The 71,624-nt window shown below is 42.7% G+C and overlaps 3 protein-coding genes, 2 long non-coding RNA genes and 1 pseudogene across 15 annotated transcripts in view; 3 read left to right on the forward strand and 3 right to left on the reverse strand.

The window, feature by feature from the left end:
- Positions 1–212: 212 nt before the first annotated feature.
- LOC145423142 (uncharacterized) lies at positions 213–11,865 on the reverse strand. Its single transcript, XM_080295334.1, has 2 exons — positions 11,736–11,865; positions 213–1,312 (listed from the first exon to the last, which is right to left on the reverse strand). Exons 1-2 carry the CDS (start codon positions 11,767–11,769, stop codon positions 276–278), a joined length of 1,071 nt encoding a protein of 356 aa, XP_080151460.1. The 5' UTR covers positions 11,770–11,865; the 3' UTR covers positions 213–275.
- Positions 11,866–12,360: 495 nt separating this feature from the next.
- Positions 12,361–26,978, reverse strand: LOC145423139 (uncharacterized). 2 transcript variants are annotated; one of them, XM_080295329.1, is made up of 7 exons: positions 26,577–26,972; positions 23,579–23,794; positions 21,337–21,552; positions 19,095–19,310; positions 16,853–17,068; positions 14,611–14,826; positions 12,361–12,584 (listed from the first exon to the last, which is right to left on the reverse strand). In XM_080295329.1, exons 1-7 carry the CDS (start codon positions 26,737–26,739, stop codon positions 12,361–12,363), a joined length of 1,467 nt encoding a protein of 488 aa, XP_080151455.1. In that variant the 5' UTR covers positions 26,740–26,972. The 2 variants fall into 2 exon arrangements, with proteins under 2 accessions (XP_080151455.1, XP_080151456.1); XM_080295330.1 differs by lacking the exon at positions 23,579–23,794 and having other exon boundaries at positions 26,577–26,978.
- A 51-nt stretch (positions 26,979–27,029) lies between these two features.
- On the forward strand, positions 27,030–29,814 carry LOC145419329 (tonsoku-like protein; annotated as a pseudogene).
- Positions 29,815–30,551: 737 nt separating this feature from the next.
- LOC145423155 (uncharacterized) lies at positions 30,552–34,794 on the forward strand. The gene is made up of 3 exons (XR_013904260.1): positions 30,552–30,718; positions 34,191–34,339; positions 34,659–34,794. It is a non-coding gene; the product is annotated as an uncharacterized LOC145423155 (long non-coding RNA).
- Positions 34,795–54,101: 19,307 nt separating this feature from the next.
- LOC145423152 (uncharacterized) lies at positions 54,102–61,438 on the reverse strand. Of its 10 annotated transcripts, none has more exons than XR_013904241.1 (8): positions 61,245–61,438; positions 60,621–60,707; positions 59,172–59,251; positions 56,685–58,424; positions 55,710–55,835; positions 55,350–55,458; positions 55,123–55,244; positions 54,102–55,046 (listed from the first exon to the last, which is right to left on the reverse strand). It is a non-coding gene; the product is annotated as an uncharacterized LOC145423152 (long non-coding RNA). The 10 variants fall into 10 exon arrangements; XR_013904246.1 differs by having other exon boundaries at positions 54,108–55,046; positions 56,685–57,440; positions 61,245–61,437; XR_013904242.1 differs by lacking the exons at positions 60,621–60,707; positions 61,245–61,438 and adding an exon at positions 59,568–60,302 and having other exon boundaries at positions 54,103–55,046.
- Positions 61,439–61,455: 17 nt separating this feature from the next.
- The window catches only part of LOC145423240 (PAN2-PAN3 deadenylation complex catalytic subunit PAN2-like), a 54,041-nt gene continuing 43,872 nt past the window's right edge, over positions 61,456–71,624 (forward strand). The window contains exon 1 of the mRNA XM_080295500.1: positions 61,456–61,461. Within this exon, the coding sequence (XP_080151626.1) occupies positions 61,456–61,461 (6 nt within the window). The remainder of the gene's footprint in view (positions 61,462–71,624) is intronic.

A 71,624-nucleotide genomic window follows, 5' to 3' on the forward strand; every position in this document is an offset into this window, starting at 1 on the left:
GAAACTTCAGTAAAGACAAAGCCCATAAACAATAAAAAATGATGTCAGAAAATGTGATAAAGGTGCAAACATTTCATGTTGCGAGACAAACACTTTTTCTTGTCCATGTGTGAAAAAAGAAACTGAGCTTCTGAAAACCTTTTCAAAATGAAGTTTTTTTTTCCGAATGCTCATTTTTAAATGATCCAAACACTGTTTATGTGATCTGCCATCACCATTTTCTAAGAATGAAACTTAGCATGTAGGATGGTTTCCGAAATGCATTTTCAACTGTACTAAAGTAATACAGAATGTGGCTTCTCACCTGTGTGAATTCGCATGTGCATATTCAAGTGACTCTTCCTAGTAAATCTTTTCCCACAGGTGCTACAGCAATGTGGCTTCTCACCTGTGTGAATTCGCATGTGTATATTCAAGTGACTCTTCCTAGTAAATCTTTTCCCACAGGTGCTACAGCAATGTGGCTTCTCGCCTGTGTGAATTCGCATGTGCATATTCAAATTAGATTTTACATGAAATCTTTTCCCACAACTACTACAGCAATGTGGCTTCTCGCCTGTGTGAATTCGCATGTGCATATTCAAATGACCCTTCACAGTAAATCTTTTCCCACAACTACTACAGCAATGTGGCTTCTCGCCTGTGTGAATTCGCATGTGTGTTTTCAAATTTGATTTTACATGAAATCTTTTCCCACAACTACTACAGCAATGTGGCTTATCACCTGTGTGAATTTGCATGTGTCTCTTCAAGTGACTCTTCCTAGTAAATCTTTTCCCACAGGTGCTACAGCAATGTGGCTTATCACCTGTGTGAATTTGCATGTGCATATTCAAGTGACTCTTCCTAGTAAATCTTTTCCCACAACTACTACAGCAATGTGGCTTCTCGCCTGTGTGAATTCGCATGTGTTTAGTTAAGTCTGACTTCCAAATAAATCTTTTCCCACAGGTTCTACATAACTTAGCTGTCTTGGAATTTTGAACTGACAAGCCTGATACGATTTGCTCCGACTTATTTCTGTGTGAGTTACCATCCTTGCTTTCATCCTCATCTGTGTCAGAAGAGTTGTGAGAAAGGCACTGGTCACAGCATGGTTCTGATTCACTGTGGTCACTTTTTTCACGAGATGGAAAATTTGCAGTCTCCTGCATTAGTACAAGCGGTTTTTCCTCTTCAGTGGTACTGAGTTCCTCCTGTTCCCCTTTAATCTGTGAAGGATCCTCCTGGCCTAAACTGGAGTTCTTCTCCTGGTTACAGACCTGCTGATTTGTGAGCCCCTCCACATCCTTACAGTCATGTTGTGGAAAATCTGAAGGGACAGATCAAAAAGCATACATTTTTTGCCTTAACCATTAGCAAATCTCCACATGGTAAGCATGTTGCTTAGATATACCAATGAAAATCATGTTGTGGGGAGAAACAGTTTTGCTGACTCAGTGAAAACCATTTTGGCTGCTCATTTACAAACTCTACAAATAATATAAACAGACCATCTACGATGAGAAAATAAAGACGATATATAATCAAACAAAACAAAGTCGTATCCCTGAAAATTTTTAATCAAAGTGCACAAAACATTTAAAAGTTTATTTAAAATTAGTTAAAAACTTTACAGGACACTCACTGCAGTATTTTTTTGTTTATTTTTTAGATTAACCATTCATTACCTGAAAGTTGGGGAGAATGGCAGGTAGAACCTTCACCTTTCAGGTCCCTCTTCTGTGAAAACAGCTGCCAATTTGGATTCGGAAGACAGATACCCTCTCTACTTTTAAGATTAGGCTTAGGTCAGTACTGTTGGGGCAGTTAGCATTCTCTTAAAGTCTCTTTGTATGTTTTCCTGTCTGGTGGCCTCTTGTTGGTTTACATTATGGTTAACACTAGAAATACTGACTTTTTTCTTGGTGCAAGTCCCTACCACTAGATTTACTAACCCCGTGCAAATTTGCGTAAATTCCCTGAACCTAACACCTACTAGCACCCCCAATATATATATATTAGGGGTGCAACGATACACAAAATTCACGGTTCGGTTCGGTTCGATACTTTGGTGTCACGGTTCGATATTTTTTCGATACAAAAAAAATGTTCATGCCTTTTTAATTTGTCATTTATTAAAATTATAAATATATATTTTAACTCAAAAGTACAGTTTTTAAATTTAACCCTAACCCTTGTGCGCGTTTTTTATTTTGACAGCGAATGCGCACCTGTGGACCACTTATGTGCAGCCCTGGTTATATAGCTCGTCATATTGCAGCCACAGAAATTATTTTGTCCATGAAACCATAAAGCTGCACTTTCTTTTTGCCTTATAGTCTGATTTGTCATAACTTCTCCGTTTTGTGGTAAGCTTTTATTTGGCTGTCACTTCTTCACCCTGACCTGTCTTATTTGGCTCAGCAGAACTGAAATGCTTTTACACGCGCACTCACATAAGCTCAGCGATTCTCTGCGCGATCAACCTCTCACATGTTTAAGCTGCGGGAGATTTCACTTGTCATGTTTGCATAGTAAGCTAACGATTAATAAGACGATGTCAGAGGAATTGGTGAGGAATCACTCATCTTTGGAAAAGAGAGTTTATTACAGAGAAATGGCTCTTTCCAAAATAAAAGCTATACTATCCGCTTCTTCTGGGCTATATTCTCAGCAGCATAAGGAGAATCATGTGCTAACAGCTGTCTAAATGACTCGGCTAAAGTTAGTAGCATGCTTGTTGTTTTTGTCTTTGCACTAGGATGATGTCGGTGTAAATGTGCAGTCATATTCGTTGTGTTCCCACTAGTGCTTTCAGGTTAATCTCGTTCAAATGACCTTAACGCCACAACACGGCAAATCTCCGTTAACGAGCTACCGCCGATCGCTCCGTGCATGGGGCTAGACGGCCAACACGTTAACGAGCTAACTGCGCTAACACACTAGTTCACACCCATGTAATTGAGCATTGCGTGGCACATCCAACATACTGTTTTACTTTAGTCCATGACTCGCTTACCTTCAGGGTCATACGTCACATGAAAACCAAAATAATTCCAAACGCCAGATCTGAATGAGGGTCAATTTGCCTGTTGCAAGGAGAGCTTAACTTCTGTCTCGCTAGCTTGCCCTGTGCTCTTCCTTCTGACTATGCTGTCTGTGTGGAGCGCTCAGTGGATCTGCGCTCGACAGTGCAGCCTAGGCGGAGTAGTCGAACGCAGATCCACTGAGCGCTCAACACAGACAGCATAGTCAGAATGAAGAGCGCAGGGCAAGCTAGCAAGACAGAAGTTAAGCTCTCCTTGCAACATGAACCTCCCCCACCCTCATTCAGATCTGGCGTTTGGAATTATTTTGGTTTTCATGTGACGTATGACCCTGAAGGTAAGCAAGGCAAGGCAAGGCAAGGCAAGGCAAATTTATTTGTATAGCACAATTCAACAACAAGGTGATTCAAAGTGCTTTACAGAGACATTAGAAACAAAAACAAATAAAAAGCATGATTTAAAATTGATTAAAACAAGCAAACAAACAAACTAACTAAACACACACATTTCACACCTGTTCGCGCAATCTGAACCCTTATCGTAAGGGGAGCTACCAGTCCTTCTGTGGACGAGCTACTTTCTATTTTAAATTCCCTGAATTTAAAGTACTCTCTAGACCCAGTCTAGACCCAGTTGGGGAGCTACCCAGAGCTCTAATCCCACACCTGTTCGCGCGATCTGAACCCTTATCGTAAGGGGAGCTACCAGTCCTTATGTGGACGAGCTACTTTCTGTTTTAAATTCCCCGAATTTAAAATACTCTCTAGACCCAGTCTAGACCCAGCTGGGGAGCTACCCAGAGCTCTAATCCCACTTAACAAACAAACAAACAAACAAAACAGTATATAAAATCAAAACAGATAAAATCAGAACAGTAGATAAAATCAGTAGTTAATGTAAGTTTTGAAATTTAAGCTTAACTAATTAACAAACAAACAAAACAGTATATAAAATCAAGACAGATAAAATCAGAAATAGATAAGATCAGTAGTTAGTGTAAGTTTTGAAATTTAAGCTTAAAAGTGTGGATTTGGTGCTTTATTCAAATGCAGCTGAGAACAGGTGAGTCTTCAACCTGGATTTAAATAAACTGAGTGTTTCAGCTGATCTGAGGCTTTCTGGGAGTTTGTTCCAGATATAAGGAGCATAAAAGCTGAATGCAGCTTCTCCGTGTCTGGTTCTGACTCTGAGAACTGATAAAAGACCGGATCCAGATGACCTGAGGGATCTGGAAGGTTCATACTGGGTTAGGAGGTCACTGATGTATTTTGGTCCTAAACCATTCAGAGCTTTATAGGCCAGCATCAGAACTTTAAAGTCTATCCTCTGACGGACAGGCAGCCAGTGTAAAGACCTCAGAGCTGGACTGATGTGGTCCACTTTTTTGGTCTTAGTGAGGACTCGAGCAGCAGAGTTCTGAATGAGCTGTAGTTGTCTGACTGATTTTTTAGGTAGACCTGTAAAGATGCTGTTACAGTAATCAAGCCTACTAAAGATGAATGCATGGACTAGTTTTTCCAGGTCCTGTTGAGACATCAGATCTTTTATCCTTGAAATATTCTTGAGGTGATAGTAAGCTGATTTTGTTATTGTCTTAATGTGTTTTTCTAAGTTTAGGTCTGCATCCATCACTACACCCAAATTTCTCGCCTGGTCTGTGGTTTTTAGATGTATAGATTGAAGTTCTCTGGTGACCTGTAAAATTGCAAAGTGAAAGCAAAAAAACAAGCGCAAATTCAAACGGGATTTCAATATGTCACATATTGACAGTGGCTCACCGATGCCAATGACATAATTACCCAGCTACATTTCTGAAAGAATGCAAAAGCATTGACATATATTTTTCCTTCCTACAATAGCCCGACGGGCAGGGCAGAGATAGATTTTGGTAGCCCGACTGAAAAAATTGCTAGCCCCAGGATGTCGGGCTAGCGATTTTGCGAGCCCTGTATCTGATTGAGGAATCACTCATCTTTGGAAAAGAGAGTTTATTACAGAGAAATGTCTCTTTCCAAAATAAAAGCTATACTATCCGCTTCTTCTGGGCTATATTCTCAGCAGCATATTAAACATATCAGGTCCCCATAAGGAGAATCATGTGCTAACAGCTGTCTAAATGACTCGGCTATAGTTAGTAGCATGCTTGTTGTTTTTGTCTTTGCACTAGGATGATGTCGGCGTAAATGTGCAGTCATAGTCGTTGTGTTCCCACTAGTGCTTTCAGGTTAATCTCGTTGAAATGACCTTAACGCCACAACACGGCAAATCTCCGTTAACGAGCTACCACCGATCGCCCCGTGCATGGGGCTAGACGGCCAACACGTTAACGAGCTAACTGCGCTAACACACTAGTTCCCACCCATGTAATTGAGCATTGCATGGCACATCCAACATACTGTTTTACTTTAGTCCATGACTCGCTTAGTGGAGCTGTTCTCATCGAGACGACCCCTCCTAACTACAGTTTTATCAGTGAGGCCAGGGTGAGCAGGAGAGGAGGAGGGGTTGCTGTCTTATTTAATGAATCATTTCAATGTAAGCAGCTATCTCCTGGAAGTTTTCAGTCTTTTGAATATGTGGCTTTACAGCTGAAGGCCCCGTCCAAAGTTGTGTTTCTTAATGTTTACAGGCCTCCCAAATACTGCACAGACTTTTTTAATGACCTCAGTGAACTGCTGTCTGTGATCTGTGTTGATTTCGACTGTGTAATTATTGTTGGGGATTTTAACATCCATGTGGACAACCCTCAGGACAAAGGGACTAAAGACCTGAGTAACACTCTGGGCAACTTTGGGCTGACTCAGCATGTAACAGAGGCCACACATAATAGAGGACACACTCTTGACCTACTGATCTCCAAGAGCCTGAGCATTTCAAACATTACTGTGTCTGATGTGGGCTTATCTGATCATTACTGTGTTTTCTTTGAAAGTAAAATCTCAGCCCACACAAATACAGTGGGGCAAAAAAGTATTTAGTCAGCCACCAATCGTGCAAGTTCCCCCACCTAAAATGATGACAGAGGTCAGTAATTTGCACCAGAGGTACACTTCAACTGTGAGAGACAGAATGTGAAAAAAAAATCCATGAATCCACATGGTAGGATTTGTAAAGAATTTATTGGTAAATCAGGGTGGAAAATAAGTATTTGGTCAATAACAAAAATACAACTCAATACTTTGTAACATAACCTTTGTTGGCATTAACAGAGGTCAAACGTTTACTATAGGTCTCTACCAGGTTTGCACACACAGTAGCTGGTATTTTGGCCCATTCCTCCATGCAGATCTTCTCGAGAGCAGTGATGTTTTGGGGCTGTCGCCGAGCAACACGGACTTTCAACTTCCGCCACAGATTTTCTATGGGGTTGAGGTCTGGAGACTGGCTAGGCCACTCCAGGACTTTCAAATGCTTCTTACGGAGCCACTCCTTTGTTGCCCGGGCGGTGTGTTTTGGATCATTGTCATGTTGGAAGACCCAGCCTCGTTTCATCTTCAAAGTTCTCACTGATGGAAGGAGGTTTTGGCTCAAAATCTCACGATACATGGCCCCATTCATTCTGTCCTTAACACGGATCAGTCGTCCTGTCCCCTTGGCAGAAAAACAGCCCCATAGCATGATGTTTCCACCCCCATGCTTCACAGTAGGTATGGTGTTCTTGGGATGCAACTCAGTATTCTTCTTCCTCCAAACACGACGAGTTGAGTTTATACCAAAAAGTTCTACTTTGGTTTCATCTGACCACATGACATTCTCCCAATCCTCTGCTGTATCATCCATGTGCTCTCTGGCAAACTTCAGACGGGCCTGGACATGCACTGGCTTCAGCAGCGGAACACGTCTGGCACTGCGGGATTTGATTCCCTGCCGTTGTAGTGTGTTACTGATGGTGACCTTTGTTACTTTGGTCCCAGCTCTCTGCAGGTCATTCACCAGGTCCCCCCGTGTGGTTCTGGGATCTTTGCTCACCGTTCTCATGATCATTTTGACCCCACGGGATGAGATCTTGCGTGGAGCCCCAGATCGAGGGAGATTATCAGTGGTCTTGTATGTCTTCCATTTTCTGATGATTGCTCCCACAGTTGATTTTTTCACACCAAGCTGCTTGCCTATTGTAGATTCACTCTTCCCAGTCTGGTGCAAGTCTACAATACTTTTCCTGGTGTCCTTCGAAAGCTCTTTGGTCTTGGCCATGGCGGAGTTTGGAGTCTGACTGTTTGAGGCTGTGGACAGGTGTCTTTTATACAGATGATGAGTTCAAACAGGTGCCATTCATACAGGTAACGAGTGGGGGACGGAAAAGCTTCTTACAGAAGACGTTACAGGTCTGTGAGAGCCAGAGATTTTCCTTGTTTGAGGTGACCAAATACTTATTTTCCACCCTAATTTACGAAGAAATTCTTTACAAATCCTACCATGTGAATTCATGGATTTTTTTTTCACATTCTGTCTCTCACAGTTGAAGTGTACCTCTGGTGCAAATTACTGACCTCTGTCATCATTTTAAGTGGGGGAACTTGCACAGTCGGTGGCTGACTAAATACTTTTTTGCCCCACTGTATATTTCTACTTGGAGAAATTTAAGGGGCTTATCCCTCAAAACTTTAAATACAATAAAGTTGCAAAAAATAGTTTCCCACCACAGGAAATTTATTTTGAGTGTCTTCATAGTTTTATTTTGGAGATACAGCAATTTTTATATACTGCAGGAAAAACAAAAAACAATCCTATGATGCAAATTTGCAAAGAAAACAGCATGTGCATCATTTCACTGTGGGAAGTGTTACGAACAGCTGATAGGAACGGCAAAGCGTGTTTCTGGAATATTATGTTTTTGTTCCTGCAAGCGCTTTTTATGCAATTTTTGCAAAGCTATATGTGGAACGAAACCGTGACCGAGGACAAGCTGATGGCATCAGATGTAAGTACAACTCCTCCGGTTTCATATGCAAAATTATTGCGCTAGCTTACACGGTTCAGGTTCTACAGGGATTTAAAAATAGTTACGCAAAACGGAGCGTGCTGCTCTGACCGGCTTTAAAGGGTTAACAATGACTTTAAAAAAATAATATAAAATAGTGTGCAACACCACTGAAGTTTGTTTTTTTTTAAACTCTCTTTTCAACCAACGGCAGTCACTCTCCAAATAACTTCTGCTTAGCTTTCCGAGCTTCCCTCGGGTCCTCTTAATCAGCGGTCTCCAACCTTTTTTGCGCCACGGACCAGTTTATGCCCGACAATATTTTCACGGACCGGCCTTTAAGGTGTCGCGGATAAATTAGGGAGGGGCTAATAATCGGCTCAGTCATTTTTAATGATCGTTGAAAGCCCAGATCGTAATCGTGATTAAAATTCGATTAATTGAGCAGCCCTACGTACTATGGCAATGACAGACCTTAGCAGACTCTGTGGGTCCAGCACGAGTGAAGCACGAGCGATTTGCTACTGCACTGGGCATTCCAATGTCCTCCTCTACCCACACAGTGCCGTCTTTTGCCGTGTGGCTCAGACTGGGCTTCCCAGTACCACGGTGCCTCTTCCATGGAGGCATGTTGGGTTCTTGTTCCGTCTCCTTTTTAGATTCTTCTGAGGAGGTATCAGTGGCCTGCTGGACAAATGAAACCTCTCCTCCATCAGAGTCTGCTTCATCCATTTCCTGAAGCAAGGAAATGGATGCGCGCCTGTTGCGCGCAGATGTTCTTCCTGTGAGGCAGTGATACAGAGGCCATCCTGATGTGCCTTGTCAGAAATGCGAAGAAGAAATGATTCTCCAGCCTGGGCTGTCTGCTTTTATGCACAGCACTGTGCTGAAGTAATGCAATGCCACTCCCTCACATACACAGTCACAATGGAAGATCTGTGGTGAGAGTCAAGGAACTGCATTGCTGAATGCTGCAAACAGACTATGACACAGACAGACAGACTGTGTGGGAGAGTAACCTAAGACAAAAGGCAGAAAGATGAAGAGATGAACCAACCTGGAACTGAGGGACAGAATTAATTTTTTATGTTTTGCTATTTTTACATGAACAGGCAAAGGAGAGAACATGCAACGCTGGGGAGATCACACATGTCACTCATGTCATTGTATTAGCAACTTTTCATTCTGTTTTCACACAATTTTTTATAAATAAAACAGACTTGTGTTTCCATATATTGTGAATGTGTCTTACACATTTGCAGGTCAGTCAATGTGTGGGATATTTTGTATAGATACGGCAGGCATTTCTGAAGGTTGTAACACAGAGGTTTGGCCTGCCTTGGATCTGAGCTACTCTGAGTAAACGTGCCAGGCCTCAAAGATAATGGGTGGTTTGCACAACAAAAGCAGGAGAATTGAGCTGACGACCTTTGAAAATCTCAGTAGGGGTGAATAACACCTTGGGTTAGTAAATTTAGTGTAAAAAAAAGTAAGAAAAAATAAACAACATCATTTTAAAAAATGTTTGAAACTCAAGAGGTCAGAAATTTCACCAAGCTGTGTTACGGCTATTCTTCCCATCCCATGCAAGGACACCTGGATTGGCTGGAGGACTGTTTACTTAGCCTGATAGGCCGAAGGACACTGTCTCAGCTAAACTATGGACACGCAGACACACACACTTACACTGATAAGCACTCACTCATCCCCTCTCCCTTTCCAACGCCTTCGATGCTTGTGCCCTACCGGGGAAGATAGCAGTCAACTGGACCAGCACAGATGCTGCAGGACCGGATGCGCTGTCTACACCGGCTCTCTCTTACCCTTTACCCGCCCCTGTTGCTTGTCTTGTGTTTCTATGGTGTATTGATAGTCATGTGCTTTTGTGCTGAGGTATTTTTTCTGTTATCAAACTGTTCTCCCACTAGGAGCTCAGTCTGAGTGGAGTTTTTTTTCTCCTCCTCTTACCTCATGTAGTGTATTTTCGTTGTTTTTTCCTATCAGCCTACCTTTCTGACATGTTAGATTAGATTAGATTAGATAGAACTTTATTAATCCCTCGGGTGGGTTCCTCTGGGAAATTCGATTTCCAAAAAAGCACAGCACCGACAGAAGTTACAGAGTTACAGAATATTATATATATATATATATATATATATATATATATATATATACACACACACACACACACACACACACACACACACACACACATATATATAAATACAGAGACAATATAAATAAAATATACGAAGGGGATAAATAGAATAAATAGGAATAAAAATAAAAATACAAGTGAATTGCACATTTCAAGTATTGAGTCTATTGCACCGTTGACTATTTACAAAAGTATTGCACAAAAGGTATTGCACAGTGAGGTGAAGAGGCACTACAGCTTAGTTGTTCCCCCCTCCTTTGTCCTCCTGTTTCCCCTCCCTCTCCCCTCCAGGGAGGAGTTAAACAGTCTGATGGCGTGTGGGACAAAGGAGTTTTTAAGTCTGTTAGTTCTTGTCTTTGGGAGAAGCAACCTGTCACTGAACAGACTCTTCTGGTTGTTAATGGCCGTGTGCAGAGGATGCCCAGCATTGTCTATAATGTCCATGTCTGCCCAATGTGATGTTTGTGTAAAGTTGGTCAGAAGGTTCCTTTGTAAGTGCGCATGCGCCATTAGCGTGCTGCCTGCTGTAACCCTAATTTCCCTCGGGATGAATAAAGTATTCTGATTCTGATTCTGAAGCTGAGCATTTTTAAAATCAGGGTCACACCTATACTTCTCTATAGCTCGTAAACATGAAGCAAAGACAGCGCTTTGTATGTTGCAGACATTCATCAGCAGCTGCTTAAAACAAATCCTCCGTATCCAGTGGCCAGAGAGGATTACAAACTGTGGACAAGTACAAACCAGAAACCAATAGCAATACAGTTCTGAGAGAAAGTGGTGCTGGATTGGCCACACAATCAGGAAGTCCACCAATAACATCACTACACAGGCCTTGTGCTGGAATCCAAAGGGAAAGAAGAAGAAAGACCCAGAAACACATGGCACAAGGACACACCTATCATAGTGTTGTGTGGTTTGCTAAAAGCTTAGTTTCAAATCGATATATTTTATTTTTAAATTGATCGTTCAGTCCTCATGGGGATTGTTATGTTATCCACAAAAGGTTTAGTGGATGTACTCAGTCATAATGTACAGGGGCGGCTCCAGAATTTTTTCATATGGGTGGCCATATGGGGGCCACTGAAAACATTGAGATGGCACACCAAAAACATAATTTAAAGTTCTTTTTTTTGTTTTATTTTTTTATATGCTGTTGTCAAATATAGGTCACTTGAAAAATGTGGCCAAAAAAAGAAAGAAAAGTACATGCCTAGTTAATTTCCTGTTATTAAATTTGATATTCACTGTAAGTGTGCCTGCAGGTGCAGGGGCGCAGCACAGGCGAAGGAGTGACGACTGCAATTTGGAGGGACAAACAAAGTGACCATATGAATGACAAATATGAATATGGAGGAATAAATAACAAGCTGACGTTTCAACTCATTGTAGGGTGTCTTCCTCTCTCTTGTACTCAATTATTTTCAACATAAGACAGTCCTGACAGGGGCGACACTGGGAGGGCTAGACATTTTGGCTCTTAGAATATTACGTCAGTTTCCTTATTGCAGTCGGTCTTTAAATTCTTCATGTGCCTCTATAACGTATATTGGAGGTCTGATTAGGACCCAACATGAGTTAGATTTCTTAATACAAAACTGAATCTATCTATTAAAGTTTTGCATACCTATTCTGTGCAACTTTACTTCAGGGTTCCACATGATGCCCAGCTCCTGCCCGGTCCAGATGATGATGCCTTTGGTTTCCTGCTTCAGTGCAAGCTGCTCTCCTTCCTGATTGGTGGAGATTTCCTCCTGTTCCTCTTTAGTCTGTGGAGGATCTGTGTTCTGCTGGTCCAGACTGGAGTTCCTTTCCTGGCTACAGACCTGCGGGTCATCCAGATCCTCATTTTCCTTACAATCATGTTGCTGTGGGAGATCTTGATGGACAGAACACACAAGAAAAAAGTCACACTGTGAGCAGGTCTCTCAGATATGTGAGCGATATTTAAATATTCTCTCTCATGCAGCGAACAGAGAAGAATTCTGTTTACATGCAGAAAGTCATCATTTATGAGGCGTACAGCTCACTACTCCAACTTGGTCCTTGTGGCCAATAATCCACAGTTTTCATTGTCTCAACATTTTTCTACATTCTGCGTACAGTTCTGGGCTAACATGACTTAAATCTGAAACAGAAAACATGTCTCCAGTGAGGCAGTATCCCAGGCGGTAATGCACGCCATGTGTCTTTGTGACATTTTGTTATAAGTCATATTCATTTCTATATTATGAAATCTGCTTATTACACTTTTACATACCAAATCTGGTCAGCCGTGATCCAGGTTTCCACAACAAATCCAGCTGTTCTCCGGTCCAGACATTAATCCCTTCATCCTCCTGCTTCAGTGCAAGCTGCTCTCCTTCCTGATTGGTGGAGATTTCCTCCTGTTCCTCTTTAGTCTGTAGAGGCTCTGGGTCCTCCTGGTTGAGACTGGAGCTCCTCTCATGGTCACAGAACTGCTGATCATCCAGACCTTCGTGTTCAACAAAAGGACACAAGAAAATAGTGACTAATGTGATGATAAGAAAGCTCAAGAAGGATGAAAACGGTCACCTATTGAGAATTTAGCTTGCGTTTTATGTTGCCACAGAAACATTCACTGATAGTCATTTGTTCACTGGATGATGTTGATAACCTTACAGCTGTCTGGGGTCTGATTTTTAGATGTGACTGCCAGTGATCATCACACACTGTGAATAAACAAACAAATGAACAGCAGCATGATCTGAATATGATCATGAAAGCTTAAAGTATTTTACGACGGCAGGTAAGATATGCTGTTAATGCTAATCTTTTAACATTTTACTAATAAATATGATGCAAATCTCATGGTCCACTACATTCCAAAGATGCTCTGTTGGGTTGAGAGCTGGTAACTCTGGAGACCCGAGTACAGAGAACTCAATGTCATTTTAAGGGAACTGCATATTTTCTCTTTTTTGGACTACTCTCTGTAAATCATACAGATGTTTGTGCTGGAAATTTAAACAGATCAGCAGTTTCTGAAATACTCAGATCAGCCAATGTGGCACCAACACCCACACCATGATCAAAGTGATTTCAATCACCGTCACTGATCGCTATATGCTGAAATGCATGGACTGCTGCCATCTGATTGGCTGATTACATTTTGGATTAAAGAGTAGTTGAACGGGTGTAGTTAACAAAGTGGCCGTAAGTATGTTTACATAGATGCAGTGTTAGGGAGTAACGGCATACATGTACCGGCGTTATGCATTTAAAATACAAAACATGAGTAACTGTATTCCGATATCCATCCATCCATTCGCTTATCCTTTTCAGGGTCGCGGGGGGCGCTGGAGCCTATCCCAGCTGTTATAGGGCGAAAGGTGAGGTACACCCTGGACAGGTCGCCAGTCTGTCGCAGGGCTAACACATAGGGACAGACAACCATTCACACTCACATTCACACCTAGTGGCAATTTGGATTATCCAATTAACCTATCCCCACAAGCTGCATGTCTTTGGACGGTGGGAGGAAGCCGGAGTACCCGGAGAGAACCCACGCAAACACGGTGAGAACATGCAAACTCCACACAGAAAGACCCCGGCCTGATGGTGGAATTGAACTCAGGACTTTCTTGCTGTGAGGCAACAGTGCTAACCACCGTGCCGCCGATAGTTACCGATAATTTGGTAATAATTAGAATACAGTTACTTCTAAATAAATGGATTACACGATGGTCTTTTCCTGTTTCATATGTCAGGCTATACCCTCTCTAATTTTGTTGATTTCACGCATTACCGGAAACCCAAACAAAACACGCAACAAGAAGCTCTAGTGTAAGTCTCTTGGTAATGTTGGTGGCGTCAGTTATACAATGGACCCAGAAACCGAGCTGCTCTCAACTATAAAGACTCCACCCGAAAGAAACATCTGGAAGTACATTCTTTTTTTAAAGACTAACATTAGCTAGGGCTGTGCGACATGACCAAAATCTCATATCCCAATATAAGACGTTTCTCGTCTTATATTGTAGTTTTATTTTATAGTGTTTCTGTGTTCTGCTGGTCCAGACTGGAGTTCCTTTCCTGGCTACAGACCTGCGGGTCATCCAGATCCTCATTTTCCTTACAATCATGTTGCTGTGGGAGGTCTTGATGGACAGAACACACAAGAAAAAAGTCACACTGTGAGCAGGTCTCTCAGATATGTGAGCGATATTTAAATATTCTCTCTCATGCAGCGAACAGAGAAGAATTCTGTTTACATGCAGAAAGTCATCATTTATGAGGCGTACAGCTCACTACTCCAACTTGGTCCTTGTGGCCAATAATCCACAGTTTTCATTGTCTCAACATTTTTCTACATTCTGCGTACAGTTCTGGGCTAACATGACTTAAATCTGAAACAGAAAACATGTCTCCAGTGAGGCAGTATCCCAGGCGGTAATGCACGCCATGTGTCTTTGTGACATTTTGTTATAAGTCATATTCATTTCTATATTATGAAATCTGCTTATTACACTTTTACATACCAAATCTGGTCAGCCGTGATCCAGGTTTCCACAACAAATCCAGCTGTTCTCCGGTCCAGACATTAATCCCTTCATCCTCCTGCTTCAGTGCAAGCTGCTCTCCTCCCTGATTGGTGGAGATTTCCTCCTGTTCCTCTTTAGTCTGTAGAGGCTCTGGGTCCTCCTGGTTGAGACTGGAGCTCCTCTCATGGTCACAGAACTGCTGATCATCCAGACCTTCGTGTTCAACAAAAGGACACAAGAAAATAGTGACTAATGTGATGATAAGAAAGCTCAAGAAGGATGAAAACGGTCACCTATTGAGAATTTAGCTTGCGTTTTATGTTGCCACAGAAACATTCACTGATAGTCATTTGTTCACTGGATGATGTTGATAACCTTACAGCTGTCTGGGGTCTGATTTTTAGATGTGACTGCCAGTGATCATCACACACTGTGAATAAACAAACAAATGAACAGCAGCATGATCTGAATATGATCATGAAAGCTTAAAGTATTTTACGACGGCAGGTAAGATATGCTGTTAATGCTAATCTTTTAACATTTTACTAATAAATATGATGCAAATCTCATGGTCCACTACATTCCAAAGATGCTCTGTTGGGTTGAGAGCTGGTAACTCTGGAGACCCGAGTACAGAGAACTCAATGTCATTTTAAGGGAACTGCATATTTTCTCTTTTTTGGACTACTCTCTGTAAATCATGCAGATGTTTGTGCTGGAAATTTAAACAGATCAGCAGTTTCTGAAATACTCAGATCAGCCAATGTGGCACCAACACCCACACCATGATCAAAGTGATTTCAATCACCGTCACTGATCGCTATATGCTGAAATGCATGGACTGCTGCCATCTGATTGGCTGATTACATTTTGGATTAAAGAGTAGTTGAACGGGTGTAGTTAACAAAGTGGCCGTAAGTATGTTTACATAGATGCAGTGTTAGGGAGTAACGGCATACATGTACCGGCGTTATGCATTTAAAATACAAAACATGAGTGACTGTATTCCGATATCCATCCATCCATTCGCTTATCCTTTTCAGGGTCGCGGGGGGCGCTGGAGCCTATCCCAGCTGTTATAGGGCGAAAGGTGGGGTACACCCTGGACAGGTCGCCAGTCTGTCGCAGGGCTAACACATAGGGACAGACAACCATTCACACTCACATTCACACCTAGTGGCAATTTGGATTATCCAATTAACCTATCCCCACAAGCTGCATGTCTTTGGACGGTGGGAGGAAGCCGGAGTACCCGGAGAGAACCCACGCAAACACGGTGAGAACATGCAAACTCCACACAGAAAGACCCCGGCCTGATGGTGGAATTGAACTCAGGACTTTCTTGCTGTGAGGCAACAGTGCTAACCACCGTGCCGCCGATAGTTACCGATAATTTGGTAATAATTAGAATACAGTTACTTCTAAATAAATGGATTACACGATGGTCTTTTCCTGTTTCATATGTCAGGCTATACCCTCTCTAATTTTGTTGATTTCACGCATTACCGGAAACCCAAACAAAACACGCAACAAGAAGCTCTAGTGTAAGTCTCTTGGTAATGTTGGTGGCGTCAGTTATACAATGGACCCAGAAACCGAGCTGCTCTCAACTATAAAGACTCCACCCGAAAGAAACATCTGGAAGTACATTCTTTTTTTAAAGACTAACATTAGCTAGGGCTGTGCGACATGACCAAAATCTCATATCCCAATATAAGACGTTTCTCGTCTTATATTGTAGTTTTATTTTATAGTGTTTCTGTGTTCTGCTGGTCCAGACTGGAGTTCCTTTCCTGGCTACAGACCTGCGGGTCATCCAGATCCTCATTTTCCTTACAATCATGTTGCTGTGGGAGGTCTTGATGGACAGAACACACAAGAAAAAAGTCACACTGTGAGCAGGTCTCTCAGATATGTGAGCGATATTTAAATATTCTCTCTCATGCAGCGAACAGAGAAGAATTCTGTTTACATGCAGAAAGTCATCATTTATGAGGCGTACAGCTCACTACTCCAACTTGGTCCTTGTGGCCAATAATCCACAGTTTTCATTGTCTCAACATTTTTCTACATTCTGCGTACAGTTCTGGGCTAACATGACTTAAATCTGAAACAGAAAACATGTCTCCAGTGAGGCAGTATCCCAGGCGGTAATGCACGCCATGTGTCTTTGTGACATTTTGTTATAAGTCATATTCATTTCTATATTATGAAATCTGCTTATTACACTTTTACATACCAAATCTGGTCAGCCGTGATCCAGGTTTCCACAACAAATCCAGCTGTTCTCCGGTCCAGACATTAATCCCTTCATCCTCCTGCTTCAGTGCAAGCTGCTCTCCTCCCTGATTGGTGGAGATTTCCTCCTGTTCCTCTTTAGTCTGTAGAGGCTCTGGGTCCTCCTGGTTGAGACTGGAGCTCCTCTCATGGTCACAGAACTGCTGATCATCCAGACCTTCGTGTTCAACAAAAGGACACAAGAAAATAGTGACTAATGTGATGATAAGAAAGCTCAAGAAGGATGAAAACGGTCACCTATTGAGAATTTAGCTTGCGTTTTATGTTGCCACAGAAACATTCACTGATAGTCATTTGTTCACTGGATGATGTTGATAACCTTACAGCTGTCTGGGGTCTGATTTTTAGATGTGACTGCCAGTGATCATCACACACTGTGAATAAACAAACAAATGAACAGCAGCATGATCTGAATATGATCATGAAAGCTTAAAGTATTTTACGACGGCAGGTAAGATATGCTGTTAATGCTAATCTTTTAACATTTTACTAATAAATATGATGCAAATCTCATGGTCCACTACATTCCAAAGATGCTCTGTTGGGTTGAGAGCTGGTAACTCTGGAGACCCGAGTACAGAGAACTCAATGTCATTTTAAGGGAACTGCATATTTTCTCTTTTTTGGACTACTCTCTGTAAATCATGCAGATGTTTGTGCTGGAAATTTAAACAGATCAGCAGTTTCTGAAATACTCAGATCAGCCAATGTGGCACCAACACCCACACCATGATCAAAGTGATTTCAATCACCGTCACTGATCGCTATATGCTGAAATGCATGGACTGCTGCCATCTGATTGGCTGATTACATTTTGGATTAAAGAGTAGTTGAACGGGTGTAGTTAACAAAGTGGCCGTAAGTATGTTTACATAGATGCAGTGTTAGGGAGTAACGGCATACATGTACCGGCGTTATGCATTTAAAATACAAAACATGAGTGACTGTATTCCGATATCCATCCATCCATTCGCTTATCCTTTTCAGGGTCGCGGGGGGCGCTGGAGCCTATCCCAGCTGTTATAGGGCGAAAGGTGGGGTACACCCTGGACAGGTCGCCAGTCTGTCGCAGGGCTAACACATAGGGACAGACAACCATTCACACTCACATTCACACCTAGTGGCAATTTGGATTATCCAATTAACCTATCCCCACAAGCTGCATGTCTTTGGACGGTGGGAGGAAGCCGGAGTACCCGGAGAGAACCCACGCAAACACGGTGAGAACATGCAAACTCCACACAGAAAGACCCCGGCCTGATGGTGGAATTGAACTCAGGACTTTCTTGCTGTGAGGCAACAGTGCTAACCACCGTGCCGCCGATAGTTACCGATAATTTGGTAATAATTAGAATACAGTTACTTCTAAATAAATGGATTACACGATGGTCTTTTCCTGTTTCATATGTCAGGCTATACCCTCTCTAATTTTGTTGATTTCACGCATTACCGGAAACCCAAACAAAACACGCAACAAGAAGCTCTAGTGTAAGTCTCTTGGTAATGTTGGTGGCGTCAGTTATACAATGGACCCAGAAACCGAGCTGCTCTCAACTATAAAGACTCCACCCGAAAGAAACATCTGGAAGTACATTCTTTTTTTAAAGACTAACATTAGCTAGGGCTGTGCGACATGACCAAAATCTCATATCCCAATATAAGACGTTTCTCGTCTTATATTGTAGTTTTATTTTATAGTGTTTCTGTGTTCTGCTGGTCCAGACTGGAGTTCCTTTCCTGGCTACAGACCTGCGGGTCATCCAGATCCTCATTTTCCTTACAATCATGTTGCTGTGGGAGGTCTTGATGGACAGAACACACAAGAAAAAAGTCACACTGTGAGCAGGTCTCTCAGATATGTGAGCGATATTTAAATATTCTCTCTCATGCAGCGAACAGAGAAGAATTCTGTTTACATGCAGAAAGTCATCATTTATGAGGCGTACAGCTCACTACTCCAACTTGGTCCTTGTGGCCAATAATCCACAGTTTTCATTGTCTCAACATTTTTCTACATTCTGCGTACAGTTCTGGGCTAACATGACTTAAATCTGAAACAGAAAACATGTCTCCAGTGAGGCAGTATCCCAGGCGGTAATGCACGCCATGTGTCTTTGTGACATTTTGTTATAAGTCATATTCATTTCTATATTATGAAATCTGCTTATTACACTTTTACATACCAAATCTGGTCAGCCGTGATCCAGGTTTCCACAACAAATCCAGCTGTTCTCCGGTCCAGACATTAATCCCTTCATCCTCCTGCTTCAGTGCAAGCTGCTCTCCTCCCTGATTGGTGGAGATTTCCTCCTGTTCCTCTTTAGTCTGTAGAGGCTCTGGGTCCTCCTGGTTGAGACTGGAGCTCCTCTCATGGTCACAGAACTGCTGATCATCCAGACCTTCGTGTTCAACAAAAGGACACAAGAAAATAGTGACTAATGTGATGATAAGAAAGCTCAAGAAGGATGAAAACGGTCACCTATTGAGAATTTAGCTTGCGTTTTATGTTGCCACAGAAACATTCACTGATAGTCATTTGTTCACTGGATGATGTTGATAACCTTACAGCTGTCTGGGGTCTGATTTTTAGATGTGACTGCCAGTGATCATCACACACTGTGAATAAACAAACAAATGAACAGCAGCATGATCTGAATATGATCATGAAAGCTTAAAGTATTTTACGACGGCAGGTAAGATATGCTGTTAATGCTAATCTTTTAACATTTTACTAATAAATATGATGCAAATCTCATGGTCCACTACATTCCAAAGATGCTCTGTTGGGTTGAGAGCTGGTAACTCTGGAGACCCGAGTACAGAGAACTCAATGTCATTTTAAGGGAACTGCATATTTTCTCTTTTTTGGACTACTCTCTGTAAATCATGCAGATGTTTGTGCTGGAAATTTAAACAGATCAGCAGTTTCTGAAATACTCAGATCAGCCAATGTGGCACCAACACCCACACCATGATCAAAGTGATTTCAATCACCGTCACTGATCGCTATATGCTGAAATGCATGGACTGCTGCCATCTGATTGGCTGATTACATTTTGGATTAAAGAGTAGTTGAACGGGTGTAGTTAACAAAGTGGCCGTAAGTATGTTTACATAGATGCAGTGTTAGGGAGTAACGGCATACATGTACCGGCGTTATGCATTTAAAATACAAAACATGAGTAACTGTATTCCGATATCCATCCATCCATTCGCTTATCCTTTTCAGGGTCGCGGGGGGCGCTGGAGCCTATCCCAGCTGTTATAGGGCGAAAGGTGAGGTACACCCTGGACAGGTCGCCAGTCTGTCGCAGGGCTAACACATAGGGACAGACAACCATTCACACTCACATTCACACCTAGTGGCAATTTGGATTATCCAATTAACCTATCCCCACAAGCTGCATGTCTTTGGACGGTGGGAGGAAGCCGGAGTACCCGGAGAGAACCCACGCAAACACGGTGAGAACATGCAAACTCCACACAGAAAGACCCCGGCCTGATGGTGGAATTGAACTCAGGACTTTCTTGCTGTGAGGCAACAGTGCTAACCACCGTGCCGCCGATAGTTACCGATAATTTGGTAATAATTAGAATACAGTTACTTCTAAATAAATGGATTACACGATGGTCTTTTCCTGTTTCATATGTCAGGCTATACCCTCTCTAATTTTGTTGATTTCACGCATTACCGGAAACCCAAACAAAACACGCAACAAGAAGCTCTAGTGTAAGTCTCTTGGTAATGTTGGTGGCGTCAGTTATACAATGGACCCAGAAACCGAGCTGCTCTCAACTATAAAGACTCCACCCGAAAGAAACATCTGGAAGTACATTCTTTTTTTAAAGACTAACATTAGCTAGGGCTGTGCGACATGACCAAAATCTCATATCCCAATATAAGACGTTTCTCGTCTTATATTGTAGTTTTATTTTATAGTGTTTCTGTGTTCTGCTGGTCCAGACTGGAGTTCCTTTCCTGGCTACAGACCTGCGGGTCATCCAGATCCTCATTTTCCTTACAATCATGTTGCTGTGGGAGGTCTTGATGGACAGAACACACAAGAAAAAAGTCACACTGTGAGCAGGTCTCTCAGATATGTGAGCGATATTTAAATATTCTCTCTCATGCAGCGAACAGAGAAGAATTCTGTTTACATGCAGAAAGTCATCATTTATGAGGCGTACAGCTCACTACTCCAACTTGGTCCTTGTGGCCAATAATCCACAGTTTTCATTGTCTCAACATTTTTCTACATTCTGCGTACAGTTCTGGGCTAACATGACTTAAATCTGAAACAGAAAACATGTCTCCAGTGAGGCAGTATCCCAGGCGGTAATGCACGCCATGTGTCTTTGTGACATTTTGTTATAAGTCATATTCATTTCTATATTATGAAATCTGCTTATTACACTTTTACATACCAAATCTGGTCAGCCGTGATCCAGGTTTCCACAACAAATCCAGCTGTTCTCCGGTCCAGACATTAATCCCTTCATCCTCCTGCTTCAGTGCAAGCTGCTCTCCTCCCTGATTGGTGGAGATTTCCTCCTGTTCCTCTTTAGTCTGTAGAGGCTCTGGGTCCTCCTGGTTGAGACTGGAGCTCCTCTCATGGTCACAGAACTGCTGATCATCCAGACCTTCGTGTTCAACAAAAGGACACAAGAAAATAGTGACTAATGTGATGATAAGAAAGCTCAAGAAGGATGAAAACGGTCACCTATTGAGAATTTAGCTTGCGTTTTATGTTGCCACAGAAACATTCACTGATAGTCATTTGTTCACTGGATGATGTTGATAACCTTACAGCTGTCTGGGGTCTGATTTTTAGATGTGACTGCCAGTGATCATCACACACTGTGAATAAACAAACAAATGAACAGCAGCATGATCTGAATATGATCATGAAAGCTTAAAGTATTTTACGACGGCAGGTAAGATATGCTGTTAATGCTAATCTTTTAACATTTTACTAATAAATATGATGCAAATCTCATGGTCCACTACATTCCAAAGATGCTCTGTTGGGTTGAGAGCTGGTAACTCTGGAGACCCGAGTACAGAGAACTCAATGTCATTTTAAGGGAACTGCATATTTTCTCTTTTTTGGACTACTCTCTGTAAATCATGCAGATGTTTGTGCTGGAAATTTAAACAGATCAGCAGTTTCTGAAATACTCAGATCAGCCAATGTGGCACCAACACCCACACCATGATCAAAGTGATTTCAATCACCGTCACTGATCGCTATATGCTGAAATGCATGGACTGCTGCCATCTGATTGGCTGATTACATTTTGGATTAAAGAGTAGTTGAACGGGTGTAGTTAACAAAGTGGCCGTAAGTATGTTTACATAGATGCAGTGTTAGGGAGTAACGGCATACATGTACCGGCGTTATGCATTTAAAATACAAAACATGAGTAACTGTATTCCGATATCCATCCATCCATTCGCTTATCCTTTTCAGGGTCGCGGGGGGCGCTGGAGCCTATCCCAGCTGTTATAGGGCGAAAGGTGAGGTACACCCTGGACAGGTCGCCAGTCTGTCGCAGGGCTAACACATAGGGACAGACAACCATTCACACTCACATTCACACCTAGTGGCAATTTGGATTATCCAATTAACCTATCCCCACAAGCTGCATGTCTTTGGACGGTGGGAGGAAGCCGGAGTACCCGGAGAGAACCCACGCAAACACGGTGAGAACATGCAAACTCCACACAGAAAGACCCCGGCCTGATGGTGGAATTGAACTCAGGACTTTCTTGCTGTGAGGCAACAGTGCTAACCACCGTGCCGCCGATAGTTACCGATAATTTGGTAATAATTAGAATACAGTTACTTCTAAATAAATGGATTACACGATGGTCTTTTCCTGTTTCATATGTCAGGCTATACCCTCTCTAATTTTGTTGATTTCACGCATTACCGGAAACCCAAACAAAACACGCAACAAGAAGCTCTAGTGTAAGTCTCTTGGTAATGTTGGTGGCGTCAGTTATACAATGGACCCAGAAACCGAGCTGCTCTCAACTATAAAGACTCCACCCGAAAGAAACATCTGGAAGTACATTCTTTTTTTAAAGACTAACATTAGCTAGGGCTGTGCGACATGACCAAAATCTCATATCCCAATATAAGACGTTTCTCGTCTTATATTGTAGTTTTATTTTATAGTGTTTCTGTGTTCTGCTGGTCCAGACTGGAGTTCCTTTCCTGGCTACAGACCTGCGGGTCATCCAGATCCTCATTTTCCTTACAATCATGTTGTTGTGGGAGGTCTTGATGGACAGAACACACAAGAAAAAAGTCACACTGTGAGCAGGTCTCTCAGATATGTGAGCGATATTTAAATATTCTCTCTCATGCAGCGAACAGAGAAGAATTCTGTTTACATGCAGAAAGTCATCATTTATGAGGCGTACAGCTCACTACTCCAACTTGGTCCTTGTGGCCAATAATCCACAGTTTTCATTGTCTCAACATTTTTCTACATTCTGCGTACAGTTCTGGGCTAACATGACTTAAATCTGAAACAGAAAACATGTCTCCAGTGAGGCAGTATCCCAGGCGGTAATGCACGCCATGTGTCTTTGTGACATTTTGTTATAAGTCATATTCATTTCTATATTATGAAATCTGCTTATTACACTTTTACATACCAAATCTGGTCAGCCGTGATCCAGGTTTCCACAACAAATCCAGCTGTTCTCCGGTCCAGACATTAATCCCTTCATCCTCCTGCTTCAGTGCAAGCTGCTCTCCTTCCTGATTGGTGGAGATTTCCTCCTGTTCCTCTTTAGTCTGTAGAGGCTCTGGGTCCTCCTGGTTGAGACTGGAGCTCCTCTCCTGGTCACAGAACTGCTGATCATCCAGACCTTCGTGTTCAACAAAAGGACACAAGAAAATAGTGACTAATGTGATGATAAGAAAGCTCAAGAAGGATGAAAACGGTCACCTATTGAGAATTTAGCTTGCGTTTTATGTTGCCACAGAAACATTCACTGATAGTCATTTGTTCACTGGATGATGTTGATAACCTTACAGCTGTCTGGGGTCTGATTTTTAGATGTGACTGCCAGTGATCATCACACACTGTGAATAAACAAACAAATGAACAGCAGCATGATCTGAATATGATCATGAAAGCTTAAAGTATTTTACGACGGCAGGTAAGATATGCTGTTAATGCTAATCTTTTAACATTTTACTAATAAATATGATGCAAATCTCATGGTCCACTACATTCCAAAGATGCTCTGTTGGGTTGAGAGCTGGTAACTCTGGAGACCCGAGTACAGAGAACTCAATGTCATTTTAAGGGAACTGCATATTTTCTCTTTTTTGGACTACTCTCTGTAAATCATGCAGATGTTTGTGCTGGAAATTTAAACAGATCAGCAGTTTCTGAAATACTCAGATCAGCCAATGTGGCACCAACACCCACACCATGATCAAAGTGATTTCAATCACCGTCACTGATCGCTATATGCTGAAATGCATGGACTGCTGCCATCTGATTGGCTGATTACATTTTGGATTAAAGAGTAGTTGAACGGGTGTAGTTAACAAAGTGGCCGTAAGTATGTTTACATAGATGCAGTGTTAGGGAGTAACGGCATACATGTACCGGCGTTATGCATTTAAAATACAAAACATGAGTAACTGTATTCCGATATCCATCCATCCATTCGCTTATCCTTTTCAGGGTCGCGGGGGGCGCTGGAGCCTATCCCAGCTGTTATAGGGCGAAAGGTGAGGTACACCCTGGACAGGTCGCCAGTCTGTCGCAGGGCTAACACATAGGGACAGACAACCATTCACACTCACATTCACACCTAGTGGCAATTTGGATTATCCAATTAACCTATCCCCACAAGCTGCATGTCTTTGGACGGTGGGAGGAAGCCGGAGTACCCGGAGAGAACCCACGCAAACACGGTGAGAACATGCAAACTCCACACAGAAAGACCCCGGCCTGATGGTGGAATTGAACTCAGGACTTTCTTGCTGTGAGGCAACAGTGCTAACCACCGTGCCGCCGATAGTTACCGATAATTTGGTAATAATTAGAATACAGTTACTTCTAAATAAATGGATTACACGATGGTCTTTTCCTGTTTCATATGTCAGGCTATACCCTCTCTAATTTTGTTGATTTCACGCATTACCGGAAACCCAAACAAAACACGCAACAAGAAGCTCTAGTGTAAGTCTCTTGGTAATGTTGGTGGCGTCAGTTATACAATGGACCCAGAAACCGAGCTGCTCTCAACTATAAAGACTCCACCCGAAAGAAACATCTGGAAGTACATTCTTTTTTTAAAGACTAACATTAGCTAGGGCTGTGTGACATGACCAAAATCTCATATCCCAATATAAGACGTTTCTCGTCCCGATAATGATATATATGACAAAATAGTGCTTTTTCTGTAAATTTTGTGAATATTGGGCAACTTGACTTTCATGAAGTGTTTTCAGCTGGGTGTCGTGTACCTGGAGTCGAGTATTTTGACCAATGCACTATATATTTTTAGATATATGTTGTAACGGCCGCCATTTTCTTTTTGAGTATTTATTACACGTGGGGGAAAAGCCTGTTCTAACGTATGAGTCTAAGGTTTATTTTGAGCACCTGATGGCTCTTTTTTGCTTCTCATCTATAAACTCTCTCCACAAACTTTCACATGATTCATGCGTAGGTGGTCGAAGAGGTTTGTCGTGTTTGAGTCCGTGGTGGGAACCAGTCTGGGCATAATTTCCATAGTACAGTTTTCTGATCCGTGTCAGACTTTTCATAACCAAACCATGTCCATGCAACAGGGGGAGCCCCTCATTTAGGAATAACATCCTCAATTTGTTTTGACTGGTCCTTCTGTTTGGAGCTACCAGGTTCTGCCTCATCTTTATTGATTGTACAGCCCTAACGTAAGCCTACTACAACTACCTTGTATTAGTTTATGTAGCTATCTAGGTTATGTCTCACTTCAGAATCTTCGATGTACTATTGCTGTGTGACTCATTACTATTACTGAAGGCTGCATTACAACCTGCTACTTGCAAATAATTATGTGCAGTTCTGAAAGCAAACAGAAAGAAAACCTATTACTGATACAGAAATTGTGTTCTATACGAGATCGCTGCAAAAACTGCAGCCTTGCCTAATGTCCACCCTACTGTTACTCATTTTACATCACGATTTAAAAATTTACTTGAGATTGCTTTCAGAACTGCACATGATTGTTTGTAGCTAGCAGGATGTTAATGCTATGAATCAAGTCTAACAGTCTTTAGTCTATGAAATAACTTTAGCTAAAGCCAGCTAACAATGTTAGCTCGGTGGCTAGTAGCCTTCAGTTATAGCAATAATTCACACAGCAATAGTACATTCAAGTAGTTGTAACAAGCAAGTAATAAAGTAATCCGGACCAAAGTATTCAGAATACGTTATTCACATTGAGTAACTTAATGGAATAGTTACAAACTCCATTTGGGCCATGTATTCTGTAATCTTTCGTGGAAAACATTTTAAAAGTAACCTTCTCAACACTGCACAGATATAACTTCATACACTTTACTGTGGTGTATTACTAGTTCAATGCATTTAGATCATGCCCACGTGAATCACACGATGATCCCGCAACCCTCACACCTCCACACCTGTATTGTGTGACTTTATCCCGGGTCTGATATCAAGCAGTCTTAGCTGACGGATCTCTTCCTCATACCGGACGATCGTTTTTTCAAACTCTGAGAAGATTTCTTCTGCAGCAGAAGTTAATCTCTCCTTGATAAACTCTCTAAGATTCTGAACTGAAGACATTATTGCAACAACAACCGACACGGCCAAACCAACATCTTCAAACTTAATTCAGGATCGCGATGGGATCTCTCAATGGCGCCATTGCTGCTATTCTTCTTCTACTGACTTTACGGTAGGCTGGAGGTATAAAAGGCGTAATACTGCCCTCGTCAGGTCTCCTGATTTCTCTAGTACAGACTCTGCTTTGTCTTTCTACAAAGAGTTGATGACATTAAATACAGATGTTTTAACAGTGCTTGAATGTTTTATTTTGTTTACTCTAGCCTCCAACTCAAACTTTGGTTGCTCCTATGCCCACGTCACTTCCTCCACCAATCAGAATGAGGGTCCGGGTTCAGGAAGACGTCTTCCTGATCCCAGTTCCACAAAGGTCGGTGAAAACTTTTAAGTTTGAGCAGTATATAAAAATAAATCCCAATCTGATTGGTATAGTGTTTTTTTGTTGTTGTTGTTGTTGTTTTGTTTTTAATTTCTGTTTAATCGCCGGTCATTGCTCTGCATCCCAGTGAGGCCAACTCCTGCTCTGTGTCGTGGCTGTGTGAGCAGGCAGCTCAGCGTTACTACCAGAAATGTGGCCTCCTGCCTCGTCTCTCTCTGCAGAAAGAAGGCGCTCTGCTCTCCCCGCAGGACCAGCTACTGGCCGTCCTGCACACAAATGAAGAGGTGAGGTGACACTGAGGAGAGCCAGAAGTGACCATACTTGGACCACAGACAATTTAAAAGATGCTGAAGACTACCATGATTGGTTGATGAAGTCTGATCACGAGTGTTTAAGACAAATGTTGTCACTGTTGCTATCTTGGATTTTTTTTTAAAAAAACCCACAGTGACAAGAGGATGGCTATGACTGTGAAACAGCTTGCATGTCAGCCAGTGAGCATACTCCTTTTCTTAGGCAAAGTATGGCCCAAATTCATAAAATAGACTTTCTCATAGACACAGAGGTCTTTTTTAAATCACTGATAGAAGGAATGGAGGTTCTAGGTCCTTCCACAATGACTTCATCTTTCATTACCCAGATGAGGCGTGCAGGTTTTAGACTGTATGATTCTGGTAAGAAGGTGAAGGGCTGATTATGTTAAGCTGCCTGAGAAACTACAATCTGAGAAACTGTAAAGATTAGAACCATTTCTATTACCAGACTGGATGCTGACTTGCTTTTGGAGCCAGCTTCCAGAAGACACTGAAGGAATCACAGTTTTTGGGATTGAATCCTTGGCTTCACTTTCCTGCACCAGTGCAGGATAACTGATGGGTTTGTATTGCAGGTTCTGGCTGAAGTTTGCTCGGATCTCCCTCCTCTCCCTGAGCGATACAAGAAGGCCTGTCAAAGTCTGGCAGTGGGTGAGCAACACAGAGGTAATGCATTATAAAACGCACACAAGTGCATTTTTGTATTCTGTTATGAAGTACCATCTCTTTCTACCTGTAGATGAGAACAAGCGTGTCTCCCGGCTATGAGGTTCGGGACCGGGGTTCCTCCGTGTCAGGACTCCAAGTGTCTCGGTTTGGCCGCCTCTTCCCTCGGCCCGCTCCTCCGTGCCCTAAAACTTCAGGCCAGCCTCACGGAGCTGCGAATTTCTGGAAACCGTATGTCTGACGACCTTCTCCCTGAGCTGATTGCCACAACGCTCACATGCCTCGTCTGCAGCTGCTGGACATTTCTGCCAACTGCATTACAGGGGACGGCCTGGAGAAGGCTGTAAATGCTTTAAAGGGACAGAGTGCACCTGCATTCCCGGTAAGGGCCTCAGCTAGCCAATAGTGGCAGCTCCAGGTTTACCATCTAACCTGTATTTAAGTACCTCTGGTCTTAATAACTACCTTAGATCTTAATAACAAGCTAACCTGATTCATATCAATGATATCTGTCAGAGAGAATTGGCTCTCGTGATCATTTGCTTTTTCTGCTCGTTTCCACTCAAAGTGCCTGGAGGAGCTGGACCTCAGTATGAACCCACTGGGGGACGGCGTGTCTGAGTCTCTGTCCTGTCTGCTGTCCTGCTGCCCTGTGCTAGCCAAGCGGTCTCTGCAGGCCTGCGGCCTCACTGCTCGTTTCCTTCAGCAGCATCGACTGCTGCTAGCCAGCGCGCTCACAGGTGACTCTAACAAGCAGCTGACTGAAGCCTTAAGCTTCACTGAACTCCCACCCATAAGCAAAACTGCAACTAACTTTACATCTTCTGAACGTTCAGGCACAGGCCATTTGAAAGCAGTGTGCCTGTCCCTCAATCCCCTAGGCTCCACCGGCTTTGAGCTGGTGTTAAAAAGACTGCCCCTCCACTGCCTCCCACACGTGGACCTGTCAGCTGTCTGCAGAGGGCCTGCTGATTACCCGGCACTGGAACACCTCGCCAAAGTCCTGTCACAGGTGTGCATGCAAAAATCATGCAATGTCATTTATTGTCGAAAGATATAATTGTGCAATCAGGTTAAGACTTTTGTGTTTTTGCAGGACGAGTGCTCTCTGACCCACCTCAGCCTGGCTGCAAATGGGCTGACAGACAGCAGTGTAGCTACCTTGGCGAGGTGTGCGTGTGTGAGAGTCAAGACCTGGACAGTTTGTCAGAGCTGGTCCAGGATATCCGTCTTTGCTCTCAGGCCCTCAACAAGCTGGACCGACAGACCTTGAAGCAGAGCTGGGACAGGACTCAGTCACACGGACACTTTCTCTGCCACCTCTACTTGAGGGTGGCAGGTGTGTTCATAATAAATAATTAATAATGAATTATTAATTTCCTAATAATTCATAATAAAAGTGGTCATTTTTATAAACATTTTGTTTAATGAGGCTACACCAAAAAGAAACAAGATAAAAACAAAATAAAGTGACATGGCGTCCACCGACAGTCTGTGGATAGCTTGTGTTTTATGCATTTTTGTCTGCCTTATTTATACATGTAAAGCTCTGTATCTGTATAAAGAGTTTGTGTTAGTGTGTGAGAGGTTTTGTGTCACAATGGTCCTGTTTTGGAGGATTTGATTAAAAAAAACCAAACATAATTAAAGTAACCAACGATGCTATACGTTGACATCGTTCTTTCACTGTAAGACTCAGCAGGCTATGGTGAATAATCACAGCGATTTTCAGGTCTCTGAAGAAATCTATCTAGGAGCTATGACAGTGTAAAGACACCCTGCAATTTTAAATGTGTGGCGACATTTGAATGAGGCGCATACCAGTAGAGGGAGCCAACGCACCACGAATGGTACACAGCCACAGATGCGCTAGAAAACTGAGAGAGGCCGACAGTGATCGCTTACTTTTTGTAAGGGGCTTGTTGAGATTAAATAGAACAAGTTACAAAGCATTAAAACATGTTAAAAACACAACAGCCTTATTAAACGCAGAGTAGTTTGGGCCCAGAAGTAGGATTGATCACGTCATCACTTAAAGACCGGATAGACACACGGTGAAGTTACTCATGTTTACTGTTGTTGCCACTTTCTAAATGTAGCAGGATGAATATTATATGTACTGGTTGATCCCACTTTTTTGAGGAGAAATAACTTTGCTCGTTATCAAATTATCAGTATCTCTGGAAACATTTAATACATTGTGATGGTTTAAATGCTCAGTCGTTTTCTCTTGTAGAATTCATATTCATAATAATATTTAGACAGCGGCACTATAGGTGTTGGCAGTTTTTGCAGTTTTACAAGCCCTCACGGTAAAAATATGGAATTAAATGTCACTAATGGGCTCTTCTCAAAAAAATCAGCGTCTGTGTCACACTGATTTTGATTAACTGACTTATTTTATTGTAATCAAACCTATTTTGATATTGTTGTCTTGTTTTTCCTTTAGCGAGGTGGTTTCCTTCCAATTGTAGCAGTACCAGTACGTCTGCCAGCTCCAGGTAGAGCTCCAGTGACCAGGAAGACCTCAGCATTCACCAATTCCTGCTGAATTACCGCAAACAGAAAGAACTGACAGAGGGCATTGGAATAGAGGATGATTATAACACTGAAGACCAAGGTAATAGGTCTGTCTAAGGGCCAGTGGAATATAAGCTATATGTTGTAGTGGTGATTATTTTAGATTAGGGCTGCCACGATTAGTCGACTAGTCACGATTACGTCGACTATCAAAATCGTCGACGACTGATTTAATAGTCGACGCCTCGTTTGAAGCATCACAAAAGACGCAGGAATAAGTAGTAGGATTTAAGAGTGTAATAACGGACTGAAATAGAAGATGGCAGCACTGTATGTACAAGGATGCCAGCTGCCGTTAAACCCCAAAGAAGAAGAAGCTGTATCCCAGAATTCATAGCGCAGCGCAGCTCAGTTTACAACAATGGCAGCAGCTAGTTAGTTTTAATATTACTCTTATTATTCTTTCTGGGTCACAAAATAAACGATTAAAATATTTTCAGGCGAGAATGTAGCTGTGTAAACCTCAAATATTTGCTCAGTTTATCAAGACACCACACGTTTTCGGAGACGTCTGTTACCCACTAGTTCGATAGCTAACTGGGGGCAAGGCTCACTAGGGCTGTATCCCAATTCAGGGTCTGCAGCCAAAGTACGCAGCCTCAACGATCCTCAAGGGCCGCGTACTTAAAGACTGCTAAGGCCGGAAGTGCGAGGCTTGTGAAATGGGACGGTCTAGCCCAGGTTTCCTAGCAACCATGATACTAACAGCTGGAAACGTTTCATACAGCTTTGTTTGACAGAAATGAAGGAGAAAATCTTTTGTTCATTTGTTTGTTTGTTTCTACATGAGCTTTGATCATTCTCTGTAAGATTAAGCTCAGCTATTGAACGGCGTATATTTTAAAGTAAAGGCTTTAAAACCAAGTTAGTACAAACGTCACTAATGTCACATAACTTTGCCGACATGTGGCCAACAGTAATGTTTTAATGTTCTTCGTTATTAAACATTTGCACATAAATAAGTGACATAATATTCAGTACTTAAAGTTTACTCTTCGGGCGCCCCTCATCCGCTGTTTTTTTCGGCAAAATTATCCACACCCACCGCCGCGCTATGCATTCTGGGATATGTTGGGCCAACGAAGTCTACACCGCCACGTCCTTAAAATTCAGGGAAATGAAGGACGCATTTGAGGGCCGCATTTCGAGCAGCCTTCGAATTGGGACAGCCTTCGTCGCGTCGCGGTGACGTAATCGGCCTTAAAATGCGGCCTTTAAGGCTGCAGACCCTGAATTGGGATACAGCCTAGTAGTGATGTGCGATACCACTGATTTCCTTTCCGATCCAATACCAAGTAATATTCAGGGTGGTATCGACGATACTGATCCGATACCGATACTTTATACAAAAACGTATTTTATTTATTGTATCTCAAATTATAGCATCATAATGATTACAGGATATCAGATTACTTGTTCTTATCACTTAATAATGCAGAATTATCATGTAGAAATAAAAAAAACTGAAGTTGTGCGCTATTTGAACACCTTGCCTGCCTGCAGCACTAAAGGACTCCATGAGAGAGGTCTGTCTCGCCCTAGCAGCACCTGTCCCCTCCTCCTCTTCAGTTCGTCTCAACATACGCGCCTCATATTCTATGATATGATTTACTCTGAGGTGTTTGACAAGGTTAGTGATGTTGCCACAACCATACATGCCAACCCTCCCGATTTTTCCGGGAGAATCCCGGAGCCACCATTCTCCCAAATTTCCACCTGGACAACAACATTGAAAAACCATATTGCAGCATTCATAGCACGGCCCAGCCAATTCCAGTTTACAACAATGGCGGCAGCAACTTAGTTTTAATATTACTCTTATTTCTCTTTCTGGGTCGCAAAAAACAAAAACAAAACTTTTAACATATTTTCAGGTGAGAATGTAGCTGTGTAAACTTCAAATATCTGAGCCGATCGACACATCGTCTTCAAACCCCCACGATCTTTCACCACTCGGGTTAAACATGATATATAAGTCACTTTGATAACTTAAAAATGTTATTGTTTGGCTTTTTCAGTGTTTTATTTGTTCGTGAGTAAATCGGTTTGGCTGAGATTAAAGTTATTAGATTAGATCAAATTAAATTTAACTTTATTAATCCCTCGGGAGGGTTCCTCCGGGGTTTTCACACAGCTGAATAAACATCAAACAGAAAACTAATTAAACAAAGTGTGAGACGGTCGAGAGTTTACGCCAGCGCCCGGTTATATTTTAGATAGCAAGGAGCAGACGGCAGTTTCACTCCACCGAGGGAACTCATGACGTACTACCCGGCTTTCTTTAGACCGCGAAGGGCGGGTCCTCAGGTGGAAGCAGCCTCTGAATTTCGACACCCCCGCTGTTTCCGGGCCGGCTAATAATAACGGTGACATTTAACGTATTTTATCCGATAAATAAACCCTGTAAAATGTATTTATCACCCCCCCAACAGCCCTTTTGAATGTCTCCCTAATTCTGAGGTCTCAAGGTTGGGAAAGTATAGCCACCACACCTCACTGTTGGAGCACTTTTTTGCCACATGTATTGCAAACCATGTCTCAGCTGTTTGTGGAGGTAAAATACGTCCGCACAATTACGCTCTGCCATTGTTGTGAGTGCGCGCGCCAAGGGGCTGCGAGACATTTATACAGCCGTATTTCGCACATGACTATGAAAGGCGGAAGAGGAAGTAGTTCCTTTGAATGTAGACAATCCGAATGTTATAGTTTCTTTCCACTGTGTTGCTGTTAATGATAAACTACAAATTTACCCTAAATTACTAAAAAATATCGATATTTTAATGTGAGAATCGATTCTAGAACATAAATGACTGGTATCGGAGGAATCGATATTTCAGGATTGATCCGCACATCACTACAGCCTAGAGCCTGTGAGAACACCGGACTCCTGCAAATCGTTTTCAAACCCTTTCGCTACTCAGGTTAAACATGATATATAAGTCACTTAGATAACTTAAACATGTTATTGTTTGGCTTTTTTTGATAATTTTATTTATTCCTGAGTAAATCGGTTTGGCTGAGATTAAAGTTATAGTTTTTACACAGCTGAATAAACGTCAAGCAGACAACTGATTATCAGAAGTGTGAGATGCTCGAGAATATACTCCAGTGTCCTGTTATATTTTAGATAGCAAGGAGCAGACGGCTGAGTTTATTAAACTTCACCGAAACAATCTGCAAATTTCATTAAAATTTAATAAACTATCATCTTGTCTTTATTTTTAGTTAGCACAGACCTTAAACACTTAAAGCTGTAAGCTAAAGATAGTTATATAAGAGCAGATGCTGCTGGTGGAATAAGCTGTACGTTTTACGTCCAATGGATGCATGATCTGATTAGTCGACTAATCGCAAAAATAATCGGTGACTAGTCGACTATCAAAATAATCGTTTGCGGCAGCCCTATTTTAGATTCAGAGTGTAGAGGAGATGGATCATTGTAATTAAGAGTCATAGAAATCTGAACCTCACTGCTAAACTGGCGGTCTAACTGTACATGTGCTCCATTGCAGAGGTCCTTCCCCTTGAGTGTGAGGATGTTGAAGATACTGGTAGTCCTGATGTGAAAGCAGAGCTTCCCTCCCACCTCAGCATCACTAAGGATGTTATGGAGCGCTGCATTCATCTGCTGTCTGATCCCAGCCTCAGGCTCCGACTCAAGGTACTGTATCAGTAGTTTTATGTAGAGTCAACTGTTGGACTAATAACAAAAATAATCATTCTTGTGAAGGTAGGACCGCCAGCGTTGGTACAATTCATCCTGTCAGAACTGTGTGGAGGACTGTTCAGTGGTGTAATGCTCATCAAGGAAAAACATTCAGTCTGGTCCAGGAGTGAAACAGAAATAAGTCTGTGCTGAAGTCGTGCCTGCTCAGGAGTTTGGGCTCTCAATGAAGACCTCAATAATTAGTTTCAGCTCACATATAATCAGGATCAAAACAGAGATAATTGTTAGGTGTGTTGTGTTTCTTTGTCCTTAGGTACTGGACGTGCTGGAGTTGTGCGTTCAGGTGCTGAATGACAGGGAAAATGAACTGCTGCCTGTGGCTCATCACTGCTGGCCAGCACTCCTGCAGAGACTCACAGCTGATGACCCATTAGCAGTCCTCAGAGCCTTCAGGGTAAGTAAAACAAACCTCTCTTTTCATTACGTGAGTCAAAATTATTCAAGTCGTCTTTAGTTTTAAACTCTTAGTAGTAGTGATGGGCAGATGAAGCTTCATGAAGCACTGAAGCTTTTCATCCAATTGGTTCACCCCAGTGCAAAGCTTCTTGAAGCTTCATTTGCTCTAGTAGGACACCTACTGGACGTAAAAATATTAGTTGGCATGAATTTGAAGAGTGTGGCCTTTTGCACACAGCCTGTAAATGTCAACAACTAAAGGAGTGTGTAAAACATGTATATTGTAGTGATGGCAGCATACTGTGTATATTTATACTGGCAGTATGGAAAATGATTATTTGGAAATGCTTAAAATGGAAATGATCATTTACTGTGAGGTGTGGTTGGGGGTGTGGACAGTGGTTGTGCTTTTGTAACGTTGAGGTATGGACAGCTACACACTGAGGCTTTGAGCCTCAGTCCTGCCTGTTCACATTTTATTCTGTAAAAACTAAATTTTCACTGCTTTTATGACCTTTTAGTGGGGAGAACATAGCTAGGATTTAATGATTTCACAAATCTTTTGAATCCTTTGTCCTCCACAATGCTAAATGGCTGGGAGTCCTCAATCACCATGCTAACCAGGTCTTCATCTATTTGAGATTGTTCTCCTGAGGAAAGACAATAAAGACAAAGCACAAATATAAATATCACACACGTAACTTATTACAGTTGTATAATATTGTTATATCATTTAGTAACATTACTGCATGCTATATTATCATGACATTTGATGGCTCACCTGGTCTTGCTCCACAATCGGTGTTCCCCTTATTCTCATGCAAAGCTCTGTAGTGCCTAAGCATGGATGAGGTGTTGTTGTTATAGCCCAGCTCCCTGGCACATAGCAAACACTTCACCTTGTACAAAAGTACAGACAGCTTAACATAAATTGTATTGCACCATCAGTATTATGAAAATACATCTTCTGTGGAAATTTACATACCTTGTTGGGAGATATAAGATCAAAATGTTCCCACACAGCGGAGGACATCCTCCTCTTCTTAGCTGGCTCCATTCTCTCCTGACTTTCTCTCTAAACCTCCAAACTCTCACTAACCGCAACTCTCCATCAAACACCCACATTTTGAATGAAGTCTGAGGGGTTTATATCGCTGTCATAGCTCGCGGCAAAGTTCGAACCACTTCATGAACCAGTCACGTGGTACAGCCGGGCAGCGAGGCTTCGGACGTCATCATTTTCAGCTCTTCCCATAAATGAAGCAAGCCTCGATACGCGCATCGCGGAAACGCCCCCTCCATTACTCGACACAAGCTTCGAAGCCTCGATACAGAACGTCACATCACTACTTAGTAGTCAAAAAATGAAAGATGGTGCCCAACAACAGGCTTATTTCATTCAGAAATAGTTCTGTTATTTTCTTTTTTGGGTTGTAATGTGAAGACTCTTTAAACTAACATTTCTTCTATCAGCACAGAAAGATCACTGTGTGGATGCCTTCTTAGAGGCTGCTTTTCAAACTGTCTCAGAGAATCACAAAGTAGGACTTTGTGATAAATGAAGCTGATAGTTTTTTGTGATCTTTGGTGCAAGTGTCAGCTGATTCAACTTGTCGGTGTAAATTAGGCTACTCGTCAGCTCCTGTCATCAGCTGGAATATTTTTAAATTCGTTATTCATATTTTCATTGATGAACTGACAAATACAGACACGTTAAGTCTGTAAACAGTCATTTATTCACTCAGAGCTGCTGCTGGGAAATTGTTTCATCAGCTTTTGGATATATACGAGTTTTTTAAATACTACAATTCATCCAGGAGTATACAACGGTAAAGTTTTATTGAATTTTGACAGCTTGCTGCTTTTGTACATTACATTTTTGTACATTACATGCCAGGTGCTGTTTGTGCTGGGTGAAAGATGTGGGGACTTTGTGAGGAGAACTGTACCTGGGCTCTGGCAATGATCAAAGCAGCCACAACATGGACAAATCAGAGCAAGACAACTATTCTTAGTATGACGCCTCACTTTATGGAGATTGGTGCAACAAGAAGCCCATTTATGTAAAACCACATTGAAGATAGATTACCTCTTATCTTATCTTATCTTATCTTATCTTATCTTATCTTATCTTATCTTATCTTATCTTATCTTATCTTATCTTATCTTATCTTATCAAAACCTATTTGATTACACGGCTGTAACTTTCTTGTAGGAATAAACTTAATGGTTCTTCTTAAATGAATGAGTTATAGTCAGCTTTCTTCCTGTGATTGAGACAACAGCAATACAAGTTTGTGTCTGTACATTAGTACAGAGATGAAGACGTCTCTATACTAAGGTTAACAATTAGGTTGTTAGCCTGATTTGACATTAAAGCTGTGTGTGGGGAGATGCGTCGTCAGAAAAAGCCAAAAAAGTCAAAGAACTCATTGAAACTCTTTCACCACCAGGTGGAAGTCTTGTATAACAATGAAAATCAACCATTGGTATCATCGTCAGGGCATCTCGGTTTTATTATAAAAACCTTAAACTGTGAAACAGTTTGACATCCTAAATGCATGACGGTGATGTTATTACTAAAAATGCCTCTTCACTGTGGCAGCTCTGTCATTCAACATATTTTAAACATGACTTTGATGATACGGACCACAGCCAGCTGTGCCAGCAGGATGCTGCTCAAGTCCAAACTGCACACACAGCTACGACTGCAAGCAGCTCTTCTTATACCCAACTGAGAAACGTGATTGTTCAATCAGCGAATCATGAGGTGACAGCGAAGGAGGCCGTTTAATTGATAAGATCAGAGAAGTTGTTGTTGTTGTTTTTGTTTACTTTGTGCTCAACATACTCCCATTAGCATGTTGAAAATATTCAAGGCCTGCAGGCTTCTGCCATTACATTCCCAATTATGCAATTATGAGCTGCTTGTGTAATTTTTGGTCACCTGCGCAGTGTATTAACACAACTGATCTGAAATCACAGAAAAACAAAAAATCCGAGTAGTAGTTAGTAGTACCACAGACACGTTTAGTGAATTATTTTCATAACTTGAAATGCAAATATAAATTGTAAATTTTGAAAACTTGTGCACAAACTTTGTAAACAATAAAGTTATATACAACTATTTATCTAAAAATGCAGCCAGTGCATGTAGTGGGTTTTTTTTGGACAACCATTAAAAAGTACTACGATAGCTAAAATGAGAGAACGATCAAGTGTCACAATAAGATGCCACACAAATTATTTGTGCCTGTAAAAAAATAAAAAAATAAAAAAATAGTTTGTCCGCCACAAGACAGAAGAGAACTCCACAGGGATCCAGTTTTCCATTTGGAGACAGTGTTTACATTGCAATCTGCTTTTGTGACATTCATTAGTACCCTCACCGACACTCAAAACAAAGCAACGAACACACAACACACTAACTATAAGCTCCACGCTAAACGTCACAAATCTTTCACATCTCAAAACTCTCTCTCGCTGCCATCACTCCCAAAACTTTCCCCTCTTCCTAAACAACCAAATCTCACGTGTTGCCATTTTTTTTATTGCTCAACATGGTACATTTTTCCACCAATAGGAAAGAGGTGGCTTTTTTTTTCTTTCTTTACTGTTTCAAGTAATAATTTTACACAGGTAAAACCATTACTTGAAAATGATTACAAACACTGATGTGAAGCTATTGGATGCCTGACAAAGGATAAATGGGGACAAAATACAACACGTGGAAATAAAGACAGAGCCTTTAATGGTAAAATAATGTCTTATCACATTATAATTAAAAATCAGAATAATCAAATAAGTACAGTTGAAGATCACATGAAGTTGTCTAAGGAGCTTTGAAAAGAAAGCAACTAGACTTTGAATAGTGGGTTAAAGACCCTCTTAAGTGACCATCCCCACTAGCGTTTAAATACACGGGACTCTGCACCATTTGGTCTTAGAAGAGAAGAAGCCTTCTGAACCAGGTGAAACATAGAGGAGTCCAGTTGTTGTTTTTTTCATGCTCTTAGACTACTGTGACCTGGATGACTGAGAACCTACACTGACATTACATGAAGCTGTTTGCTGATTACATAAATTTTAGTTTTAACCTTTAGGGCCCTACATGGTCAGGCTCCTCAGTATATGTCTGACCTGCTGAAACCTCATTCATCTTCCCGAGCTCTAAGGTCATCAGGTCAGAGTCTGCTAGCTCGTGGTGATCGGGCCTTTCAGGCAGTGGCACCACGGTTGTGGAATTCTCTTCCACTGTTTTTACACTGCACTGACTCCATTGTTTCTTTTAAAAAGCAGCTAAAGACATTTTTATATACACAAGTTGTCAACTAATTAGTTGTTTTTATGTTGTTTTACATTGTTATTTCTTATATTTTCATTCTTATTCATTTTCATTCTCTGTATTGTGAATCACTTTGTGATTTTTATCTGTGAAGCATGCTATATAAATAGATTTTACTTTACTTTTACTTACTTACTTTGCCTTTGTACATAAAAAAACAAACAAACATCCAAACTCTTGCTAACGATAACCATCTTAGCTCTTATCTCCTCACTTTCAATTTTTGACAATTGTTTTGCTTACACCGAAGTGTTGTATGTAATATAGAATATATACAATACCAGTTATTGAACATGAACTGTTGTGCACATCAATTCATGACACAACAGAATGACAGCAGGAAGCCACATACCAGTTACAATACCAGTTATTGAACATTACAGAACATTACAGAGTAATAAAATCCAGCCTCCAATAAACAGATTGTCACAGTATGTTGCTTTAATACCTAATACTCCTCTAAACCTGGCTTGTTAGGACATGTCTTCCATCACCCTAACAATGATTATGTGTAATATGACAGAGGGCTGTCATACAGTCCAGTACAGCGATCAAGAAAGGTAACAAATATGTAGTGTTGTCTCCCTCTAGTGGCAGGAAATAAGTCTTAAAATAGCATGTGCCAAGACCTTTTTGTTTTTTTCCTCTTAGTCTTCATAGGATTAGTTTGCAAGTTCACTGTTTAAGTTTTTATTGTGAAAATGAGATAAATGTTGAAAAATAGTGGCAAATAAAAACTAGTCCCTTTGGCTAAAATAACATCAGTTGGTTGGTGCACAGCAAGAAAAAAAAAAGGTGTGTGTGTGCAGGGGTGTAAGGCCCAGGGGCCAAGCAAGGACTAATCCGGCCCAAAGGAAAATGTGAGGGAGAACACAAATGTTGGACATTTAACTGTGTTTTATAAGTTTTGCATTTTCCTCTGCTGATAAAGACCTTCCTCACAGCTATTTAAATTATACCAAAGTAATAAATAAATGATTAAATGATAGAAATCTTCCTGTTATTTCACAACTATAGAAATTTCAGATTTTACAGTGATTAAAAGCTTTCTCTTTTTTAATTATAATGAGATATCTCTACCACATCAAGGCACAAGCAATAGAAAAAGCCTTGTTAAAGGGATACCTGAACTTTTACACGTGTATTTCCTACACTTTATGCCCCCAAAACGACTTAAAATTATCTGTGCACAAGTAGTACACAAGAGCATTGATACATTTGATTTTTAATATTCTTTTATTGTCCGCAACTCATAAACTATACTAAAACATAATGACAGCATAACCTTTTTGTCAGCTTGTGCTCATGCAAATGTGTTCATATACATTCAAGTGGCTTCAAAGTGCTTTCTTCAAACATGACACCTGACATACAAAAAAGTGAAACAATATTTGCACATTTAACAATATCCAGACCACTGCTGTGCTTGTTTTGGCTCAGCCAAACAGTTAAGGTGTGCTTTACATCCATGTCTGTCCACTCATGATATACTATACATATGTAGTTAGTTATGGCTAAAAACTCTCCTTTGATTACTGACTTGCATTCGCTTCATCAATGAATCAGAGTGAACATTTGTCCTAGATTAACACTGTAGGGTCTTTACCTTACAATATGACGTGCCTTGATAAAAGATTTGTTGACAGTGGTGCTATATGAATAAAACTGAACACATCTAAAAGTCTTCCGGAAATTTGGCTTTATTAGAACAGGATGGATTGATGACCACAGCCCTCTCAGCACAGGGCTGACAGGACTTTTCCCCATATAGTAAATAAAACACAAAATAGATTAAGACAGAATACTATACCAAACTTAAAGATAAAAGGGCATTAACTGTTTTATCAGCTCTTGCTTTTCAAAGACAATGAGGAGCAAAGTACAGTTAGAAGTGTTTGTTCTGATGGAGACTTTTAAACTGTAAACAGCGGCTAAGTGAACAAGAATCTGTGTCCACGAATCCTGGGCAGTGACAACACTTAAACACCATCGTCCAAAATCCTCAGTGCAACCCCTTATCAAAAAGTTTGACATATTTTGCAACCATTAAATGTTAGAGAAGCCTCTGAAAAAGAGGTCACAGTTACTACCTGAGCAAAAACCTCTGCTTATGCTCACAGACCCTAAATCGTAACAAATAAGACAATAACAACAACACGAGTGATGACAAAGTGACACCAAAGGTTGGTGAAGAGCAAGCATGAAGTGAGACATTGTGTGCACACTTTCTCTTTTAAAAAGTATAATGCTAACTCTTTTTGGAGCTGGGTAGGTATACTACTGTATATGCTGAATTTACCAAACATGCTCAGCTGCTGGAAATTGATAAGCAAAGTGAGAGTGAAGACGAGGTGAAACCAAAACAATTAGCTGAAAGAATCTAAAATGTCCTCTGGGTTGTTCAACATTTAGAACAACTCCCTAAAATGTTTAGATCACAGATTCTGTGGGTTTAAGATTTGTGATCATTTCTGTGAGGAAAACAGAAGAAAAATGTTTCCCGTGTGAGCTTGGCTACTATTGCCGTGCGAATTGTGAAGACTGTTATTTTTAGATAAACAGTCAAAGTGTCCCAGTGGAGGAAAGCATAGCTGTGACATGTAACATTTTAAAGCTTGTCTTTATTTATTTTTAAGACTGTACATGCCACATTAAAGACCCATGTATTTTGAACATGCGTGTGCCATGTGTGTGCATTCAACCTTTGCGTTTGATAACATTCTCCCATTTCTGTTGTCGGAAATATTTATGGTAAGTCCTCATTTGAGCATGAAGCTCAGACGGACAAGGTACGGCACGTTTTTCTCTTTCTAAACACAGGATCTGGGAGGCCTCCCCGTGCACGCATGATCTGCCTCTCCCCTATACCCTGCCCCAATTTATATGTTTATAATTTAGGCCTGATATTAATTTCCATCACCACCATAGCTTGGAGTTACTTATTTTTAGACAGCAAGGAGCAGCTTGAAGTGAGCTGTGATATGTAAATTGTTGTGATCCATTACAGGTGTCTCAGCGCCCACACACGGGACACATGGTCTGATGTTTAGAGAGAAGAAGATGAAAAGGGTTCAGCCAGTTTGGCAGAAATCTGTGCACACGAGTGTTTATGGAAGCTAAATTTGATAACAATGTATCAGAGCTGGAGGTAATTCAAGTTTTGATATAAATATTTCTTGTCACCACACCAGACTGCAAAGCAAGTTTAGCACAGCCAAGGGTTTTCTTTCTTTTTTTCTTTTTCTTTTTTTGTTAGCTGGGATAAACCCCAGTCAGAGCTTCATGAAGACAGTTTTAGCAATTTGATCCATTCTTTGCATAAAGTGGAAAAACCAAGTGCCACCTTCAGTCAAGAGCAGGGGTGGGAATTTAATTTACCCCAAAGGGAAACTGGGACTGTTGTGGAGGGGCACACCGATAAGCTAAACTCAATTCTGCTAAATACTAATTTTATATCTTTCTAAAACTGCTACCGGTAAGTGAAATGGGCATATTAAATGGACAGATATATATATATATATATATATATATATATATATATAAATAAATAAAATAAAAAAAACACCCAGCACGCCCCTGCGGGCGGTTTATCCTTCAAGCTCGGGTCCTCTACCAGAGGCCTGGGAGCTTGAGGGTCCTGCGCAGTATCTTAGCTGTTCCCAGGACTGCGCTCTTCTGGACAGAGATCTCCGATGTTATTCCCGGGATCTGCTGGAGCCACTCGCCTAGCTTGGGAGTCACCGCACCTAGTGCTCCGATTACCACGGGGACCACCGTTACCTTCACCCTCCACATCCTCTCGAGCTCTTCTCTGAGCCCTTGGTATTTCTCCAGCTTCTCGTGTTCCTTCTTCCTGATGTTGCTGTCATTCGGAACCGCTACATCGATCACTACGGCCGTCTTCTTCTGTTTGTCTACCACCACTATGTCCGGTTGGTTAGCCACCACCATTTTGTCCGTCTGTATCTGGAAGTCCCACAGGATCTTAGCTCGGTCATTCTCCACCACCCTTGGGGGCATCTCCCATTTTGACCTCGGGACTTCCAGATTATACTCGGCACAGATGTTCCTGTACACTATGCCGGCCACTTGGTTATGGCGTTCCATGTATGCCTTGCCTGCTAGCATCTTGCACCCTGCTGTTATGTGCTGGATTGTCTCTGGGGCATCTTTACACAGCCTGCACCTGGGGTCTTGCCTAGTGTGATAGACCCCAGCCTCTATGGATCTTGTGCTCAGAGCTTGTTCTTGTGCTGCCATGATTAGTGCCTCTGTGCTGTCTTTCAGTCCAGCTTTGTCCAGCCACTGGTAGGATTTCTGGATATCAGCCACCTCCTCTATCTGCCGGTGGTACATACCGTGCAGGGGCCTGTCCTTCCATGATGGTTCCTCGTCTCCCTCCTCTTTCTTGGGTTTCTGCTGCCTGAGGTATTCACTGAACACTCGGTCAGTTGGGGCCATCTTCCCAATGTATTCTTGGATGTTCGTTGTCTCATCCTGGACTGTGGTGCTGACACTCACCAGTCCCCGGCCCCCTTCCTTGTGCTTAGCGTACAGCCTCAGGGTGCTGGACTTGGGGTGAAACCCTCCATGCATGGTAAGGAGCTTTCTTGTCTTTATGTCAGTGGCTTCTATTTCCTCCTTTGGCCAGCCTATTACCCCAGCAGGGTACCTGATCACGGGCAGGGCGTACGTGTTGATGGCCCGGATCTTGTTCTTACCATTCAGCTGACTCCTCAGGACTTGCCTGACCCTCTGCAGGTACTTGGTGGTTGCAGCTTTTCTAGCGGCCTCTTCATGGTTCCCATTCGCCTGCGGGATCCCCAGGTACTTGTACCTGTCCTCTATGTCTGCAATGTTGCCTTCTGGTAGTTCAATCCCCTCAGTTCTGACTACCTTCCCTCTCTTTGTTACCATCCGACTACACTTCTCCAGTCCGAATGACATTCCAATGTCATTGCTGTATAGCCTGGTAGTGTGGATCAGTGAATCGATGTCTCGTTCACTCTTGGCATACAGCTTGATGTCATCCATGTACAGGAGGTGGCTGACAACTGCTCCGTTCCGTAGTCGGTATCCGTAGCCAGTCTTGTTAATGATCTCACTGAGGGGGTTCAGGCCTATGCAGAACAGCAGTGGGGACAGAGCATCTCCTTGGTAGATCCCGCACTTGATGGTGACTTGTGCTATGGGCTTGGAGTTGGCCTCTAGTGTTGTACGCCACATCCCCATTGAGTTCCTGATGAAGGCTCTTAGGGTCCCATTGATCTTGTACAATTCTAAGCATTCCAGTATCCAGCTGTGGGGCATTGAGTCATAGGCCTTCTTGTAATCAATCCAGGCAGTGCACAGGTTGGTCAGTCTGGTCTTGCAGTCTCGGCTGATTGTTCTGTCTACCAGTAGCTGGTGTTTTGCGCCTCTGGTATTCTTGCCAATCCCTTTCTGTGTCCTGCTCATGTATTGACCCATGTGCCTGTTCATCTTAGCCGATATGATGCCTGACAGGAGCTTCCATGTAGTAGGGGAGAGCGGGGTAAGTTGTCACACGGGTAAGTTGTCACACGGGTAAGTTGTCACACTGTTCATAACTCCAACACTAGAGGCTCTATCTCAAAAATGAAATAGCCACTTTGTGTGACTTCTTCTTCTATAGTCAACCTCCTGTTCACATGTAGTCAAGACTGCTCTAATCTGAGGTGAGCACATCTTTTTTATTTTTTTGACCTAAAAGGAAAAATAAATCACTTTAAATTTTCATCAGTACAACTTTGTTAGGTATAGATGTTACAAATTATTATTTTACACAAAATAGAGGAGACATTAACGTGTCTTTTGATACTTCAGCTGATGTGCTATGTTGAGCTAACCCTGACATTTAGCCAAATTTAGCATAAATGTCAGTTTGGGGCAAGTTGTCTCATTAACTTTGGGGCAAGTCGTCACATGTGACAACTTGCCCCAGTACAAATAAATGCTCCAAAAAATTGATATTGTAATTCATTTGTATTTGTAATAAGGTTTTTGAAGAAAGGAAGGAGAGGCAGGAATTAAGGAAGGAAGGAAGAAAGTAAGATGGTTCGAAATTATCAACGAAAGACAGAGCGTGGCAGAACACCACCTGACATTATGTTAAAGGCAGTCAGGCAGGTAAAGATGCAGAACAAATCAATCAGAAGTACAGCAAAGGATTTTGACATAAATTACCGTACTCTAACTCGGTATTGTCAAAAGATTACCAGAGAAGAAATTGAAAGTCAGACAGCCATGCCAACAACAATGGTTGGTTATACAACGCCAAGGAAGATTTTTTCCCCTGATTTGGAAAAGCAGCTTGTTGAATATATTACTAGGTCAGCTGACATTTATTTTGGTCTGTCACCAAGTGAGGTCAGAAAGCTTGCCTACCAGTTTGCTGTGGCACACGAACTGAAGTTTGTGCCTTTGTGGGCAGAAAAAGAAAAGGCCAGCAAAGAGTGGTTTACAGGCTTTTTAAAGCAGCATACAACATTGTCACTGAGAAAGCCAGAAGCAACTAGCCTTGCCAGGGCAAGTAGCTTCAACAGAGAGAATGTCAGTGCTTTCTTTGACAACTTAGAGAAAGTGTTATGCAAATATGAGTTTGGACCAGGAGACATTTGGAATGTTGATGAAACTGGGGTCACCACTGTACATAAACCAGACAAAGTGTTGGCCAGACGTGGATTCAAACAAGTAGGGTCATTGACCTCTGCTGAAAGGGGAACCCTTGTCACACTGGCCTGTTCTGTCTCAGCCATAGGGAATAGTTTACCTCCATACTTTATTTTCCCACGTGTCCACTTCCGTGACCATTTCCTGATCAACGGGCCACCCGGCAGCAAAGGAGGGGCAAATTCCTCTGGATGGATGAAAGACACACACTTTGTTGACTTCCTGCAACATTTCAATGAACATACAAAGTGTTCAAAGGAGAAGCCCTGTTTACTCCTTTTGGACAACCACGAGTCTCATCTGTCCATTGATGGACTCAATTATGCCAAAGAAAATGGCATAATCATGCTGTCATTCCCACCGCACTGCTCACATCGGCTCCAACCATTAGACAGGTCTGTCTACGGGCCACTAAAGAGGCACATCAACAGCACGTGTGATGCCTGGATGAGGAACAACCCTGGGAAGACAATGTCTATTTATGACATTCCTGGGATTGTGGCAATTGCATATCCTCTGGCTGCAACCCCATTGAACATTCAGGCTGGTTTTAGGGTGGCTGGGATTCAACCTTACAACAGAAATGTATTTCTGGAAGCCGAGTTTGCACCATCCTACATCACAGATCGCCCTATTCCGGACCCTGCCCTGCCAGGCTCCAGCACCAACTCTGCACTGCCAGGCCCCAGCACTACCTCTGCACTGCCAGGCCCCAGCACCAACTCTGCACTGCTAGGCCCCAGCACTACCTCTGCACTGCCAGGCCCCAGCACCAACTCTGCACTGCCAGGCCCCAGCACCAACTCTGAACTGCCAGGCCCCAGCACTACCTCTGCACTGCCAGGCCCCAGCACTACCTCTGCACTGCCAGGCCCCAGCACCAACTCTGCACTGCTAGGCCCCAGCACTACCTCTGCACTGCCAGGCCCCAGCACCAACTCTGCACTGCTAGGCCCCAGCACCAACTCTGAACTGCCAGGCCCCAGCACTACCTCTGCACTGCCAGGCCCCAGCACTACCTCTGCACTGCCAGGCCCCAGCACCAACTCTGCACTGCTAGGCCCCAGCACCAACTCTGAACTGCCAAGCTCCAGCACCATCTCTATCACGAGCTCACCCTTACCCAGCACTGCAATTACTGACAGCGGACTACCAACTCCAGAGGACATCCGGCCATATCCAAAAGCTGGCCGCCGAAAACCATCCAGCAAAGGAAGAAAACAACGCAAATCAGCAATTCTAACCGACACGCCAGTGAAGCAGCAACTAGAAAAAGAAAAGAATAAGGCTGAATCTAGCAAAAAGCTGTTTCAAAAGAGAGGGACGCGAGGGGGGGAAACATCTGGACCTATGAAGAACAACGCAGCTAAAAGAAGAAAAATAATTCAAGAGTCATCATCAGATGATGAAGAGTGCTTCTGCCTTGTCTGTGTGGAGCCATTTTCAAACAGTTGTCCAAAAGAGACCTGGGTAAAATGCGTAAAATGCAACTAATGGGCCCATGATGCTTGCACCTCAGGCCAGGCAATTTATGTGTGCCAGAATTGTGACTCTGAAGTTGAGTCTGATTAATCAGAAATATGGCATCTGTTTTGTTCAGAGGATAAACATGTTAAGTAAAGCAAGTTATTTGCAGCATTCCATTCATTTATGATGGATTTATGTGCAAGCCAGAGAACATTTGAGTTTAAAGTTCAAACTAAAGTTTTCTTTCTACTAACTTCCAAAGACTAGAGAATATGGTGAAGCATGTCTTCCCTTTGGCTTCACCTGCACAAGTGCCAAGGTAGGTCTCCCCTGCAGAATTGGTTTTCCCTTTGTCGGGAGCAGCACTGGGCTCTCCAAATCACAGACAAACAGTATCCCACATTCTTGATTTTTAGTTCACAAACACTTGTTGTAATGACTAACTACTCCTGACATTTTGGAGATGTTAGCTCTTTATACAGTAAAGTTACAGTGGGATACAAATAATATCAGGCTGATTTGTTCCCCCTGTCGAAATCACGGAAAAACGGCATTCCACAGTTGTTTATGTTTTTAAGCCCATTTTGCACAGAGAGGCATTTTTTGATTTGATAGCAATGTTGAATATTATTACACAGGAAAAAAAACAACTATACGTAAAATAATCACACCGTGACGCCTCTGCCTTTCTAAACAGAGTGACAATAGGTGCGTGTGTAAATGTAAGCGCATAAAAACAGAAGATAGTCAGATTAACAGTATTTTGTCTCTATCTGCCATTCTGCAATTCATCTCATGTAAACAATAACGTGGTGCACAGCGTGACGTGAGTTTGGGAACCACTGCATTAGAGGATAAACTTAAAGTAAGAATAATCTATTATTTATGCAGTCTAGTATAGTATATTAGCCTCAAATGAGGCATAGACAAAGCAACCATATTCTAATTAATGAATTAATGACTAAAACTAATAGTCACCATTCAAATGTGTTCTAAACTTTCAAAGGTTTATTGACTTTCAGCTGCATCCATGAATACCAGTGAAACAGGACATCTGCCTCACTAAAAAGTACAACAGAGCGGCAAACACAAGCAAGACATAGAAATCTTCAGCCTTAACTAGAAGGTGAGTGATCGTAGGATTGCACACAGCAGAATTACTCACATGCACACATACACACACACAATGATATAGAAGAGAAAGATAGAAGGTGTGTTGGCACAGGAGGACTAGAGGATCATGACACCTTTGTCTTCATGCTCCTACATTGTCATCATATCAATGTTATGCTGGGTAATAATTGTGGGTCCAGATTTAGGTGCTAGCTACATCCTGATGCAAGTTGTCATCATGCAATGCTCTTCCTACTGTCAGTCGATGTTGATCCATTGAACACTTACATCTGTTTAATGGTGTTAAATATCCCAATCTTTGATCTTTGGGCTGAAGGAAGAACAACATAAATGTTCAATCAACAGTCTCTTTATTCCATACAATTCTCATTGTTCCATACAACACTTTTGAGCATTACCATCTGGACGGGAGATATGGAGAGGAGGGTGTCCGCCAGAACTCTTATAGCTTCAGCCCCCCTCCAAAGTCATAAAACCTAAACATCCACATTCTTTCTCTCTCAGTGAGCCTAAGTTATGACCTTGGCTTCCTGTGCAGTATGTTCTGTTCTTTCTAATCAGACAAATAAGGCCATGATTCTCTGAAAACAGTATTTCTTACAAATCAGCAGTATAATGCATCATAAAACAATGTCATTCATTCACAATAAATCAGCAGTCTAATGTAATACAAATCATTCTAATAAATGTAATAGTTATCACCTTCTTCTAAGTCAGGAGAATAATGCAACCTAAAACTACATAATGATTTCACAAGCTTTAATTAGAGGTATAACGTGGCATAAAATAGTATAATAATCTCACAATGGACGTATCATACACTATATGGTCAAACATATTCACTCACCCATCCAAACAATTGAAATCAAGTGTTTCAATCACTTCCATGGTCACAGGTGTATAAAATTAAGCACTTAGGCATGCAGACTGCTTCTATAAGCATTTGTGAAAGAATGGGTTGCTCTCAGGATGTCAGTGAACTCTAGCGTGGTATTATGATAGGATGCCACCTGTGCAACAAGTCCAGTCTTGAAATGTCCTCAATATTAAATATTTCAAAAGTGGCACAAAGTGGTAGACCACATTACATCACAGAGCGGGCTCAACAGATACTGTGGCACAGAGGTTGCCAACTTTTTTCAGATTCAGTCAGTACAGACCTCCAAAGTCAAGTCAAGTCAAGTTTATTTATAAAGCACATTTAAAAACAACCGAGGCTGACCAAAGTGCTGTACAATAAAATACAAATATAAAATACAATAAAACACAAGTACATAAAACACCTCACTGATAAAACAATAAATTAAAACAATAAGTTAAACCTTGCTAAAAGCCAATGAGAAGAGGTGAGTTTTAAGAGCAGTTTTAAAAGTTCCTAGGCTTGTGGAGAATCTGATGTGAGGAGGTAAACTGTTCCACAGTCTGGGTGCAGCCACAGCAAAAGCCCTCTCTTCTCTAGTCTTTAGTCTGTACCTGGGAACATCTAAAAGCATCAGGTCTGCTGACCTCAAAGATCTCCTGGGGCGGTAAATGCTAAGAAGCTCTGCCAGGTAAGGAGGTGCAGTACCGTTAAGAACCTTAAAAACCAGCAATAAAATTTTAAAATCAATCCTAAAAGCAACTGAGAGCCAGTGGAGAGAGCAGAGGACCGGAGTGATGTGGTCTCTCTTTTTGGAACCGGTCAGCATGCGAGCAGCAGCGTTCTGCATCAGTTGGAGGCGATGCAGACAGGAACGATCTAAACCAGCATAAAGGGAGTTACAGTAGTCCAGCCGTGATGTAATAAAAGCATGGACCACCCTTTCTAGATCGTTCCTGCACAGGTAGGACTTGACTTTAGTTAAAATCCGTAGATGATAAAAAGATCCCTTGACTACGGAGCTGATTTGTTTATCAAATTTAAAAGCACTGTCAAAAGTAACACCGAGGCTCTTAATGGAGGAAGTACATTCAGAAGTTAGGGGTCCCACAAAATCAAAGGAAAGGTTGGGGTCTTTAGGAAGCCCAAACACAATGACTTCAGTTTTACTTTCATTTAGATGTAGAAAGTTAAGAGCCATCCAAGTCTTAATGTCAGACAAACAGGAGAATAATGGCTGCAGAGAGTCCTTACAGTCTAACCTCAGAGGGAGGTAGATCTGAATGTCATCAGCAAAGGTGTGGAAGGACACATTATGTTTGCGCCAAACTTCATGTGGCCATTAGATTAGCTAAAGATCAGTGTGTAGAGAACTTGATGGAATGGGTTTCCATGGCCGAGCACAATATAGAGAAGTTTAAACTTTGCTGGAGGGGGTGTGGGGTTGTTTTTCAGAAGTTGGGCTCAGCTCTTTACTTCCAGTGAAAGAAACTGAAAATATTTTGTGCAATTTCATGCTCCCAACTTTGTAGGAACAACTTGGGGATGGCTCCTTCCTGTTCTAGCATGGCTGTGCACGAGTGCACACAAGCAGGGTCCTTAAAGACATGGATGAGTGAGTTTGGTGTGGAAGAATCTGACTGGCCTGCACAGTCCTAAACTCAGCCCGAGAGAAAACCTTTGGGATGAATTAGAGCAGCGGCCCCAACCTTTTTTGCACCACGGACCGGTTTATGCCCGAGAATATTTTCACGGACTGGCCTTTAAGGTGTCACGGATAAATACAACAAAATAAAACTAGTACCGGTACAGAAAAAAAGAAGATTTATTCATAACACACGTGAAAAGACCCTTGAAAACCGAGTTAACGATAAAAACAATAACAAAATAACGCTGAAAACCGATAAAAACCCTGAAAACCATACATTTCACACCTGAGCCTCAACTCTCGCGGCCCGGTACCAAACAACTCACGGACTGGTACCAGTCCGAGGCCCGGGGGTTGGGGACCGCTGAATTAGAGCATACACTTCAAGGCCGGCCTTCTCATCCATCATCAGTGCCTGACCTCACAAATGTCCTTCTGGAGGAATTGTCAAAAATTCCCATAAGCACACTCCTAAACCTTATGGAAAGCCTTCCAATGAGAGTTGAAGCTGTTGTAGCTGCAAAGGGTTGGCCGACACCATATCAAACCCTATGGAATAAGACTGGGATCTCAGTTATATGTGTGTGAAGGCAAAAGGGGAAATACTTCTGGTAATATAGTGTATAATAATGTTTCCCACATACTGCCTGGGCAGCTGAAAATGGTCAAAACTAAAATGTGCTCCTTCTACTCAGAGATGAAAGAATGAGTAATGCAGTGCCTCCATGAGACTCACATATATGGTTTTGTATGAAATGACTTATCAGCTAGTTCAGGGGTGTCAATATGCCAGATCTGATCCAGTTCAGTGCACCCTGCTGCATGACTTTGCAATATGTATAACCTGCAGATGAGGTGAGCGCTGTTTGTTGTGTCAGGAGGATCATTACAGGAGGTCAAGGTCAAGGTAACTTTATTTATACCCACAGGCAAGGTAAATCTGCTTTACAGAAAAAATGATAGCATTTAGCATCCCTTCAAAAACACACATACCTAATAAAGATATAAACCTCCCTGTAGCACATATATAGTAATTTAATATTTCGAATCAAAAACAGTTCTTATTTAATTCAGTGAGAGCAACGGGGACAAAGCTATCTCGGAAATAGAAACCTCCGTCCTGAGGAAAGAAGCTGAAATTCACCCCTTAGCGGATGGGAACTATTTTTAAGGAATGATAAAGCCATCCTCTGTACCTGCTTGGAGTACAGGGAGGCTAAACAAGACTGTGGCTCACCTATCAGATGACTGGACCATCTCACTAACTGATTTAGAGAGTTTTTCTCTGTGACAGAGGTCTGACCAAACCATGCCACCAAACAAAAGGATAAAACAGACTCAATAAAAGAACGATAAAACAAAGTTAAAATTTTTTGGTCAATGTGGAAATGAGCACGTTTCCTAAGGCAATAAAGGTGCTGGTGACCCTTTTTACAAACTGATTTGCAATTTTGATCAAAGTTCAGTTTTTCATTGATTATGGTCCCAAGATATTTATATGACTGCACTTGCTCTATTTTCTGACCTTTAATTAAAGTGACTCCGTGCCCATTTTGTTGTTTCCTAAAATCAACAACCATATCTTTTGTTTTAGATATGTTCAGCTGGAGATAAGACTCCTCACACCACTGAACAAAGTCATCAATGACTGGACCGTGGTTAGTTTCACCCTCTTTCAGTAAGATGACAATAACAGAGTCATCTGCATATTTAATGATGGCCCTGTTTTCATATCTGCTCTGACACATGTTTGTATAGAGAATGAATAATAAGGGCGATAAGACACACCCTTGAGGAGAACTTGTGGAGGAGAACACTGGGTCAGACAGAATCCCATTTATTCTCACTCTTTGTGACCTGTCAGTTAAAAAATCTAAAATCCAGCCCACCAGGTTTTTCCTGATTTCAAACTGTTCTAAAAGTCTTTTAATTAAAATATGGGGTTGTATTGTATTAAAAGCCGAAGAAAAATCGATGAAAAGAAGTTTTGCAAAAGTCCCTTTACTCTCTACATGTTTAAGAATCAGATTTAGTAAAGTCAAAAGAGTGTCCTCCACTCCTCTATTACAGGAGGCTTAGAATTAGAATTTGTGTCATGAAAATGGTTGTCTGAACTTTTAATTTCATCTGAGACAGAGATCTGACTCATCATTAGTTTCACAGACGTCTTACTTCCTTAATTTACCACAGTACAGTTTAATGACTGAATGTGGAGAAGCACACATATGGTTGAAATTGTAGACATAATCTTCTTGAGAAAAAATCCTCTCAGGATGACGTGTCATCATCTCAATAATCCTTATACTTTTCATATAGTACAACTATCAGGTCCAGTTTTTAACCTTGTTAATGTTAGTCTGCTTTGCAGGTCAGATGACTAAACAGAGGCTGATAAGATTAGGTCTTAAAGCTCTAGGTGTTTGTATTTACTCCATACTCAGCTGCGGGCAGAGAGGGTGACAGGCGAGGATGGCACTGAAGAGAAGATGCTCGGTTTCTGGAGTCTCCTGGTCCTGTCAGTATTAGTAGGATGCATCTGCTGTGTCTTCTCGTGGATGCTCACCTACCTTGACTCGTTCCAGCCTGGTATGGATTTCCCAACACTGTGGACAGTGGCCCACGTCAGAGACGTTTAATATTGATTACATATGTCTGAATTGCTAACCCTAGCTCAACAGACCACAATGCCCTGGACTGTCAGTATAGTTACATGCTGTGAACATAAGTACCTTTGATCACAGTTTGTGTTGTAAAAGAGAAGGAATATTGGAAAGAAAGGTCAACATTGTGATATTATTTCTTCCAAACTGACCAGAAACATGCTTGTCAGACTCTCACAGCAAAGGATCAGACTCACTGTGCATGACGGCTCAGGCCAATGATGTCTGTTAAGATTGTCAGTTGTTTAGTGCTTCTGTACAGTTAGGGTCACGTCTCTATTTCAGAATAATTAATATGCGGAAAACACTAAAAGTTGATTGTCTTCCAATATTCTAGCATAATTAAAAAACTTTGACTCTGTAAGTACATATTATTAGTCCTAATGCCAGTATGAGTCTTCATAACTCCTGCTTTGAAATACTGAACTTTGAAATTTACCTGATGAAAGATAGTTTACAGTGGCACTCTGTCAGGATCATTCTGACTATAAGATCACTGTATTAATCTGAATCCTTCTGAAATGTGCTGTGAATGAATGCTGATGCAACTCACTGTGGGAAAGCTGCTAATAAAATGAATCTGTGACACATGCAACACGTTCACAGAGGAAGAGGACTCAAAGGGAGGACACGCAGAGGCTGTGTTGAAGTCAGAAATCCAAATCTTTATTAAAAAAAAAAACAGGCGGCGGTTACAAACAGGAAGACAAGCAGTCCATCAAACAGTCTACAGGGTCAAACATTCAGAGAATTTAAACAGCAGTAAAAAATAACTGGACACTGAAAAACTTAAAGCAATGTGTGACGCAATAGAAGGAAGCAGTGTGTTACTGTGTTGTGTTGTTTGTTACGTTGTGATGTGTCATATCGTGTCGTGTTGTGTTATATGTAGTGCCGACGTAGGACAGTTTTTCCAATTTCATTGTACTACTGTACTATGTATGACTGTGCAATGACAATAAAGAGTTATCTTATCTTATCTTATATTCACTGAATTATCATCAATTACAAAAGAGAAAAATGACGATTTCTAAGGATTATTTTCTTAAATGCAGTTAGAGTGTGGCTGGTAAAGATGGAAACATACAGAATGTAAACTGTGTGAGTTTGGTGAACTTTGTTAGTAACAAATGAGGTAAAAAAAAAACAACCCCAAAACATACAAAACACAGAAAGAGGCTCTCAGTATTCATTAATAATTAGAAAGAAAAATTCTGGTCGTGGATTTTTACAGTCTTAGTTCCGCTCGCTGTCATCATTATAATCATCATGATAAATGGCGAGGTCCTGAGGTGGGTGGGGCTGTCTCTGTGATGTCACCATGAAGGAACAGCATCTGGCACGTGTACATCCCAGTACACTGGTGTAGTTTCCTCTCCAGCTGTTTGACATGTGACACTTGAATAGTGTTAGGTCAGGTGACCACATGGTTTCTAAAGTAACTGACAGGAAGTAACCAGGCCGTCAGAAATGGATGGCATGTGTGTAGAGTTACTGGAGTTGGGTAACTCTACTTACCAAAAGCAGAAGCACACAGATGAAGGATCAGATGCTGAATGTTGCAGGAACATGCTCATGTGTGGTGGTCATTCAGTGCTGCTCCGGCAGGTTAGACAGTCCAAGACTGATATGCTGCCCATCTGAGAGTTTGAAAACACACATGGAAAGATTTATTTTGTGTTACAGTCAAAGTTGGATGTTCATTTTTGTCCTTTAAAAATGTTTGTGTATTTGAAAGCACTAACATTTAAGGATGACTTGGATTGTCTCCTTTAAAGGGGAGACAAGTGTATCCACTGATCTACGTCACTTTACCTGGATGATGACTCTTCTCCCCCTCACTCAGAAACACTCCTAATATAACCAAGCAAATAAATAATATTGAAGATTTACTTACATCATTACAAAAACATCAAAAACATCTCCCTTTGATTCTATTTCTCCATTCCTGCTGAACATCAGGCAACAAATATCTCAATAAATCACAGTAAAATGTAAAGCACATGTTTTCTCTGCTTTGTCTAACCTCTGCAGAGCCTCTGTCAAGAAAAACATAACTGTAAGCATAAAACAAATATACATTCATAACACGTCACTGGACAAACCTCGGTCAGTTGATTTCCTCTGTGCAGTGCAGATGAGCATCAGTCAGCAAGTGACTCTGCTGGTTCTTCTGAGGAAACACCACCGTCTCTCCACACCGTCACCATCTGTGAGCACAAACTGCTGCTCTGCCAGCATGTAGGAATCACATATCACACACACAGGGGTGAAGAAACATCAGAGCTCAACTTTGGATACTTTAGATCTAAACAGATCAAAGTAGCTCTTAGTTTCAACAATCAGTGAGCAGACAAACAATGATCCCACCCACTCCATGACATGTTGGTCAGTCACAGGAGCTCGTTCAGTGAGAGACTGAGATTACCGAAAAGCACCACTGAACGACACAGGAAATCATTCCTGCCTGTGGCCATCTCCCTGTACAACGCATCCACTTAACACACTGTTTGCTGCTACAACTACACATGTTTCTTTTCCAAATATTTATTTATAAGTGACTTATGTATGTATGTATGTATGTATGTATGTATGTATATATATGTATATATTGTACTATTCTTAGTTAGCGTATTGTCTGTCTTGTCTTAATGTTGGTTTAAAATGGAGCACTGTAACAAAAAATAATTTCCCCCAGGGATCAATAAAGTATTCTGATTCTGATTCTGATACCAAACTGATTCTGTATGAATACAATATGGTATTTTCAATACAGGTATCAAATTAATTTATTAAAACTAATACAGATATATGTATATTTTTTTTTGATAAATTAGTTTGCTAAATTATAAGAATATATATATTTTTTCATTTAACAATTGCAACTAAAAGAAATTAAATATTGAACAAAAATATATTGTCACATTCTTTGCATGCTCAGCACGATGACAGACTTGAAGTTGCTACAGATTTTAAGAAGTGATAATTATAGGGAAGAAACTTCTCTTTTTCATCCGTTTAATCAAACATTTGATGCCTCAGCTGTCTCAGTCCTATAGCGTTCTGCAACTACAACTAACCTGAGGCTTGGATTTGGCTGCAGGTGCCCCTGTACATCCTTCTCAGCAGCACACATGTGGGTACCATTTAATCCCACTTCTTCCTGAGCTTTGCTTCATCACAAGACCAAAGGTGGCATCCCGTGTCACAGTCTTATCATCATCCAGAAGAAACATTTGAAGAAACATTTACGCGCCTCCTGGTTTTGTTTTCTGATCCTGCGAAAAGACTGAGGACAACAAAGCCCAGAGAACACGAGATACACAACATCCAACATTCAGACTCAACAGCCTCCATAAATGAAGAGCACCAGGTTGGTTCAGTTATAGTAGATATAAGCATACTTCACATTACTGGGTATGAATAATAATGAGGAGGCAAACTTTGACGATGCAGAGCATGATGTCCCATCATCAGACTGTAAACAAACATCCACCAGGCTTCTTTGTTGCCAAAATTGATGATTCTCCTATCAGGGATCAGTAGCGTGTATTAACCTGTGGTACAAGCAGCAGTCACTGAAATATTACTGTTTCAGATAAGAAATCTAGGACATAAAAGCCAGAGTGGGAGGGATCTCTGCAAACTGACTTAGGTCTGCAAGTGTGAAGCTCAACAAAAATCTGACTCTCCAGTCACAGACAAACAAAAACTCCAGCTGGGAGATAGAAAATGCTGTCTGGGTCCTGCTGGATGTTGCTGGTCAGAGTCCACACATTAGCAGAGTGCTTCTTGGTCCCACTGACCCATGTGGACAGCGACTGTGGAGAACTGTTCTGGAAAACAGAGAAGAGAATTAAAATAACAAAAAGTAGCAGCAGTTCAGATCTGATTTAATTTAATTTCCTTCACACAGCACATTCGTCCAGGCTGACAGGTAAACAGAATTAATCTCAGGTAACATGACTCATAGTAGAGATTCAGTAAGAAAGATTGCAGGCTCTAATATTATTACCACACAATCCAAGGACACACCAACAGCTCCGATTTGTAGAACTATTTAAACAAATGTCTTCTGAATATTCAATTCAGGTTCGCAGTGGGAGGGTGGGAGGTGTCGTGGAATTTTTTAAATAAAGTCTGCAACACAGAAAGAGCTGTGATCAAGCTATTTATTACTGCGCCAACACACATCAAACATCACAGTTCAGTCATGTCAGCGCTGCCACAGAAGTGGTGCTCCTACTCCTTTATGCATTCCAAGGAAGAGGGAGGAAGTTACAAACGGATCCTACCACACTTCAACGGATCAATGGTTATGCTGTTTTGTGGCCTTATCAGCACCCGTAAAGGGAGTTGTTTTCTCAAACTGCTGACGCTGAAGTAAGTTCATCTAGTTTTAGAAACTTTCACTGAACAGTAACAGTGTTACAACTAAGCATATGCATAAGCACTTAAATACTTTAAATGAGAATAACAGAAAATTTCTATTACAGAGGCTAGAGCCTGTCCCAGTAGTCATAGGTAGAGCACACCTGGACAGGTCACCAGTCTGTCAGAGGACTAACACAAAGATAGACACCAGAGTAACAAATCTATTTAAAATTAATGTAAGTTTGCTGCAGCTGTATGTATGAACATGTGTTTCTGTGCTCACAGTCCACCTCTCAGGAACCTGTAGTTCACTTTAAGTCTACTTTAAACAAACCTCACAAAAGGCTGATGTGGCTGGATCAGTAGTCTGATTTGAGTACGATACCTTTGGCCAGGGATTACTCTGGTGCATCGCTTCACTGCAGTGTTACGTATTTTCCCCACACCTGAATAAAAAAAATACTGATATATACAAATAACAGCTTCAGCTGATGCAGCCTGACTCAATCCTAAATGTTCAGCACACAGAGACACAGAGGTGCCGTTTAAAGTTTAGTGTTAACCTGAGTCACTGATCATTTGCAGTATTACAGAGTCTGGCAGTCTTTGCATGATGTCCACGTCACTGTAAGTTTCTAGCCGACTCTCAGGTGTGACAGGTGTGCCAGCAGGAAACAGTAATAATAACCTGCATCCTGTGGTTTGTCATGCAGGACTAAAGAAGCCAGGCTTTGTTCACACAGCTAGGATTGTATTTTACACTGACCCTGGGTCAGTATAAGTATCATACAGTTTAAACGAAGCACTGAAACTTGCACATATTTATTATAGATGCACTGAAGCTAATCGAGATATTTGCTGTCAATCTGTGGCTGCGATTATTATTATATATTATTATTATATTACTGGAAACTTTATTAACTAGTAACTTCATCAGTCATGACAGAAGCTAATATTTCTGTGCTAACATCGTTTAAACAGTAACAGCTTTCCTCCAATATAAGCTAACGTTTACACCGTAACTTTAAGCTAGCACCATAAAGACGGTAAAACACGTAATAATATCTACAAATGCATCTTAAAGCTGTTATATTAGCACTCGGTGTATTACTAACATAACCACATTAACATTACTGACACTCGCTGACTTTTAATAGTCATTCTATAAATGCTGTCTGTTTAAATGGTCTTACCTGTACACACTGCATATCCACCGGATTCCAGCCAGAGTGGATTCTGGAGTCTTCCCACGCTCCTGTTAGTGATCCTCCATCTGGATGGATGAGAACAACCTTCTGAACAATCTAGCAGGAAATGGCCCATATCTATGGGACTGATTTGTGCTAATAACGCCCATTGTATGGACTGATAACAGCCGAAGCGGGTGAATAAAGTCACCCAGTAGCTAGCTGTGCCATTACCCAGCATACATCACTCCCTCCATAAATGCAATAAACGATACAAAAGTAATAGCCTATAATTAATTCCTCTGCTGTATCTGCTGTTTTTCAGGTAGTTGTTTACATTATATAATTTATTGTGTTCTGTATACCTCACTACAATGTGATTTGGAAAATGTCTAAATATACCGACAACAGGCACTTCCGCAGCAATCTCTTCAATCGGAGGACCCTTCACGCACAGGCCCCGACGCGAGGGGCATGTGCGTCCATAAGTGAAGCAGAGGGATAGTGATGGGCAGATGAAGCCTCATGAAGCACTGAAGCTTTTCATCCAATTGGTTCACCTCAACGCGAAGCTTCTTGAAGCTTCATTTGCTCTAGCAGGACACCTACTGGACGTAAAAATATTAGTTGGCATGAATTTGAAGAGTGTGGCATTTTGCACACAGCCTGTAAATGTCAACAACAAAAGGAGTGTGTAAAACATCTATATTGTAGTGATGGCAGCATACTGTGTATATTTATGCTGGCAGTATGGAAAATGATTATTTGTGGCAAAGTTCGAACCGCTTCCTGAACCAGTCACGTGGTACAGCCGGGCAGCGAGGCTTCGGACGTCATCATTTTCAGCTCCTCCCATAAATGAAGCAAGCCTCGATACGCATGGCGGCGGGGGGCGTGGCCCGCCTCCTGTGACATCAAGGTCCAAAGCCCTATTCGGCTTACAGGATGATGACATCACATATATTTAGAATCTTACAACAAATTTGGTCCTATGATGCTTTAATCCGTTGATCCGCAAAAGTCTATAAATAGGGGTGAAGAGCAATGACTTTTAGTTAATTAATTGCAGCATTTATGTTAGCAGAATTGAAACGTTCACCAAAGAGGTATTTTGAAACACCTGGATCCTTTTTGGAGTAGCTGTTTACAGATTCCAACATGTCTCAGAGGAAACAACCCTACAGATTTCTAAGGTAAGTTTTCTTTCTTTTTTTCTGTTTTTAGGTTGTTCACTGACAGAATAAGAATCACACAAGCTCACCTCTAGACAGCTGCCCTGCATGGTTTGAAGCAAAGTTTTCTTCTATTTGATCTCAAAAAGCTCCTAAAACAGTCAGTGATCACCGTTGACCTCCCTCGGCTTTTATTACCGCTAATCATTTATTTAAGCTCAGTTTTTAAAACCTTAGGATGTAACTACAACCCAGCCCATGCAGCAGTATATGAATGACTAACCTCGTATTGTGGATGGATTATCTCAGTTGTTCTCCTGGCTGAAGTTTGGTCCTTTTACAGCATCCTGCCATGCGATTACATTTGTTCCTGACCACCGAGAACGCTCACATTAACTTTTATCGAGTGGAAAAAAAGTTAGCTTGTTTATATTATGCTAACATAGCTGTGTCGCTAGCGGTCACGTAGCACATCATTATATACCAGCTAGCCCAACTTCAGTCACCCTACAAACGTCACTGCTGTTTAGTTTTCTGTCTTCATTTATGCTGGAAGTGATAGCAGAGTTGTACGTTTTAATTTGTTTCCAAAACCCCGCAGTCAGGACATGCTATATTGTATTTAGATAGAAGCTAGCGAGCTAACTCCCTGCTAACTTCTAACTCCGTTAAATGTCATAAATTCCGTTTTCATGGATGCCTGGATGTTAAACTCAATTGTTACACCTGGTAGAGCAGAACGCTGATCATTTTATTAAAGATGAAAGACTTTAGACAGTTTTTCAACTCTCAATAATGCCATAGTGATCGTTTGATATATGGACCTGCAGCGGAGTTTAGACCCAGACACGGCTAGTGACGTCAGACTGAACAACCGGATAGTGATATGAATTAATTTAGAACTCACTGGAGAGAAAATGCCACGAGCAAATCAACAAAAAGCTGGGGATTGCACATGACTGGCGTCTTTGTTTGGTGATATCGGATACGGAAAACGATGAAAAGATAGCCCATTATCCAGGTTCTTGCCTTCACGATCATGAGCTCTAACGTTGCAACCAACTACAAAACAAGTACGAACCATAGCTGAAGCTGTATCCTTTGTCTGGCCTACTGTCATGGCGGCGGGAGGCGTGGCCCGCCTCCTGTGACATCAAGGTCCAAAGCCCTATTCGGCTTACAGGATGATGACGTCACATATATTTAGAATCTTACAACAAATTTGGTCCTATGATGCTATGACATGGTTATATATTTACATGTAGATAATGTCCTCAAGTTCTGTATAACCACTTTTTCCTCTCTCTGTGTTTGTTTCTCGTTCGTTGTTGTGTGTGTGTTTGTGTGCATTTGTCTCTTTCAAACAGGTGCCGGTCCTCACCTCTGCAGTGCTGCCGTCTCCTGTAGCGCTGCATGGTTCTAAGCTAAGTTTCCTTTCCTTTTTCTGTTCTCTCAGATTTGTCCTCAGGTTTGAAGTGTCTGTGTTGTGCAGCTGGTCTGGTCTGTCTCTAGACAGTTCAGGCTTCACCCACTAGTTAAATGGTGGAGGCTCACAGCGACATACTCAACACACAAGTTTCTGAACTCTGCATGAGGGTTTCTCCGACGAAGTGAGGGCCGTGAGGCACAGCTCCCCGTCCCCCGGTGACCCTGCTAGGTCCACCTTCTTAGGGAAACCCTCTGCAGAGGAGCTGACAGAGCCAGGAACTTGTGAGTTGCGTGTGTCCACTCAGGCATCATTCATGCTTGTTCTGTAGGCAGTTCCTGTCAGAAGGAGGAGGCGCGGCAGGAGCGTCGGGGGGCGGAAGACGGTGCCTCAGTGCCTCTCTCCTTCTGACATTGTTAAAGAAAACACAACAAATTTGTAATTATGTAGATAATTACATGTAGATAATGTCCTCAAGTTCTGTATAACCACTTTTTCCTCTCTCTGTGTTTGTTTCTCGTTCGTTGTTGTGTGTGTGTTTGTGTGCATTTGTCTCTTTCAAACAGGTGCCGGTCCTCACCTCTGCAGTGCTGCCGTCTCCTGTAGCGCTGCATGGTTCTAAGCTAAGTTTCCTTTCCTTTTTCTGTTCTCTCAGATTTGTCCTCAGGTTTGAAGTGTCTGTGTTGTGCAGCTGGTCTGGTCTGTCTCTAGACAGTTCAGGCTTCACCCACTAGTTAAATGGTGGAGGCTCACAGCGACATACTCAACACACAAGTTTCTGAACTCTGCATGAGGGTTTCTCCGACGAAGTGAGGGCCGTGAGGCACAGCTCCCCGTCCCCCGGTGACCCTGCTAGGTCCACCTTCTTAGGGAAACCCTCTGCAGAGGAGCTGACAGAGCCAGGAACTTGTGAGTTGCGTGTGTCCACTCAGGCATCATTCATGCTTGTTCTGTAGGCAGTTCCTGTCAGAAGGAGGAGGCGCGGCAGGAGCGTCGGGGGGCGGAAGACGGTGCCTCAGTGCCTCTCTCCTTCTGACATTGTTAAAGAAAACACAACAAATTTGTAATTATGTAGATAATTACATGTAGATAATGTCCTCAAGTTCTGTATAACCACTTTTTCCTCTCTCTGTGTTTGTTTCTCGTTCGTTGTTGTGTGTGTGTTTGTGTGCATTTGTCTCTTTCAAACAGGTGCCGGTCCTCACCTCTGCAGTGCTGCCGTCTCCTGTAGCGCTGCATGGTTCTAAGCTAAGTTTCCTTTCCTTTTTCTGTTCTCTCAGATTTGTCCTCAGGTTTGAAGTGTCTGTGTTGTGCAGCTGGTCTGGTCTGTCTCTAGACAGTTCAGGCTTCACCCACTAGTTAAATGGTGGAGGCTCACAGCGACATACTCAACACACAAGTTTCTGAACTCTGCATGAGGGTTTCTCCGACGAAGTGAGGGCCGTGAGGCACAGCTCCCCGTCCCCCGGTGACCCTGCTAGGTCCACCTTCTTAGGGAAACCCTCTGCAGAGGAGCTGACAGAGCCAGGAACTTGTGAGTTGCGTGTGTCCACTCAGGCATCATTCATGCTTGTTCTGTAGGCAGTTCCTGTCAGAAGGAGGAGGCGCGGCAGGAGCGTCGGGGGGCGGAAGACGGTGCCTCAGTGCCTCTCTCCTTCTGACATTGTTAAAGAAAACACAACAAATTTGTAATTATGTAGATAATTACATGTAGATAATGTCCTCAAGTTCTGTATAACCACTTTTTCCTCTCTCTGTGTTTGTTTCTCGTTCGTTGTTGTGTGTGTGTTTGTGTGCATTTGTCTCTTTCAAACAGGTGCCGGTCCTCACCTCTGCAGTGCTGCCGTCTCCTGTAGCGCTGCATGGTTCTAAGCTAAGTTTCCTTTCCTTTTTCTGTTCTCTCAGATTTGTCCTCAGGTTTGAAGTGTCTGTGTTGTGCAGCTGGTCTGGTCTGTCTCTAGACAGTTCAGGCTTCACCCACTAGTTAAATGGTGGAGGCTCACAGCGACATACTCAACACACAAGTTTCTGAACTCTGCATGAGGGTTTCTCCGACGAAGTGAGGGCCGTGAGGCACAGCTCCCCGTCCCCCGGTGACCCTGCTAGGTCCACCTTCTTAGGGAAACCCTCTGCAGAGGAGCTGACAGAGCCAGGAACTTGTGAGTTGCGTGTGTCCACTCAGGCATCATTCATGCTTGTTCTGTAGGCAGTTCCTGTCAGAAGGAGGAGGCGCGGCAGGAGCGTCGGGGGGCGGAAGACGGTGCCTCAGTGCCTCTCTCCTTCTGACATTGTTAAAGAAAACACAACAAATTTGTAATTATGTAGATAATTACATGTAGATAATGTCCTCAAGTTCTGTATAACCACTTTTTCCTCTCTCTGTGTTTGTTTCTCGTTCGTTGTTGTGTGTGTGTTTGTGTGCATTTGTCTCTTTCAAACAGGTGCCGGTCCTCACCTCTGCAGTGCTGCCGTCTCCTGTAGCGCTGCATGGTTCTAAGCTAAGTTTCCTTTCCTTTTTCTGTTCTCTCAGATTTGTCCTCAGGTTTGAAGTGTCTGTGTTGTGCAGCTGGTCTGGTCTGTCTCTAGACAGTTCAGGCTTCACCCACTAGTTAAATGGTGGAGGCTCACAGCGACATACTCAACACACAAGTTTCTGAACTCTGCATGAGGGTTTCTCCGACGAAGTGAGGGCCGTGAGGCACAGCTCCCCGTCCCCCAGTGACCCTGCTAGGTCCACCTTCTTAGGGAAACCCTCTGCAGAGGAGCTGACAGAGCCAGGAACTTGTGAGTTGCGTGTGTCCACTCAGGCATCATTCATGCTTGTTCTGTAGGCAGTTCCTGTCAGAAGGAGGAGGCGCGGCAGGAGCGTCGGGGGGCGGAAGACGGTGCCTCAGTGCCTCTCTCCTTCTGACATTGTTAAAGAAAACACAACAAATTTGTAATTATGTAGATAATTACATGTAGATAATGTCCTCAAGTTCTGTATAACCACTTTTTCCTCTCTCTGTGTTTGTTTCTCGTTCGTTGTTGTGTGTGTGTTTGTGTGCATTTGTCTCTTTCAAACAGGTGCCGGTCCTCACCTCTGCAGTGCTGCCGTCTCCTGTAGCGCTGCATGGTTCTAAGCTAAGTTTCCTTTCCTTTTTCTGTTCTCTCAGATTTGTCCTCAGGTTTGAAGTGTCTGTGTTGTGCAGCTGGTCTGGTCTGTCTCTAGACAGTTCAGGCTTCACCCACTAGTTAAATGGTGGAGGCTCACAGCGACATACTCAACACACAAGTTTCTGAACTCTGCATGAGGGTTTCTCCGACGAAGTGAGGGCCGTGAGGCACAGCTCCCCGTCCCCCGGTGACCCTGCTAGGTCCACCTTCTTAGGGAAACCCTCTGCAGAGGAGCTGACAGAGCCAGGAACTTGTGAGTTGCGTGTGTCCACTCAGGCATCATTCATGCTTGTTCTGTAGGCAGTTCCTGTCAGAAGGAGGAGGCGCGGCAGGAGCGTCGGGGGGCGGAAGACGGTGCCTCAGTGCCTCTCTCCTTCTGACATTGTTAAAGAAAACACAACAAATTTGTAATTATGTAGATAATTACATGTAGATAATGTCCTCAAGTTCTGTATAACCACTTTTTCCTCTCTCTGTGTTTGTTTCTCGTTCGTTGTTGTGTGTGTGTTTGTGTGCATTTGTCTCTTTCAAACAGGTGCCGGTCCTCACCTCTGCAGTGCTGCCGTCTCCTGTAGCGCTGCATGGTTCTAAGCTAAGTTTCCTTTCCTTTTTCTGTTCTCTCAGATTTGTCCTCAGGTTTGAAGTGTCTGTGTTGTGCAGCTGGTCTGGTCTGTCTCTAGACAGTTCAGGCTTCACCCACTAGTTAAATGGTGGAGGCTCACAGCGACATACTCAACACACAAGTTTCTGAACTCTGCATGAGGGTTTCTCCGACGAAGTGAGGGCCGTGAGGCACAGCTCCCCGTCCCCCGGTGACCCTGCTAGGTCCACCTTCTTAGGGAAACCCTCTGCAGAGGAGCTGACAGAGCCAGGAACTTGTGAGTTGCGTGTGTCCACTCAGGCATCATTCATGCTTGTTCTGTAGGCAGTTCCTGTCAGAAGGAGGAGGCGCGGCAGGAGCGTCGGGGGGCGGAAGACGGTGCCTCAGTGCCTCTCTCCTTCTGACATTGTTAAAGAAAACACAACAAATTTGTAATTATGTAGATAATTACATGTAGATAATGTCCTCAAGTTCTGTATAACCACTTTTTCCTCTCTCTGTGTTTGTTTCTCGTTCGTTGTTGTGTGTGTGTTTGTGTGCATTTGTCTCTTTCAAACAGGTGCCGGTCCTCACCTCTGCAGTGCTGCCGTCTCCTGTAGCGCTGCATGGTTCTAAGCTAAGTTTCCTTTCCTTTTTCTGTTCTCTCAGATTTGTCCTCAGGTTTGAAGTGTCTGTGTTGTGCAGCTGGTCTGGTCTGTCTCTAGACAGTTCAGGCTTCACCCACTAGTTAAATGGTGGAGGCTCACAGCGACATACTCAACACACAAGTTTCTGAACTCTGCATGAGGGTTTCTCCGACGAAGTGAGGGCCGTGAGGCACAGCTCCCCGTCCCCCGGTGACCCTGCTAGGTCCACCTTCTTAGGGAAACCCTCTGCAGAGGAGCTGACAGAGCCAGGAACTTGTGAGTTGCGTGTGTCCACTCAGGCATCATTCATGCTTGTTCTGTAGGCAGTTCCTGTCAGAAGGAGGAGGCGCGGCAGGAGCGTCGGGGGGCGGAAGACGGTGCCTCAGTGCCTCTCTCCTTCTGACATTGTTAAAGAAAACACAACAAATTTGTAATTATGTAGATAATTACATGTAGATAATGTCCTCAAGTTCTGTATAACCACTTTTTCCTCTCTCTGTGTTTGTTTCTCGTTCGTTGTTGTGTGTGTGTTTGTGTGCATTTGTCTCTTTCAAACAGGTGCCGGTCCTCACCTCTGCAGTGCTGCCGTCTCCTGTAGCGCTGCATGGTTCTAAGCTAAGTTTCCTTTCCTTTTTCTGTTCTCTCAGATTTGTCCTCAGGTTTGAAGTGTCTGTGTTGTGCAGCTGGTCTGGTCTGTCTCTAGACAGTTCAGGCTTCACCCACTAGTTAAATGGTGGAGGCTCACAGCGACATACTCAACACACAAGTTTCTGAACTCTGCATGAGGGTTTCTCCGACGAAGTGAGGGCCGTGAGGCACAGCTCCCCGTCCCCCGGTGACCCTGCTAGGTCCACCTTCTTAGGGAAACCCTCTGCAGAGGAGCTGACAGAGCCAGGAACTTGTGAGTTGCGTGTGTCCACTCAGGCATCATTCATGCTTGTTCTGTAGGCAGTTCCTGTCAGAAGGAGGAGGCGCGGCAGGAGCGTCGGGGGGCGGAAGACGGTGCCTCAGTGCCTCTCTCCTTCTGACATTGTTAAAGAAAACACAACAAATTTGTAATTATGTAGATAATTACATGTAGATAATGTCCTCAAGTTCTGTATAACCACTTTTTCCTCTCTCTGTGTTTGTTTCTCGTTCGTTGTTGTGTGTGTGTTTGTGTGCATTTGTCTCTTTCAAACAGGTGCCGGTCCTCACCTCTGCAGTGCTGCCGTCTCCTGTAGCGCTGCATGGTTCTAAGCTAAGTTTCCTTTCCTTTTTCTGTTCTCTCAGATTTGTCCTCAGGTTTGAAGTGTCTGTGTTGTGCAGCTGGTCTGGTCTGTCTCTAGACAGTTCAGGCTTCACCCACTAGTTAAATGGTGGAGGCTCACAGCGACATACTCAACACACAAGTTTCTGAACTCTGCATGAGGGTTTCTCCGACGAAGTGAGGGCCGTGAGGCACAGCTCCCCGTCCCCCAGTGACCCTGCTAGGTCCACCTTCTTAGGGAAACCCTCTGCAGAGGAGCTGACAGAGCCAGGAACTTGTGAGTTGCGTGTGTCCACTCAGGCATCATTCATGCTTGTTCTGTAGGCAGTTCCTGTCAGAAGGAGGAGGCGCGGCAGGAGCGTCGGGGGGCGGAAGACGGTGCCTCAGTGCCTCTCTCCTTCTGACATTGTTAAAGAAAACACAACAAATTTGTAATTATGTAGATAATTACATGTAGATAATGTCCTCAAGTTCTGTATAACCACTTTTTCCTCTCTCTGTGTTTGTTTCTCGTTCGTTGTTGTGTGTGTGTTTGTGTGCATTTGTCTCTTTCAAACAGGTGCCGGTCCTCACCTCTGCAGTGCTGCCGTCTCCTGTAGCGCTGCATGGTTCTAAGCTAAGTTTCCTTTCCTTTTTCTGTTCTCTCAGATTTGTCCTCAGGTTTGAAGTGTCTGTGTTGTGCAGCTGGTCTGGTCTGTCTCTAGACAGTTCAGGCTTCACCCACTAGTTAAATGGTGGAGGCTCACAGCGACATACTCAACACACAAGTTTCTGAACTCTGCATGAGGGTTTCTCCGACGAAGTGAGGGCCGTGAGGCACAGCTCCCCGTCCCCCGGTGACCCTGCTAGGTCCACCTTCTTAGGGAAACCCTCTGCAGAGGAGCTGACAGAGCCAGGAACTTGTGAGTTGCGTGTGTCCACTCAGGCATCATTCATGCTTGTTCTGTAGGCAGTTCCTGTCAGAAGGAGGAGGCGCGGCAGGAGCGTCGGGGGGCGGAAGACGGTGCCTCAGTGCCTCTCTCCTTCTGACATTGTTAAAGAAAACACAACAAATTTGTAATTATGTAGATAATTACATGTAGATAATGTCCTCAAGTTCTGTATAACCACTTTTTCCTCTCTCTGTGTTTGTTTCTCGTTCGTTGTTGTGTGTGTGTTTGTGTGCATTTGTCTCTTTCAAACAGGTGCCGGTCCTCACCTCTGCAGTGCTGCCGTCTCCTGTAGCGCTGCATGGTTCTAAGCTAAGTTTCCTTTCCTTTTTCTGTTCTCTCAGATTTGTCCTCAGGTTTGAAGTGTCTGTGTTGTGCAGCTGGTCTGGTCTGTCTCTAGACAGTTCAGGCTTCACCCACTAGTTAAATGGTGGAGGCTCACAGCGACATACTCAACACACAAGTTTCTGAACTCTGCATGAGGGTTTCTCCGACGAAGTGAGGGCCGTGAGGCACAGCTCCCCGTCCCCCGGTGACCCTGCTAGGTCCACCTTCTTAGGGAAACCCTCTGCAGAGGAGCTGACAGAGCCAGGAACTTGTGAGTTGCGTGTGTCCACTCAGGCATCATTCATGCTTGTTCTGTAGGCAGTTCCTGTCAGAAGGAGGAGGCGCGGCAGGAGCGTCGGGGGGCGGAAGACGGTGCCTCAGTGCCTCTCTCCTTCTGACATTGTTAAAGAAAACACAACAAATTTGTAATTATGTAGGTAATTACATGTAGATAATGTCCTCAAGTTCTGTATAACCACTTTTTCCTCTCTCTGTGTTTGTTTCTCGTTCGTTGTTGTGTGTGTGTTTGTGTGCATTTGTCTCTTTCAAACAGGTGCCGGTCCTCACCTCTGCAGTGCTGCCGTCTCCTGTAGCGCTGCATGGTTCTAAGCTAAGTTTCCTTTCCTTTTTCTGTTCTCTCAGATTTGTCCTCAGGTTTGAAGTGTCTGTGTTGTGCAGCTGGTCTGGTCTGTCTCTAGACAGTTCAGGCTTCACCCACTAGTTAAATGGTGGAGGCTCACAGCGACATACTCAACACACAAGTTTCTGAACTCTGCATGAGGGTTTCTCCGACGAAGTGAGGGCCGTGAGGCACAGCTCCCCGTCCCCCGGTGACCCTGCTAGGTCCACCTTCTTAGGGAAACCCTCTGCAGAGGAGCTGACAGAGCCAGGAACTTGTGAGTTGCGTGTGTCCACTCAGGCATCATTCATGCTTGTTCTGTAGGCAGTTCCTGTCAGAAGGAGGAGGCGCGGCAGGAGCGTCGGGGGGCGGAAGACGGTGCCTCAGTGCCTCTCTCCTTCTGACATTGTTAAAGAAAACACAACAAATTTGTAATTATGTAGATAATTACATGTAGATAATGTCCTCAAGTTCTGTATAACCACTTTTTCCTCTCTCTGTGTTTGTTTCTCGTTCGTTGTTGTGTGTGTGTTTGTGTGCATTTGTCTCTTTCAAACAGGTGCCGGTCCTCACCTCTGCAGTGCTGCCGTCTCCTGTAGCGCTGCATGGTTCTAAGCTAAGTTTCCTTTCCTTTTTCTGTTCTCTCAGATTTGTCCTCAGGTTTGAAGTGTCTGTGTTGTGCAGCTGGTCTGGTCTGTCTCTAGACAGTTCAGGCTTCACCCACTAGTTAAATGGTGGAGGCTCACAGCGACATACTCAACACACAAGTTTCTGAACTCTGCATGAGGGTTTCTCCGACGAAGTGAGGGCCGTGAGGCACAGCTCCCCGTCCCCCGGTGACCCTGCTAGGTCCACCTTCTTAGGGAAACCCTCTGCAGAGGAGCTGACAGAGCCAGGAACTTGTGAGTTGCGTGTGTCCACTCAGGCATCATTCATGCTTGTTCTGTAGGCAGTTCCTGTCAGAAGGAGGAGGCGCGGCAGGAGCGTCGGGGGGCGGAAGACGGTGCCTCAGTGCCTCTCTCCTTCTGACATTGTTAAAGAAAACACAACAAATTTGTAATTATGTAGATAATTACATGTAGATAATGTCCTCAAGTTCTGTATAACCACTTTTTCCTCTCTCTGTGTTTGTTTCTCGTTCGTTGTTGTGTGTGTGTTTGTGTGCATTTGTCTCTTTCAAACAGGTGCCGGTCCTCACCTCTGCAGTGCTGCCGTCTCCTGTAGCGCTGCATGGTTCTAAGCTAAGTTTCCTTTCCTTTTTCTGTTCTCTCAGATTTGTCCTCAGGTTTGAAGTGTCTGTGTTGTGCAGCTGGTCTGGTCTGTCTCTAGACAGTTCAGGCTTCACCCACTAGTTAAATGGTGGAGGCTCACAGCGACATACTCAACACACAAGTTTCTGAACTCTGCATGAGGGTTTCTCCGACGAAGTGAGGGCCGTGAGGCACAGCTCCCCGTCCCCCGGTGACCCTGCTAGGTCCACCTTCTTAGGGAAACCCTCTGCAGAGGAGCTGACAGAGCCAGGAACTTGTGAGTTGCGTGTGTCCACTCAGGCATCATTCATGCTTGTTCTGTAGGCAGTTCCTGTCAGAAGGAGGAGGCGCGGCAGGAGCGTCGGGGGGCGGAAGACGGTGCCTCAGTGCCTCTCTCCTTCTGACATTGTTAAAGAAAACACAACAAATTTGTAATTATGTAGATAATTACATGTAGATAATGTCCTCAAGTTCTGTATAACCACTTTTTCCTCTCTCTGTGTTTGTTTCTCGTTCGTTGTTGTGTGTGTGTTTGCGTGCATTTGTCTCTTTCAAACAGGTGCCGGTCCTCACCTCTGCAGTGCTGCCGTCTCCTGTAGCGCTGCATGGTTCTAAGCTAAGTTTCCTTTCCTTTTTCTGTTCTCTCAGATTTGTCCTCAGGTTTGAAGTGTCTGTGTTGTGCAGCTGGTCTGGTCTGTCTCTAGACAGTTCAGGCTTCACCCACTAGTTAAATGGTGGAGGCTCACAGCGACATACTCAACACACAAGTTTCTGAACTCTGCATGAGGGTTTCTCCGACGAAGTGAGGGCCGTGAGGCACAGCTCCCCGTCCCCCGGTGACCCTGCTAGGTCCACCTTCTTAGGGAAACCCTCTGCAGAGGAGCTGACAGAGCCAGGAACTTGTGAGTTGCGTGTGTCCACTCAGGCATCATTCATGCTTGTTCTGTAGGCAGTTCCTGTCAGAAGGAGGAGGCGCGGCAGGAGCGTCGGGGGGCGGAAGACGGTGCCTCAGTGCCTCTCTCCTTCTGACATTGTTAAAGAAAACACAACAAATTTGTAATTATGTAGATAATTACATGTAGATAATGTCCTCAAGTTCTGTAT

Source organism: Astatotilapia calliptera, chromosome 20 (assembly GCF_964374335.1).
Source record: "Astatotilapia calliptera chromosome 20, fAstCal68.1, whole genome shotgun sequence".
Lineage (NCBI taxonomy): Eukaryota > Metazoa > Chordata > Actinopteri > Cichliformes > Cichlidae > Astatotilapia > Astatotilapia calliptera.

Excerpts from the sequence above, each read along its gene's own strand:
- LOC145423142 (XM_080295334.1), bottom strand. The coding sequence starts at position 11,769 with ATGTGGAACCCTGAAGTAAAGTTGCACAGAATAG. Across the intron at positions 1,313-11,735 it reads AGTAAAGTTGCACAGAATAG|ATTTTCCACAACATGACTGT; the intron begins GTATGCAAAACT and ends CTGTCCCTTCAG.
- LOC145423139 (XM_080295329.1), bottom strand. The coding sequence starts at position 26,739 with ATGTCTTCAGTTCAGAATCTTAGAGAGTTTATCAAGGAGAGATTAACT. Across the intron at positions 23,795-26,576 it reads GATAAAGTCACACAATACAG|GTCTGGATGATCAGCAGTTC; the intron begins GTGTGGAGGTGT and ends TTGAACACGAAG. Across the intron at positions 19,311-21,336 it reads ATCACGGCTGACCAGATTTG|GTCTGGATGATCAGCAGTTC; the intron begins GTATGTAAAAGT and ends TTGAACACGAAG.